Here is a 72089-nt window from a genome sequence, read left to right as displayed (position 1 = left end):
TTGTTAAGTTTATTTGTATATGGCTTACTAAGCTTTTGAAAGCTTATTTTGTGTGTCTTTCAACTGTTTTATAGATATCGAAGCTACCGGAAGCTCGGGGATTATCCACCACACTATCAAGCTCTATTTTGGTACATTTTGAAAATGTAAATATTGGAGTATGGCGTGTATAGGCTAGAAGTATGAGGATATGTTTTGTAATGTGTATATCATGCCATGTGATATGGCTAGATTATGGTTAAACTTATGGTTTGAATTTGGTATATGATATCTAATACAATGTTGCTAATATGAGGTGTTTTAGGCTGGACAAAAAAAATGTTCAATTTTCTAATTTTTTTGTATATGTTTGATTGTGGATTTGGTAAGAATTTGGCATGAGAATGAATGAGGTAAATTGATGTTACGAATCATATGTTTTTGTATGTCTTTGGCTTATGAATGTTATGTTTTGGTTTGTGAATTATGAATAAAATAGGTTGATGAATATATGATATAAAAGATGTATGATTTGGGTTTGAAATTGGTTGAAAATATGATGTTTTAAATGCCTTTTTTATGCTTGTAGGGAGGACCCTTAATGGGTGGCAATTTGGCCTTGCAAATGGCCTAATTTTGACCACACGAGCAGAGACACGGGCGTGTGTCTCAACCGTGTTGCTCGAGGGCCATTTTGAAATGAGCCTGGGTAGACCATGCGGTCACACACACGGGCATATGCTAGTCCGTATGGCCAAGTCAATTTCGTCCCCGGGCTAGACACACGAGTGTATGGTTGGCCGTGTGACCAAGTTAGTAGCATCCCTAATTTTCACATGGCCTGGCACACGGGCATGTCTTGTGGCCGTGTGGACAAGTCTGTATGTATGTCCTGTTTGGACACAGCCTAAACACACAGGCGTGTCTAAAGCCGTGTGAGGCACACGGCCTGTTCACACGGGCGTGTGACCTGTACAACTTTGAAAAATGTTTAAGTTTTGAAAAATTTTGTATAAGCTCGGTTTAATCCTGACCCCTTTCTAATACATGCTTAAGGTATCGATGACTTATATAAGGGACTCTATGGTTATGTTTGACTATGATTGTGGATGATGTATATGAATTGATCGTAAAATGTTTCGATTTGTCTAGTAACGCCTTTAACCTTAGTCTGGCGATGGATACGGGTTAAGATCTTGTTCCTTTTGCTTTCAATGTGGCTAAAGATATAGATGCAAACCAAGAGCCATCTAATTATTCTGAGGTGGTTGGCTGTGAAGACTCAAGAAAGTGGATGTTTGCTATGCTAGAGGAGATGGAATCATTCCACAAAAACAGAACATGGAATCTTGTGAAACTTCCTAAAGGTAAAAAGGTTGTTTGTTGTAAATGGGTGTTTAAAAATAATGAAAGAACTCCAGGAGTTGAAGAACCCAGATATAAATTAAGGCTTGCTGCAAAGGGTTCAGTCAAATTCTAGGAGTGGACTTCACAGATGTGTTCTCCCCAGTTGTAAAGCATAGTTTGATTCAAGCTTTGCTTGGTATTGTGGTCATGCATGATTTGGAACTTGACCAGTTAGATGTAAAAACTGTATTTTTGCATGGAGAACTTGAGGAGGATATTTACATGCAACAACCAGAGGGTTTCACAGTCTCAAAAAAAAAGGACTATGTTTGCTTGCTGAAAAAGTCCTTTTACGGTTTGAAACAGTCACCAAGACAGTGGTACAAGAGGTTTGATTCTTTTATGACTTCTCATGATGTCAAAAGAAATAGTTTTGACAGTTATGTTTATTTTAAAAAAATAGTGATGGTTCTTTTGTGTGTCTACTCCTTTATGTTGATGACATGTTGATAACAGCGAAAGATAAAGGAGAGATAAGAAAAGTCAAAGCCCAACTAAGTGAAGAATTTGAGATGAAAAATTTGGGACCAGCAAAGAAGATACTTGGTATGGAGAATCTCATAGATAGAAAAACAAGTAAATTGTACCTAAGTCAGAAGGGGTACATTGAGAAAGTTCTTTGCAAATTCAATATCCAAAGTGCTAAGCCTGTTAGTACTCCTTTAGCAGTCAATCTCAGACTTTCATTAGCTTTGTCTCCACAATCAGATGATGAAATTGAGTACATGTCACATGTTTCATACTCTAGTGCTGTGGGATCTCTCATGTATACTATGGTGTGTTCATGTCCAGATTTATCATATACAGTCAGTGCAGTTAGCAGATACATGAAAAATCCCGGTAAAGAACATTGGAAAGCAGTTTAGTTGATTTTAAGATACTTACGAGGTACTATTGATGTTTGCTTACAGTTTGGAAGAACTAGAGATGGAGTCATTGGGTATGTTGATGCTGATTTTGCTGGAGACCTTGATAGAAGAAGATCTCTCACTACTTATGTCTTTACACTTAGAGGTTGTGCAATCAATTAGAAAGCCACTTTGCAAACTACAGTTGCTTTGTCTACCACTGAAGCTGAATACATAGCGGTTACTAAGGCTTGTAAAGAAGCCATTTGGTTGAAGGGACTCTTTAGTGAACTCAATGAAGACCTTCAAATTAGTACAGTATTTTGTGACAGTCAGAGTGCCATCTTGCTTACAAAAGATCAAATGTTTCATGAGAGAACAAAACTCATTGATGTTCGGTATCATTTTGTTCGTGATATTATTGCTCGTGGTTATATTGTTGTGAGCAAAATTATTACTCATGAAAATCCTGTAGATATGATGACTAAGTCACTTCTTATAACCAAGTTTGAGCATTGCTTGGACTTGGTTGGTGTTCATTGTTGAAGTTAAACCTTTAAGGGGTTTTATGGAAGAGGTGAAGAACTTGTTCGTTGAGAATTCGTGTCAAGGTAGATATTGTTAGAGTTGTGTGACCCAAATTCTAAGAAATTGCTTGCAAGTCAAGTTAAACAAAATATATTTTCTTTCTAGAAGATTTAGTATTTATGAGTATAATATATTTAGCATTTATTAGCATAATATATTTGACTTTGATTAGAATTAGGTTTTTTCAACCTATAAATAGATGTAGTCGAAACTCCTCTTGTAATCATTCGAATTTGACATAGTTAATTTTCTTCTCCTCTACCCATGGTTTTTTCCCGAAAGAGTTTCCACGTAAAAATATGTGTGTTCTTTATTTTTATTTCTCTTTTCTTTGCGATATATTATCATTACCGACATTCTATTTTTACAATACTAAATGCACAAATATTTTTTTATTTAATAATGGTAAATTTATAAGTTATCATTACATTCTCAATGAAAGATTTTGTGAATCAAATGTGATAATGTAACTTTTCTAGAATTTTAATCAATACTTTTTATTAAATGTTGCAAAATAATTTTTGCAAAATAATTTTCTTAACAATCACATTTTTTTGGAATTATAATATGGGAAAGCACCAAATGTTGTTTTGTCGAGTTCTTTTTAAAAGATTAAAAATATTATATTATTTAAATAATTTTTTGAATTTTTATAAGATTTTAATTTTTTAATTTTTTTAAATTTTATAATTTTATATTATTTATTGATGTAAAATTAAAGGAAAAAATATTTCCACATCAAGAATAAAATACATTTGTATAGTTATGTGTGCCGCTACGTGAGCATCCATGAACATCAGGTGCGATTTCTAACATAGTTATTAAGTTAAAGCAAAATTTATCTAATTTGACTTAAAACAAATATTAAGGATAAATTTTTAAAATAAAAATATAAGTTAAATAGTTAAATTTAACTTAATGTGAACCCAACATTATATTGATCCAATTAATTTATTGTCAAGAACCCAAAAGCTTATATCTCAGGGGAAAACAAATCCCAAAAGCTTGTATTGTTTCATTTTTTATGATAATGATAATGTTAATTTTTTTAAGAATTTATTAATAAGAGAATGATGTTGGTAAATGCTAACCTCTTTTATAAATAAAGAGATTATAAGATTCTCAGAATAATCGTTCAAAATGAAGCACTTCCAATTTCAGACATCCAACTTCCACGCGAACTTATAAATAATTGAAAGACAGAACTCAATCATCACCCCTCAAAACAGCAAATATATAAGCATGAGAGTGAAACAGGATAGAAAAACACTCATCACCAAGCGAAAATCATTTCACCACCAAGCTTTAAATAATGCAAGTCTCCTCACCCCCTACATTAGCAATAGCATTATCCTTTCCATTACCTTACCTGTGAACAAATGTTGTAACAGTCTATTTTTAGTGGTGTCAGAAATATTAGTTTTTGGATCACAAATTCAACGAGTGGGTCCATAAATATTGTAATTTAATATTTACGAGTCAAATATAGTAATATATTGAATTGTGATTTTATATTTTTTGCTAATTGAACGAATATTTAAGTACAAGTGGTTTGTCCCTAAAGTAAAATGGTTTTGGAAAATGAAGTATCAGGACCTTATTTCTGTAAACCAAGCCCGTAAATATTTAATTTAAATATTTACGAAGTTACTAGATAGGTGTATTGAAGTTTGGTTAGGAAATTTTAGTGATTTGTTAGTTAATTAAGGAAAAAGAATTAAATCGTAAAAGATATAAAAATTAATCGCTATTGATGTTTATTAGCTAAATTGCATAATTAATGTTGGTTTAGGGATCTAAATGAGAATTAGACCCTAGGGTAAAGTAGTGAACGGGTAATGCTTTGTTTTAAGTGAATTTTCTTTATGTTAAAATAATTTTAATTAGTTATAATATTTAAAATTAAGTAAAAAAAACCAATTTTTATTTTTATTCATCGTTTTCCACAAAATTAAAAAAACATAGCATGAGAAGCCATTGTTAAAAACTTCCAAGGTTCGGCCAATGGTAAGTCATTTTTCACTCGTTTCTTATAATTTTTATATTTTTGAGATCGTTACAATTAGGTCTAGTTAATTTGTATCACCGATTTCCAAACTGTTAAAGAGTTTACAACTTGCCATTGATAAATCTTAGACGTTTTTTTATAGAAATTGGTAGATTTGGAAGCTATGAAATGTTTTAGGACTATTTTATTAAGTGAATTTTGTTAGTTTTGCATTTAAAGACTAATTAACTTAGCATGAAAATATTGAAATTTTTAAGTGATTGAAGGTTGATTATGGATGAAATTAGAATCGGTTATGTGTATTAGGGCTTAAATTTAATTTTTTAATAGTTTTGATTTTAGGGACTAAATTGAACAGAGTGTAAATGTTTAAGGAAAATTTGTAAAATGGAAATTATGTGTCATATACATAAAAATGAATATGATAATGTATTTTAATTTAATAAATTGTATTTAATTATTATATAGATCAAGAATTGAACTGTACGGAGGAAAATCGGAGAAAAGGGGAAATTGCAAAAATAGTCCCTACGAACAAAATTGTTGGATGGTTGTATTAGATAAGTTCATACGGTATGTTTTTGTTAAATTGTTATGTATTTAAAATTATAGTTGTAAATATTTTTAATTGAAATTCGGGTTGTATACAATTCGGTACAAAAAGGTGAGATAGAAGATTAAATTGAACAGAATTAAAGATAGTATAATTCGATAAATTAAGGAATTGACTTTGAATTGGACTGAAATATGATATGTTATGTGATAAAGTGATGATTTGATAAAAATAAGCTGAATTGATTTTATTTAAATTGGTTGTATGTGAAAATAACTTAATTGAATAGCTTCAAAAATATCAAATATTATTTGAAATGTGGAATTATACTAATGTGGTGATGAGCTATGATATATGAATGGAATTCTTCATTTGGTTGATTCAGATGTTGATTGATAATAAATTGAGTAATGAATACCCTATTAATTGTTCGGGTAAAGTCAGATATAGTTGGCATGTCACAGGATAGGAAGAGTTCAATGTTACTTCAACTACGAGTCGATGAGGCACTAGGTGCCAACATGCTTTAGTTATACCAATAAGACATTGGGTGTCAAACTATTTGATAAGCGCTAGGCGCAACTATTTGCTTCGAATTTATCCGATAAAGCACTAGGTATCAAATTGATGTGTTGGTTGGATCCGTGTATCCATCCCAGTCTGAGTCGTGTTAATAGGAAGATAAAATATAAAAAAAATAATGATAATGAATAAGCACTTGAAATCCATGTTGTAGAATTGAATGTGAGATGTGGTATTCAATATTGAGATGGCAAATGGATCAAAAAATGGAAGAAAAATGTGAAATGAAATGTCTATTTCTGAAATGAGATGATATGATGATCGGATGATATATTTACATATTGAGAATTGATTATACAAGCCCATGGGGACAATATGAAAACATGATAAATTGATGAATGTGATGAATTAGTATTATTGTAACAGCCCAAAATTGGGTCTAGTTGGAACAGAGGTTTCGGGACCACAAAATCTGAGATATAAATAATTATTTTATGATTATTTTGAGGTCTATGATATGATTGCATGATTGTGTGAAAATTTCGTGAAGAAATTCTATGCATAAAGTGCTTAATTCGAAGTTAGGGACTAAATTGAATAAGTTGCAAAACTTGCATTCTAGAAGTTTCTAGTATGAAATTGATTTGAAATATTAATTAGGAGGTATTAAATAGCAATTTGACCAATTTCTAAATTATGGACAAAAATTGGACATGGAGGGAATTTTTGGAAAGTTTAGTAGTAAGGGTATTTTGGTCATTTAGGGGTAAAATGAATTAAAATACAAAATTAAAAGCCAATTTTGCTCAACTTCTTCACCATGGACGTGTATACCAAGGGATACTCCACGGATAGGGTTTTCAAGCTTCCCAAACTCAATCGTAAGTCCGTTCTAACCCCGTTTTTCAAGTTCTTTACGTTTTTAGAGTCCCGGTAACTTGATTTAGCTTATGCTAGCAATAATTCAACCTAGGGTTCATATTTAGAAAAATAACCATAGGTAAAATTTGTGTATTCTGGTGTTTTATGATACAATATGAGGTTTTAAGTTATGTTAGACAACTTGTGCTACTCGGTTTTAAGTGAAAACGAGCAAAATGGCTTAATCGGTAAAAATACCTAATAGTCATAAGTATATGTTAGAGTGAGAATTTGATGTTGCCATAGAAGGGAAAAGTGATCATCATGTCATAAAACATAAGAATAAGGGATGAAGTTTAATTCCCGAGCCTAGGGGCAAAAGTGTAAATATGCAAAAGTTTTGGGGCAAAATTGTAATTTTCCAAAGTTTGAGTTAAGGACTGTTTTGAATATTAAATTAATTAAATAAGTAAAATATGATGTTTTAGATCCCGAAAAACGAGATTTGAACCTAGAATGAGAGAAAAATCGAAAATTGGAAAAGTTGGTAAAATGGCCGTTTTAATATCAAGGTAAGTTCATATGTATAATAAGCATTAATTTATGCATGTTTCAATGTAAAATTGATATATTTACTATGATCTTCGAATTGTTGAAAGTATATAAGTTGGTATGATAATAATACAACAATAATGCTGTAATTTATATTTGAAAGTTAAATTTAGTGAATTAATTGAATTATGTTAAATTAAATGATTATGGTGCCAAGTTTATGAATTGATTTAAAAATATGTCTATGGTACATGAAGTGCATTGAATTATCATACATAAATGTGATTTCTATGATTATGGATATTATGGGAAATTGTAAGTTCATATGATTTTTAATAAGACAATGTGTAATTTAATGTTATTGCGTTGATATTAAATGAGATGTAAGTTTATATGTAAGTAATACATCACTATTACTTGTATTATGATATTTTATAAAAATATTGGAAATATGTTTGTGGATAATTACTTGATTGGTGAAATTGTTGGAAAAGAGAAAGAAATCTCGGTTGAACCTTCGGAAAGATTGGATGATACAGATGGTATGTAGCTAGGTCACATGTATAGTGCTGAGTGCACATCATGTGTACAAGAGAGCTACAAGACATTATGATGTAGCTAGGTCGCATGGGTGATACTATGTGTACACCATGTAGACAAGAGAGCTACGGGATATATGTAGCTAGGTCGCATGCGTGGTTCCAAGTGAAGGACACCATGTAGACAAGAGAGCTACGAGATAAACTGGCTAGGTCACATGGGTGGTACTAAGTGTTCACCATGTGTACAAGAGAGCCGAACTATATGATGGGTGGAGCTATGTGTTGAAACCACCAAGTATCGAGGATTGATCCGAAGTGTTCAACGGGAGACTCTCTATGTATTGCGTTGTGAGTTTTGTGATGAATAAGTGCAGGAACTTGGTTATGTGAATGATGTGTTCATTAAGTGACCAGGATGTGGTAAGGTTATAAACAAGTAAGTTATACATGAGGATGATTTTATGGTGACCTTGTGATCATGGGCCTATACTTGTGATGTATGAAATGTGGTGAAAATGATTTGTGATATGTATGTTAAAATGAGGTTAATACAAAGAAAGTGTGAAAGAGTGAATTAGCAATAAAACTGTTTTAGATAGTAGCAGTGACGTGATTTTGAAAAATCACCAAAAATAGTATAAATTGAATCAAAGACTGAATAAGATATCAAATTAAAGCTTAATGAATAAGATATCAAATTAAAGCTTAATGAGTCTACTTTCATATAAAAGAAACATAGAAAGCAAACAAGTTCTATATTTTGAGATATTTATGTTTTCGTGACACTGATTCAGAATGATTACGTGATCCCCTGTTCTGACTTTAGGAAATCACAAACATTTGGATAAAAATAATTAGACGCTCAAAATTATATTTTTAAAATCCATAATGAGTCTATTTTCAAGATAAATCAACAAGAACATTATCCGAGTTCTGTACTGTGAGATAATTATTTTTTAGTGAAGAGAGGTCAGAACTGTCAGAAAGTGAAACAGGAGAAATTTTAATGAATAAACTTTACTAATTGGCTAAACCAAATATTATGAAAATTTTATGGTGGAAATATATGTGAGTCTAGTTTCAGGGGAAATTTACGGATCTTAATTTGGAGCTCTGTAGCTCGAATTATAAATAATTAAGTGACTATGACTCGTGTGGATAGTTTGATGTGAACATTTATTAGTAAATTGTGAAATCGTACTTACAAGAATGCTATATACATTAAGGATGTGGAATGGAGAGGAGGAGGAGGAAAATAAATATATGTGGAATACATGGAAACTATGGTATATGAAATATTGATATAATGAAATAAATGGTATGTGTTTATAAGAAAACAAAAAGAGAATGTTATGTATCATGACATGTATATATATATGACTAGTCTCAATGTAATGCTTGTTGGGTATGGAATTGAATTGAAATGTTTCAGGCAAACATGTTATTCTGCGCATCTGAATCATAGTATTTTATAAAGATATGATCTAGCTTTAAATATGAATGCTTGATGATTAAGCTGAAGATATTTGGTAAGATGATAATCTTGGTATAAATGTATAAGTGGTACTATAATAAACAAGGTAAAATGAGTATGAGAGACACATGTATGATGACATACAAATGCTATGTTTGTGGTTTAATTGAGGATGTTTAATCATTAAATGAATACCATGTTATATGCTTTTGATTTTGTATAAGTGTGTAAGAGATCAAGGTGGACCAAAGCTTGGAAAATAGCCTAGGTATATTCCACACAGGCAGAGACACGACCATGTGTCTCAGCCATGTATGGAACACGACTTTGGGACACGGGCGTGTGGAGCCTTAAAGCATGAAATTTCCAAGATTTTTGTAAGGGTTTAGTCCCAAACCCTTTCTAAAGTATGTTTTGGGCTCCGTAGACTCAAATAAGGGACTATGTATAAGAGAATGAACGCTTTGAAATATGAATAAAATTTTATGGCTCGTATTTTAGTTTAATGTTTGTATGTTTGTCTGGTAACGCCTCGTACCTTAGCCCGGCCTCGGATACGGGTAAGGGGTGTTACATTTAGTGGTATCAGAGCAGGTTTATTCGATTCTCAGACTAACATAGCAAGTGTAAGAGTTTAGTTATACATGCCACAAATATGTGATAGTGTGATGTCTCCCGACACTAATAAGGACTATTTTGTTTAAAATGAAATATTCTCCAACCGAGCTACATCTGACCATTTGATAGCGATATTGAAGTATTTGAATAAAGTGTAGCTATGATGTGTTAAACTCGGAAAGGTATGAATAAGAATTCGTGATATATGTATATGTGATAATATGTGAGATGAAAGTTTATATAGTGATATATTTATTCATATTTGTTTGGCCTTCATATGCTGTTGCATGCTTGACTAAATTAATTAGTAAATGTGATGATTAAAGTTATTCAAAATTCATAGAATGTATGAGTGAGTGCACTTGTTTGAAATGAGATAATTGGAAATTTTATGTAAGACAGGTATGAATAATAAATTGTTTGAAGTGGATAGTATGATTATAATGACATATGTGGATAATGAAAAAAATGTGTCATATAGATATATGTCAAAATCGAGTTAGAGACTGTACAACCTCACCCCCTTACCGATGAGGTGTATATAACGGAAATTCATAAGAATCATGTTGACTATGTTCCTAAGTGTGGAATCAAAGAGTTCAGTGATAAAATAATTATAGATATGACCAGAGTCTGGGAATGGTTGACAAGTGAAGGACAGAGTTAGAGAAATATCAGAGTTTACTGAGTTATCTTGGGATTCAAATTGATGACAGAGTGTTTCTGAAAGTATCGTCTTGAAAACAATTAGTTAGTAATGTTGGAAATAATGATAAAGATACTAAACCTCACTCCGGTAAGATTTTCGAGGACGAAAATCTCTGAATGGGGGAAAGAGTTGTAACAGCCCAAAATTGGGTCTAGTTGGAACAGAGGTTTCGGGACCACAAAACCTGAGATATAAATAATTATTTTATGATTATTTTGAGGTCTATGATATGATTGCATGATTGTGTGAAAATTTCGTGAAGAAATTCTATGCATAAAGTGCTTAATTCGAAGTTAGGGACTAAATTGAATAAGTTGCAAAACTTGCATTCTAAAAGTTTCTAGTATGAAATTGATTTGAAATATTAATTAGGAGGTCTTAAATAGAAATTTTACCAATTTCTAAGTTATGGACAAAAATTGGACATGGATGGAATTTTTGGAAAGTTTAGTAGTAAGGGTATTTTGGTCATTTAGGGGTAAAATGAATTAAAATACAAAATTAAAAGCCAATTTTGCTCAACTTCTTCACCATGGACGTGTATACCAAGGGATACTCCACGGATAGGGTTTTCAAGCTTCCCAAGCTCAATTGTAAGTCCGTTCTAACCCCGTTTTTCAAGTTCTTTACGCTTTTGGAGTCCCGGTAACTTGATTTAGCTTATGCTAGCAATAATTCAACCTAGGGTTCATATTTAGAAAAATACCCATAGGTAAAATTTGTGTATTCTGGTGTTTTATGATACAATATGAGGTTTTAAGTTATGTTAGACAACTTGTGCTACTCGGTTTTAAGTGAAAACGAGCAAAAGGGCTTAATCGGTAAAAATACCTAATAGTCATAAGTATATGTTAGAGTGAGAATTTGATGTTGCCATAGAAGGGAAAAGTGATCATCATGTCATAAAACATAAGAATAAGGGATGAAGTTTAATTCCCAAGCCTAGGGGAAAAAGTGTAAATATGCAAAAGTTTTGGGGAAAAATTGTAATTTTTCCAAAGTTTGAGTTAAGGACTGTTTTGAATATTACATTAATTAAATAAGTAAAATATGATGTTTTAGATCCCGGAAAACGAGATTTGAACCTAGAATGAGAGAAAAATCGAAAATTGGGAAAGTTGGTAAAATGGCCGTTTTAATATCAAGGTAAGTTCATATGTATAATAAGCATTAATTTATGCATGTTTCAATGTAAAATTGATATATTTACTATGATCTCCAAAGTGTTGAAAGTATGTAAGTTGGTATGATAATAATACAACAATAATGCTGTAATTTATATTTGAAAGTTAAATTTAGTGAATTAATTGAATTATGTTAAATTAAATGATTATGGTGCCAAGTTTATGAATTGATTTAAAAATATGTCTATGGTACATGAAGTGCATTGAATTATCATACATAAATGTGATTTCTATGATTATGGATATTTTGGGAAATTGTAAGTTCATATGATTTTTAATAAGACAATGTGTAATTTAATGTTATTGCGTTGATATTAAATGAGATGTAAGTTTATATGTAAGTAATACATCACTATTACTTGTATTATGATATTTTATAAAAATATTGGAAATATGTTTGTGGATAATTACTTGATTGGTGAAATTGTTGGAAAAGAGAGAGAAATCTCGGTTGAACCTTCGGAAAGATTGGATGATACAGATGGTATGTAGCTAGGTCACATGTATAGTGCTGAGTGCACATCATGTGTACAAGAGAGCTACAAGACATTATGATGTAGCTAGGTCGCATGGGTGATACTATGTGTACACCATGTAGACAAGAGAGCTACGGGATATATGTAGCTAGGTCGCATGCGTGGTTCCAAGTGAAGGACACCATGTAGACAAGAGAGCTACGAGATAAACTGGCTAGGTCACATGGGTGGTACTAAGTGTTCACCATGTGTACAAGAGAGCCGAACTATATGATGGGTGGAGCTATGTGTTGAAACCACCAAGTATCGAGGATTGATCCGAAGTGTTCAACGGGAGACTCTTTATGTATTGCGTTGTGAGTTTTGTGATGAATAAGTGCAGGAACTTGGTTATGTGAATGATGTGTTCATTAAGTGACCAGGATGTGGTAAGGTTATAAACAAGTAAGTTATACATGAGGATGATTTTATGGTGACCTTGTGATCATGGGCCTATACTTGTGATGTATGAAATGTGGTGAAAATGATTTGTGATATGTATGTTAAAATGAGGTTAATACAAAGAAAGTGTGAAAGAATGAATTAGCAATAAAACTGTTTTAGATAGTAGTAGTGACGTGATTTTGAAAAATCACCAAAAATAGTATAAATTGAATCAAAGACTGAATAAGATATCAAATTAAAGCTTAATGAGTCTACTTTCATATAAAATAAATATAGAAAGACAACCAGTTCTATATTTTGAGATATTTATGTTTTCGTGAGACTGATTCAGAATGATTATGTGATCCCCTGTTCTGACTTTGGAAAAACACAAAAATTTGGAGAAAAATAATTAAAGGCTCAAAATTATATTTTTAAAATCCATAATGAGTCTATTTTCAAGATAAATCAACAAGAATATTATCCGAGTTCTGTACTGTGAGATAATTATTTTTTAGTGAAGAGAGGTCAGAACTGTCAGAAAGTGAAACAGGGAAAATTTTAATGAATAAACTGTACTAATTGGCTAAACAAAATATTATGAAAATTTTATGGTGGAAATATATGTGAGTCTAGTTTCAGGATAAAGTTACGGATCTTAATTTGGAGCTCTGTAGCTTGAATTATAAATAATTAAGTGACTATGACTCGTGTGGACAGTTTGATGTGAACATTTATTAGTAAATTGTGAAATCGTACTTACAAGAATGCTATATACATTAAGGATGTGGAATGGAGAGGAGGAGGAGAAAAATAAATATATGTGGAATACATGGAAACTATGGTATATGAAATATTGATATAATGAAATAAATGGTATGTGTTTATAAGAAAACAAAATGAGAATGTTATGTATCATGACATGTATATATATATATGACTAGTCTCAATGTAATGCTTGTTGGGTATGGAATTGAATTGAAATGTTTCAGGCAAACATGTTATTCTGCGCATCTGAATCATAGTATTTTATAAAGATATGATCTAGCTTTAAATATGAATGCTTGATGATTAAGCTGAAGATATTTGGTAAGATGATAATCTTGGTATAAATGTATAAGTGGTACTATAATAAACAAGGTAAAATGAGTATGAGAGACACATGTATGATGACATACAAATGCTATGTTTGTGGTTTAATTGAGGATGTTTAATCATTAAATGAATACCATGTTATATGCTTTTGATTTTGTATAAGTGTGTAAGAGATCAAGGTGGACCAAAGCTTGGAAATAGCCTAGGTATATTCCACACAAGCAGAGACACGACCATGTGTCTCAGCCGTGTATGGAATACGACTTTGGGACACGGGCGTGTGGAGCCTTAAAGCATGAAATTTCCAAGATTTTCGTAAGTTCTCGGTTTAGTCCCAAACCCTTTCTAAAGTATGTTTTGGGCTCCGTAGACTCAAATAAGGGACTATGTGTAAGAGAATGAATGCTTTGAAATATGAATAAAATTTTATGGCTTGTATTTTAGTTTAATGTTTGTATGTTTGTCTGGTAACGCCTCGTACCTTAGCCCGGCCTCGGATACGGGTAAGGGGTGTTACAATTATGGAATAAAGTAGTGATGGATATGTAATTGACATTCAATATCTTTCTAGTATAAAGATGAATTATTATGATTTGGATTGAGAAATGAAATTATGAAATGAAAATTAATGTTTGGCATTAATTTGAAATGGGATGCATTTTAGAAAAATATTGTAACAACCCATTTTTTAGTGAAATTGGAACAGTAGTTTCGGGACTACAAATCCGATCCTAAATTAAGGTTTTTTTCTATTTTTATTAGATGGTCCGCATTATAATAGGCATGTCGTGTGAAAATGTTGATATGAAAATCTTATCGATTAAGTATTTAATTACGAGATGGACTAAATCGCATAAAATGCGAAAGTTAAATTCTAGTAGCTATAAGGATCAGATAGCTATGAAATTCAAAACTTAAGGTCCTTATATGGTAATTAGAGCATTAAGGAAAGTATGTAGATTTATCTTGGTGACTCATCCATGTAAATATAGAAAAAGGGCAAGGACTAAATTAAAAATAGCAAAATACTTAATTAATTAAAAGATGAAAAGAAAATATATCATCTTATTTTCATCATCTTCAACCTAAAAACAAATGGAAACCCTAGGTGAGAGAAAAGAAATTTTCAAGGCCTAATTGGGTAAGTTTTCTTGTCCCGTTTTTAGTAATTTTGGTATTTTTGAAACTAGGATAGCTTAATCTCTCTATTTGAGGGATTAATTTGAAAATTTTTCAAGGTATGAAAAATGGTTCATAGATGTATTTGCTGGAAATTAGAAATTTATTGTCGAAAATGAAAGATTATTGATAGATAAACAACTTTTACAAAGTGATTTTTGATGAAAACATGATTTAGGGACTAAAATGAAAAGATGTAAAATTTTATGAAAAATTCTAAAATTTTATGAATACATGTGCTGTAAAAGTTGTAATTGGGCTTTGGTTAGGCTTGGAATAGGGATTAATTTGCATAAGTTTCATTTTTCAGCCAGGGACAAAATCAAAATTTATGGAAAAGTTAGAGGCAAAATGATAATTTTGCCTAGGACGTAAATTGAGTCTATTTAAATATGAAATGTGTGAAATTGATGGTTAAATTCATTTATATAGATCTGGACAACACTAATTCGAGGTTAGATCGAGGAAAAGAACAAGTTTTGGATTAGTAGACTTTATACGTGACCAAGTGTCGAGGTAAGTTCGTGTAACTTAATTGAGCGTGTAATTATGTTAATTGAATGTTGTGTTTGTCTGTAATGTGATTTTATATTGATGTGTCATACTTGTATACTATGATGGAAAATTTGATACATGCTTAAAATGTTGATAAAAGAGGTTCAGTCCTGATTGAATGTTGAATTCCGATGATTATATGCGCTTTCCCTAAACTAATAAGGTCTTACATTTGTTGCAGACGGGATTTCGTTCAGACGGGTAATCCCATTGACCTTGTTATAGAAAGGATTTAGCCCGGATGGGTAATCCTGATATAATACCTCTCGAGCATACGTTATGATTAGGGTTTAGCCTGGACTGGTAATCTTAATTGAGCTGCTCTGAGCATACGTTATATAAAGGATTTAGCCTGGATTGTTAATCATGTTATATGATATGTGGCTCAAGAGAGTGTTTCTTGGTTAAGTGTTGTAATGGGTACCCTTGAATAAGAAATTGATGAATTATTGAATCGTACACTTTGAATGTACTACTTAAGTATCCATCGGAATTCAATGATTCAACAGACATAAAACTCTTGACATGGCATGAAAATCTTGAGATGAAATGATAATGACTTGAAAGAATATTGCTTGATGAGTTCATCTATGTTACTTGATTGATATGAAGATTTTGGTGACTAACATGTTTGATTGAATGTATGTGATTAGGCAATTTAGCCAAATGGATGGAAACATAACATTGTATGCTTAGATTTAATAAACAAGATTGGTAAGTTTAGTTTCCGTTATACGAACTTAATAAGCATGTAATGCTTGCTCTGTTTTATTTTCCCCTGTTTTATAGTGCTCGAAAGCTCGTGAAGGTTGGAGATCACTAGAGCATCGTCACACTATCAACTAGTCATTTCGGGTATACTTCGTAAAATCATTTTGGTATAATGACATGTGTATCACCCCTTACCTGTACCCGAGGTCGGGATAGGATGCGAGGTATTACTGAACACATACACGATCATTCATGCAAAAATTCAGGCTATAATTTTTTTCTTTAAAACAACTTCATTCATACATACACAAATTGTCCCTAATATGAGCCTACGAACCCCAAAACAGCCATCGAAAAAGGACCAGGACTAAATCGGGAACTTTTTAGAAAATTTTGGGAAATTCCCCTATTACAGAGCCACACGCCTGTGTGAGACAGGGGACACACCAGTGTGCTCTCTACACGCCCGTGTCCTCCGGCCGTGTAACTCTCTGACTATGACGTCAGCATCAACTTAGTGTCACACGACCGTGTGATCAATTAAAATTAAGTGAATTTTTTTTATAAAAAGGTGCAGACTTCACACGGCCAGAGTACATGCCCATATGGGTAGGTCGTGCCCCTCACACGGCTAAGACACTTGCCCATGTCTTAGCCCATATGTTTACTACTAAACATATTGACTTGCAAAATTAGGGTGCAGGGGACACACGGCCATTCAACACACCCCTAGGGCAGACCATGTGTCACACACGGTCTAAACACATACTCGTGTGTCTGCCCGTGTGAACCATTTAAAAGCTATTTTCCAAGCCATTGGAAACCCTTTTTTGTATACACACTCATGTATTTCATGGACACTAAATATGGTATATAATTACACTTAAACATCCTTGACATGATTCATACATGTAAATAGTATTACTCCTGTTCAAGTTGCACTTCTTGTATTGGGGTTATCATTAGCACCTTCCACATTTTATACTTAGGCCATGATATAACCACATACCATTTTATGCCATAACCATTCTCAAGTTATTAGGCCTCATTTTACACATCCATTCATGCTAGGCTATACAATTACATAACAAGAAATATTTAAACCTAAACATGTATATTTAGTAGGGTTACTACTCATATCAATATGAACCACATCTCATGGCCACATACAAAATGAATTAGCATATCTTCATAAGCCTTTTTTTTTTGGCTGACCAAATGACACATATAACAAAATGATCAAAAAAAATCCTATACATGCCATTATACCAAAACGAATGTTTTGTTATACCAAAACGAGACTTGTTGATAGTGTGATCAAGGCTCCCACCGTCTTCCAAGCTCCACGAGCTCTATAAAATAGGGAAAAATAAAATGGGGTAAGCATTGACATGCTTAGTAAGTACATATAACAGGAAAGTAAACTTATCGGTTATTATAACATACAACCACATTAAATAGGCAATCCATCAAGTATAGAATATTTTCCCTAATACATGTACTCAATCATCAAGTTAGACATATAGTAATATATGATAATAAACAATTAAGAGATGAGCTCATCATGACAAAAATCTCAATTCCACTTCTCATACTAATCCCGTTGAATTTCTCGAAATCTTGATGGATATTCTTTAGTACACTTATGGCGTACTAAATCATTTATCATCAATTCATATTAGTAACCTTTTCAACAAGCGCACTCCCGCGAACCTCATTCTTTTACGGTAGGATTCTCAGTCCAGGCTAAACCCCCGTAGTATAAACTCATAGAGTAATGTCGGGATTACCAATCCAGGCTAAATTCCCTGCAACGACAAATACTCTAATGAGCTTGGATCCAAATTATTAGTCCAGGCTAAATTCAGATCCTAATTCAGATTACCTGTCCGAGCTAAATCCATTTAAAGCATATATTCTTCGGGAGGCCAGATCCATAAGGAACACCCGTCCGGGCTAGATCCTTTTTACCTTCAATTTATTTTCAAGAATTCCATCGAATACCCTTTTCATTCAACCGAGATATTTAAATCCTTTTTAAATCAATACAATCATGTTTCATGAATTATTATAAATTGAGTATCAAAATTTATATCACATTTAAGAATATACATTTAAGTATGTTAAAAGTATTACTTCGAGTTACATGAACTTACTTGGAAGATGTTTCAGATTTGGTTTCAGTTATTCTGAAACCTTTTGTTTTCCACGGTCAACCTCCAGAATTGGTCTCTCGGGGTCTATATAAACAAAATATATTTTTATTCTATCTTATTATTCAAATTTAGCCCAAAGTTTCACTCTTGGGCAAAATGACCACTTTACCCCTAACCTTTCACATTTTTATAATTTGGTCCTAATGCTCATAAAACAAAATGCATGTATTCTCTTGGTTACCTAAGCCTAGCCGAATCTATCCTAAGCTTATATTAGCCCACATTTTTTTCTATGTCACATTTCTACCTCCAATTTTATACCTTTTACAAATAGGTCACTTTTTAGTGTTTTCATGAAAAATTATCTAGTAAAAGATGTTTATCTAACATCTAACTTTCATTATCCTCCATAAATTATCAAAGAAAAATCATCTCATGCATGGGTCAAATTTCTAGCATGAACCCTAGCTTGAAGTATGGGTAGAAATGGATAGAGCATGTTATTAGGATCTCAAAAATGTAAAGAACGTTAAAAACGGGGCTAGAAGTCACTTACTATCAAGCTTGAAAATCTCAAAACCCTAGCTTATGAAACCCTTGCAAATTTTGGCAGCCACAAGGAAGAAGATGAGTGAATTTTGCTTTGATTTTCCCTTTTTATTTCATTTATTACTAGATGAACAAAATGCCCTTCCTTACTAAACTTTCAAATTTTTCCATCCATGCCCATTTTTGTCCAAAAACTTAGAATTTTGGCAAATTTCTATTTAAAACCTCCTAATTAATAATCCAAAACAATTTCATACAAATTTCCTCTAAAACACAAGTTTTGCAATTTATTCGATTTGGTACCTAATTTTAAATTGGACACCTTACACCTAGATTTTCTTTATGAAACTTTCACACATGCATGCTTTCATGTCCTAGACCTGAAAAAAATCTTAAAAAAGATATTTTTATGATGGGTTTGTGGTCCCAAAACCACTATTCTGACAAGGCCCTAATTTGGGATGTTACAATTCTCCCCCCTTAAGGACTTTTATTGTCGAAAGTCTTACTGGAAAATAAGTTTGGATATTGGTTTCTCATGGCCTCTTCGGGCTCCCATGTAGCCTCTTCAACTCCATGCCTATGCCACAACACTTTTACCAAGGCAATATCCTTGTTCCTCAACTGTTTAACTTCTTTAGCCAAAATCCTAATCGGTTCTTCACCATAAGTTATGTCCGGTCTAATATCAACTTCCACCAGTGAAATCACGTGGGATGGGTCTGACCTGTATCTTCACAGCATGGATACATGGAATACATCATGAATCATTTCCAGTTTGGATGGTAAGGCTAATCATAGGCTAATGGTCCAACTCTCTCGGTAATCTCATATGGTCCAATAAATCGCGAACTCAATTTGCCTTTCTGGCCAAATCTCAAAACCTTTTTCCATGGAGACACTTTCAAAAATACTTTATCTCCAACTTGAAATTCAATCTCTTTTCTTCTCAAATCAGCATACGACTTTCGCCTATCCGATGCCACTTTCAAGCAATCACGTATCACCTTAACCTTTTTTTCAGTTTCCTTGATTAAGTCAACTCTGTGAATCTGGTGTTCTTTGAGTTCTGTCCAATACAATGGAGTTCGGCAATTTCGGCCATACAATGCCTCATAAGGTTCCATTTTCAAACTCGTTTGGAAACTATTGTTGTAGGCGAACTCCACTAATGGTAAGTATTTTTCTTAACTACCCTAAAATTCAAGAACACAACACCATTACATGTCCTCAAGAATCTGAATCATCCGCTCAGACTAACCATCAGTCTGCAGGTGGAAAGCTATGCTAAAACTCAACCTTGCACCCAAAGCTTCTTATAGTTTCTTCCAAAATCTCGAAGTAAATCTCGGGTCCCTAACTGAGATGATCGACAGTGGTACCTCGTGTAATCTCACAATCTCAAAAATATACAACTCAGTCAGTTTATCAAGTGAGTAGTCGGTTTGTACTGGAATAAAGTGAGCCGACTTTGTCAGCCTATCAACCACAACCCAAACAGCATCTTTCTTTTTCGGTGTCAAAGGCAACCCTGTCACAAAATCCATAGTAATCCTGTCCCACTTCCATTCGAGGACCATCATAGGTTGTAAGTAGCCCAAAGGTACTTGATGTTTAGCCTTGACCTGTTGATAATATCAAGCATTTCGATACAAATTCAGAGCTATCTCTTTTCATGCCATTCCACCAGTACGTTGTCTTCAAGTCATTGTACATCTTGGTACTTTCCGGATGAATAGACAAATGACTATCATGCGCCTCTTGTAAAATTTTCTAAATAAGTTCATTATCTTTAGGTATACAGACCCTATCTCGAAACACCAATCATGTGCTCATAGTCCTCAAAGTAAACAAGGACTTCCTACTCAAGGCATTGGCGACCACATTCACCTTTCCCGAGTGATAATCAATTATCAGCTCATAATCTTTAATCAATTCTAACCATCTCCATTGTCTCAGATTCAATTCCTTTTGAGTTATCAAGTACTTCAAACTTTTGTGATCGGTGAATACACGGCAAGTTTTACCATACAAATGGTGTCTCCAAATTTTCAAGGCAAAAACAATGGCAACTACCTCCAAGTCATGAGTTGGATAATTTTTCTCGTGCGACTTTAATTTTCTCAAAGTATAGGCTATCACTTTGCCCTCTTGCATAAGCACGCAACCTAGTCCACTCAAGGACGCATTGCTATAGACCACAAATTCTTTTCCCGGCTTGGGTTGCAGTAAAACTGGAGCTTCTGTCAACAATGTCTTTAATTTCGCAAAACTCAGCTAACATTTTTTTGACCATTCAAACTTAACATCTTTTTGCAGCAACCTCGTTAAGGGAGTTGCAATAATAGAAAATCCCTTTACAAAGCATCAGTAGTAACCAACTAAGCCTAAGAAGCTTCTAACCTCAGTTACATTCTTTGGCTGCTTCCACTAGACAATAGTAGAAATCTTATTTGGATCAACTCGGATACCATCACCCGACACAATGTGACCCGAGTATCTGACCTCTCGAAGCCAAAATTCACTTTTTTCTAAACTTAGCATATAATTGCTTATCTCGTAAAGTCTGCAAAATAGTCCTCAAATGTTTAGCATGTTCAAACTCGTTACGGGAATAAATCAAAATATTGTCGATGAATACCACAATGAACTTGTCCAAGTATAGTCAGAAAATACGATTCATTAAATCCATAAATGCAGCTGGGGCATTTTTTAGACCAAAAGGCCTGACAAGGAACTCATAGTGACCATACCTCATCTTGAAGGCAGTTTTAGGCACGTCCGACTCTTTAACTCGTAACTGGTAGTAGCCAGGTCTCAGATCTATCATTGAAAACACGGTGGCTCCCCTCAATTGATCGAACAAGTCATGTATTTTGACCCATGTGTGACATGCGTGTATTTTGATGATCAATGGAGGAATATGAATGTTTGAGCCATGGTAAACATCTTTTACTAGGTGATTTTTAGTGAAAACACCAAAACAAGGGAGTTGTTTGTAAAAGTGTAAAAGAGAATAGTAATAATGTGAAATAAAAGAAACTATAGGTTGATATGAGCATATTAAAGGTTTGGTTAGGCTTGGGTAACCAAGAAAATGCATGCATTTCATTTTACGAGCTTAAGGACTAAATTGTAAATATGTGAAAGTTTAGGGGTCAAAATGTAAATTTCTAAAAGTATGAATTATGGACCCATTTGAATAATGTGAATAATAAATAAGTTAAATTTGGCATTATAGATCAAGAAAAACATGAACCGGGACTTGATCGAGGAATGAATAAAGTACACGACGATTAAGCTCGATTATCATCATTTTGTACCGAGGTAAGTACATATGCAAATAATGTGGTGTTGTAGCATGTTTTTAATGCTTTAATATATTGTGATAAATGTTTCATTGTGATTATGAGTTATATGCTTCTAGATTGCTATGAAAGCATGAATGTTATTATAGTCGTGATTTACGACGTTACGAGCAAGTACGATGGAGATACTATATGCAAGTGAGGAAAAATCCCATTTGAAATTTATGAATAGTTTAGGATACAAGTGACATGGCACTAGGAACTATGACGTTCGAACTCGTTGAGTGGTCCGGGTTCGTGAGATATGTGGCATCCAAGCTCGTTGAGAGGTCCGATTTCATTATGGATGCGAGCATCCAAGCTTGTTGAGAGGTCTGAGTTCATAATGGATACAATTCATGTAACATTCGAGCTCATTGAGAGGTGCGAGTTCATTATGGATGTGTTACATGTTATGTGGTAGCTTCGGCTACGTTGTATCTGTGGCACTTATGTGCAAGATTTTCGCGTATCCAATAGTATTCCGATAAGTCAACGGGTAATGTAATAAATGTAATAAGAGTCCCAAGGAGAACATATGAAAGAGGTATCGTTATGGATACTTTACAATGAGCACGGGTATGTATGCTAAACTTATGAATAATGCCTTAATAAAGATTGATTTACGATGAGCACATATATATATGTATATATATGTCCGTATCATGAGTAAGTAAGAAGGCTTGAATAATGAATAATCTTTATGCATATGTTGCTATGTTTCTGCATGTTGATTCCTTACTACCATTTTATATTATTTGTAAGTGGACTTACTAAGCTTTAATGCTTACTCCCCTCTCTTTCAATCCTTTGTAGTTTCGCCAAGCTGACTTGGGGATCGGAAGCTGTCAGAGTATTCAATCACACTATCAAAAGACTATTGGGTATAGTGAAATTATTATTTTGAGTATGGCATGTATATGAAACTTGGTCATTTTGTCGTCTGTGTCATGCTATTTGGCCCAATTGTGAAGGCCTATGATAATGATGATTCATTTTGTAATGGCCATGTGATATGGCTCATATTTGATCATTTAGGTTGTAATCTAATTACCCATGCATGCATGTGCTAGTGTTTTGATGGTAAGATAAGTTATTGCTTAGTGACTGCAGGATAATGATGTGATATGTTGTTGATCGATAAATGTATGCTAAAGTATGAATTGGGTGCTAAAGGATAAGGAATAACCTAATGGCTTAAAATGACTATAATTATGAATGCACAATTTTAAGTCATGATAATAAGTTTAACAATGGATGAAATTGATGTGGAATGCCTTTAAATAGTGTAACAAATGAATGTGCAATAGGATGACTTTATGAAGATTTGAGAGTGCCATGATGTGGAATATTTGAGTGCTTGAATATGTCATGTTGCATGTTATAAAGTATGTTTGAATGTATGTGTGATTATGGGTGACTATTGGCTTGGAAAATAGCCTTTAAATGGTCCACACAGTAGACACACGAGTGTGTGTCTAGACCTTGTGTGGCAGACGGTCTATTCCATGAGTGTGTTGATTGGCCGTGTGTCCCCTGCACCTAAAATTTCTAAGTCAGTATGCATGGAAGTAAACACACGGGCAGAAACACGGCAGTATGTCTCAACTGTGTGGAGGACACGGCCTAGCGCACAGGCTTGTGCCTTGGCCATGTGCCCCTAAATTAGTGAAGACGTTATAAACAGAATGTCCAATTTTTGGACACGGGCGATGACACAGGCGTGTCTAGGCTGTGTGAGGGACACAAGCCAGTGACACGGGCATGTGCTAGGCTGTGTGAAAACCCTTGTAGGTTCGAAATAAAAAATAAATTTTAGTAATTCCACACAGGTATGGGACACAAGCGTGTCCCAAAGCACACGGGCGTGTGCATTGACTCCACACGGGCGTGTGAGGCTTAAACCTAGAAACTTTCTTAGAATTTTATTAAGTTCTTAGTTTAGTTTCAGGTTTCTTTTAATGTATGTTTTGGACCTCGTAGGTCCATAATAAGGATAATATGATCTTGATTGATCGATTTTAATTTGGAATGAAATTTTTTGACCCGTATTTTCTGAAAATGCCCTATTTATGTACTATAATGCCTCGTACCTTGTCCTAGTCTCGGGTATGGGTAAGGGGTGTTACATTTAGTGGTATTAGAGCTATAGTTTAGTCGATTCTTGGACTAACCTAGTGTATTTGAGTCTAGCTAGACATGCCATACATATATATAAGTAATGATAGTGTGACGACTCCTGATAGTATTAAAATGTGTTTTCATATAACAAATAGATCCTGACAGAGCAGTGGCGGATGACGTAGAAAGTAACGCCCCTGCTCTAGTTGAAAGAGCGATGCCACCTGAAATTAGACCCAAAACTGTCAGTAGAGGAGAAGGAGGCAGAGAGGCCTTTCTCCACATGATGAATGCATGGTATACAGAGTTCGTTCGAACGAACCCGAATGCTCAACCTCCCCCACCTCCCTCAAATCCTTAACCCGCACCTGTGATGCCTCAACATATGGATTTCATGAGGTTTTCTAAAACACCTATTAATTGAATTCGAAAACAAGGTGCTAAAGAATTTAAGGCAAATTCCAATGATGACCTTGAAAGAGATGAGTTCTGGTTAGAGAACTCGAAATGGGTATTCAAAGAATTATCATGTACACCCGAGGAGTGCTTGAAATGTGACAGATCCCTGTTGAGAGATGCGGCGTATCATTAGTAGAGAACACTGATATCTGTAGTACCACCAAAGAGGGTTACTTGGGAATTCTTTCAAGAGGAATTTTGAAAGAAATACATTAGTGAAAGATTCATCAAATAGAAGCATAAAGAATTCCTGGAATTGAAATAAGGTTGTATGACAGTCTGTGAGTATGAGAGAGAATTTGTCACACTCAACAAATATGCTCAGGAGTGCGTACCCTCTGAGGCTAAGATGTGCAGAAGATGGACTCAATGAGGATATTAAGACATTAGTGGGTATTCTTGAGTTGAAAGAATTTGTGGTACTTGTTGAACGGGCTTGCAAAGCCGAAGACTTGGTTAAAGAGGGGAAGAAGCCCGAGTCTGATGCAAGAAGTACAAGAAAGAGGTACATGAGTAAGTCATTGCCCTCTCAGTCTAAGAAATCTAGAGAGATGTATTCTCATTCACATGTGTCAGCTAGACATTCATACAGGAATCGTAGAAAGTAGAATTCGAGTTTTAGATCTCAGGATACATTTGTGGCAAGCGTGGGTAATGCTAAACCCTCCAAGGCTGAATTTCCACAATGTGGTAGACATCATTCTGGAAACTATAGAGTGAGTGAAGGATCTTGTTTTAAATGTGGTTCTCTAGACCACTTTATTAAGGACTATCCCGAGATGAAGGAAAAAGAAAGATTTCAGAGATCAAGACCGAGTGGCGTAGCTTCTAGGGGAAAACCCTTGAAAAATGTCGGGAATGGGTCCGGTAGTAAGAATGTGACATGAGACACAGTAGTGAGGTCCAAAGTTAGGGCTCCGGCTAGAGCCTATGCCATATGTGCACGCGAAGATGCAACTTCTCCTGATGTGATCACTAGTAAATTTTCTCTCTATGATACTAATTTTATTACTTTGATAGACCTTGGTTCCACTCATTCGTATGTATCTATGAAATTGGCATCTAGTCTTAATATTCCTGTCGAGTCTACAGAATTTGTAATTAAGGTGTCTAACCCGTTAGGAAAGCATGTGATAGTTGATAAAGTACGTAAGAAATGTTCGTTAATGGTTAAAGGTCATTGTTTTTCGGTCGACTTGATGTTATTGCCATTTGATGAATTTGATGTCATACTGGGTATGGATTGGTTGACACTACATGAGGCTATAGTGAATTATAGATAGAAAGTTATGGAACTGAAATGTTAAAATGGTGGAATTCTTCAGGTTGAATCAGATGATGCAGAGAAGTCACCAATGATGATATCTTCAATGGATGCTTAAAGATATATAAGAAAAGGGTATGAAGCTTATTTGGCATATATATTGAATACAAAGGAATCCGACTTGAAAATCGAATCAGTGTCGGTTGTGTACGAGTATACAGACATATTTTCGGAGGAATTGCTGGGTTTACCTCTAGTTCGAGAAGTTGAATTCAGTATTGAGCTAATGCCAGGGATGGCACCCATCTCTATTGCCCCATATAGGATGGCCCCGACTGAACTGAAAGAATTGAAACCATAGTTGTAAGAGCTGACTGACAAGGGTTTTGCAAGACCAAACTTTTCGCCGTGGGGTGCTCCCGTGCTATTCGTGAAAAAGGACGGCTCTATGAGATTATGCATTGACTACTGGCATCTCAATAAGGTGACAATCAAAAATAAATATCCTCTTCAAACAATTGATGACTTGTTTGATCAACTGAAGGGAGCGACGTGGTTCTCTAAGATAGACTTGAGGTCTGGATACTACCAGTTACGAGTGAAAGAGTCTGAAGTGCCTAAGACTGCCTTTAGAACCAGGTATGACCACTATGAGTTTCTTGTTATGCTGTTTGGACTGACAAATGCTCCTGTCGTGTTTATGGATTTAATGAACTGAATTTTCGGCCATACTTATCTAAGTTTGTTATGGTGTTTATCGATGATATTCTAATTTATTCTAAAGATGAGGCAGAGCATTTGAGAACTATTTTATAGACTCTGAGGGATAAACAGTTATATGTAAAGTTTAGTAAAAGCAGGTTTTGGCTTCGAGAGGTTGGATTTTTAGGCCACATTGTTTCAGGAGATGGAATACGAGTTGATCCCAATAAGATTTCTACTATTGTCGAATGGAAGCCACCGAGGAATGTAACTGAAGTTAGGAGCTTTTTGGGTTTAGCCGGTTATTACATACGATTTGTGAAAGGATTTTCAATGATAGACACCCCAATGATGAGGTTGTTGCAAAAAGATGTGAAGTTCGAACGGACGGAGAAGTGTCAACGAGTTTTAAGAAACTGAAAGCTTTGTTAACCGATGCACCAATGTTAGTACAACTAGAATTAGGGAAAGAATTCTTGATTTATAGTGATGCATCCTTGAATGGACTAGGTTGTATCCTTATGCAAGAAGGTAAGGTAGTAGCTTATGCTTCGAGACAACTGAAGCCCCATGAGAAGAACTATCCTGCGCATGATTTAGAATTAGCCGCTATTGTATTTGCTTTGTAGATTTGGCGATATTACCTATTCGGGGAGAAATGTCATGTCTATTCAGACCACAAAAGTCTTAAATATCTTATGACTCAAAAGGACTTGAACTTGATGCAACGAAGGTGGCTTGAATTGTTAAAAGATTATGAGCTTGTGATAGATTATCACCTTGGTAAGGCAAATGTAGTTGCCAATGCCTTAAGCAGAAAGTCTTTATTTGCTTTGAGAGCTATGAATGCACGGCTAGCCCTATTTCATGATGGCGCTATTCTAACAGAGTTAAAAAATAGACCAATTTTTCTTTAACAGATTTGTGATGCTCAGGAAGCTGATAAGGAGTTACAAGCTAAGAAAGCTCAGTGTGAGTCGAACAGTGAATCAGATTTCCAAATAGGTTCTGATGGTTGTCTGAGGTTCCATGGAACGATTTGTGTCTCGAAGAATGCTGAGTTGGTTTGGGATATTGTTCATGAGGCTCATAACGGAGGAATGTCAGTTCACCCGGGTAGCACAAAGATGTACAATGATTTAAAGAAAACGTATTAGTGGAATGGCATGAAAAGAGATATATCCGAATTTGTATCAAGATGCTTGATTTGCCAACAAGTAAAAGTCAAATACCAGGTACCTTCAGGTTTACTTCAGCCTATATTAGTTCCCGAGTAGAAATGGGACAGAATTACTATGGACTTTGTGACAAGGTTATCGTTGACACCAAGAAAGAAAGATGTTGTATGGGTAGTGGTTGACAGATTAACTAAGTTAGCTCATTTTATACCGGTACACGTTGATTATTCACTTCATAAGTTAGCTGATCTGTACATTTCTAAGATTGTAAGACTTCATGGAGTACCTTTATTGATTATTTTAGAAAGGGATCCGAGGTTCACTTCACGATTTTGGAAGAAGTTACAAGAAGCTTTGGGTACAAAGCTAAATTTTAGTACCGCTTTTCATCCACAAACTGATGGACAATCCGAGAGAGTAATTCAGACACTTGAGGATATGCTTAGATGTTGTGTTCTTGAATTTCAAGTTAATTGGAAAAAGTACCTACCTTTGGTTGAATTTGCCTATAACAATAGCTATCAGACGAGTTTGAATATGGCACCTTATGAAGCATTGTATGGACGTAAATGTCCTACACCGTTGTATTGGACTGAGCTTAAGGAGAATAAGATTTATGGGATAGATTTAATTAAGGAAACCAAGGAAAAAGTGAAAGTAATTAGTGATTGTTTAAAAGCGGCATCGGATAGACAAAAGTCGTATGCAGATTTGAAAAAGAAAGAAGTTGAGTATCAAGTTGGTGATAAGGAATTCTTGAAAGTATCCCCATGGAAGAAGGTTTTGAGATTCGGTAGAAAAGGCAAGTTGAGTCCTCACTTTATAGGACCATATGAGGTTACCAAGAGGATAGGGCCTGTTGCTTATCGATTGGCTTTGCTGACTGAATTAGAAAAGATTCACGATGTGTTTCATGTGTCCATGTTGTGTCGATATAGATCCGACCCTTCACATGTGATTGTACCGACAGAGGTTGAAATCAGACCAGATATGACTTATGGTAAGGAACCTGTTAAGATCTTGGCTCAGGAAGTCAAGCAATTGAGAAAAAAAATGTTGCTCTTGTGAAAGTTTTATGGCAAAGACATGGGGTTGAAGAGGTTACTTGCGAGCCCAAGGAGGCCATGAGGAAACAATATTCAAACCTTTTCACCAGTAAATTTTCGAGGATGAAAATCCCTAAAAGAGGGAGAGTTGTGACATCTCAAATTAGGGCCTAATCAGAATAGTGGTTTCGAGACCACAAATTCGAAGATAGAAATAATTATTTTATGATTCTCATGAGGTTTATGTTATGAATGCATGCTTGTGTAGAAGTTTCATGATGATGAAGAAATTCTATGCATAAAATGTCTAATTGCATTTTAAAGACCAAATTGAATAAAGTCCAAAACTTGCATTCTAGAAGCTTTAAGCATGAACTTGCTTTAGATTATGAATTAGAGGGTCCTAATTAGCAATTTGACCAATTTCTATAATTTTGGACAAAAATGGACATGCATAGGAAAAATGTAAAAAAGAAACCCTAGTGGTATTTTGGTCATTTGGTAATTAAAAGAATAAAAAGGGAAAAATAAGCCAAAATTGGTGTCCATCTTCTTCCTTCATTGCCGAAAATTGCAAGACACCATAGCTAGGGTTTGTTCAACATTTTCAAGCTTGATTGTAAGTGCATCCTATCCTCGTTTTTAATGTTCTTTGCATTTTTGAAGTCCTTGAAGCATGATCTACCCATTTCTAGCTATATTTTAAGCTAAGGTTCATGTATAAAATTTGACCCATGTGTGACATGCATGTATTTTGATGACTAATAGAGGAATATAAATGTTTGAGCCATGATAAACATCTTTTACTAAGTGATTTTTAGTGAAAACACCTAAACAAGGGACTTGTTTGTAAAAGTGTAAAAGAGAACAGTAATAATGTGAAATAAAAGAAAATATAGGTTGATATGAGCATAGTAAAGGTTCGGCTAAGCTTGGGTAACCAAGAAAATGCATGCATTTCATTTTACGAGCCTAAAGACTAAATCGTAAATATGTAAAAGTTTAAGGGTCAAAATGTAAATTTGAAAAAGTATGAATTATGGACCCATTTGAACAATGTGAATAATAAATAAGTTAAATTTGGCATTATAGATCAAGAAAAATGTGAACCGGGACTTGATCAAATTAAGAATAAAGTACACGGCGATTAAGCTCGATTATCATCATTTTGTACCGAGGTAAGTACATATGCAAATAATGTGGTGTTGTAGCATGTTTTTAATGCTTTAATATATTGTGATAAATGTTTCATTGTGATTATGAGTTATATGCTTCTAGATTGCTATGAAAGCATGAATGTTATTATAGTCGTGATTTACGATGTTACGAGCAAGTACGATGGAGATACTATATGCAAGTGATGAAAAATCCCGTTTGAACCTTAGGAATAGTTTAGGATACAAGTGACATGGCACTAGGAACTATGACGTCCGAACTCATTGAGTGGTCCGGGTTCATGAGATATGTGGCATCCAAGCTCGTTAAGAGGTCCGAGTCCATTATGGATACGAGCATCCGATCTCGTTGAGAGGTCCGAGTTCATAATGGATGCGATTCATGTAACATCCATGCTCGTTGAGAGGTCTGAATTCATTATGGATGTGTTACATGTTATGTGGTAGCTTCGGCTACGTTGTATATATGGCACTTATGTGCAAGGTTTCCGCGTATCCAATAGTATTCCGAGAGTTCAACGGGTAATGTTATAAATGTAATGAGAGTCCCGAGGAGGACATATGAAAGAGGTATGGTTATGGATACTTTACGATGAGCACAGGTCTGTATGCTAAACTTATGAGTAATGCCTTAATAAAGATCGATTTACGATGAGCACATATATATATGTATAAATATGTCTGTATGATGAGTAAGTAAGAAGGTTTGAATAATGAATAATCTTTATGCATATGTTGCTATGTTTCTGCATATTGATTCCTTACTACCATTTCATATTATTTGTATGTGGACTTACTAAGCTTTAATGCTTACTCCCCTCTCTTTCAATCCTTTGTAGTTCTGTCAAGCTAGCTTAGGGATCGAAAGCTGTCGGAGTATTCAATCACACTATCAAAAGACTATTGGGTATAGTGAAATTATTATTTTGAGTATGGCATGTATAGGAAACTTGGTCATTTTTTGGTATGTGTCATGCTATTTGGCCAAATTGTGAAGGTCTATGACAATGATGATTCATTTTGTAATGGCCATGTGCTATGGCTCATATTTGATCATTTGGGTTGTAATCTAATTACCCATGCATGCATGTGCTAGTGTTTTGATGGTAGGATAAGTTATTGCTTAGTGAGTGCAGGATAATGATGTGATATGTTGTTGATCGATAAATGTATGGTAAAGTATGAATTGGATGCTAAAGGATATGGGATGACCTAATGGCTTAAAATGACTATAAGTATGAATACACAATTTTAAGTCATGATAATAAGTTTAATAATGCATGAATTTGGTGTGGAATGCCTCTAAATAGTGTAACAAATGAATGTGCAATAAGATGACTTTATGAAGATGTGAGAGTGCCATGGTGTGGAATATTTGAGTGCTTGAATATGTCATGTTACATGTTATAAAGTATGTTTGAATGTATGGGTGATTATGGGTGACTATTGGCTTGGAAAATAGCCTTTAAATGGTCTACACGGGTAGACACACGGGTGTGTGTCTAGACCGTGTGTGACACACGGTCTGCACCAAGGGCGTGTTGAATGGCCGTGTGTTCCCTGCACCTAAAATTTCTAAGTTAGAATGCATGGTAGTAAACAAACGAGGAGTGACACGGCTGTGTGTCTCAATTGTGTGGAGGACATGGCCTAGCACACGGGCGTGTGCCTTGGCCGTGTGCCCGTAAATTAGTGATGATGTCATAAACAGAATGTCCAAGTTTTTTTGACACAGACGTATGCTTGACCGTTTGTGTGACAGCTCTAAAGTGACCCTAGTCGGAAAGCGGTTTCGGGACCGCTAAACTGAGTCACCAAATTATTTGAATATTATATTTAGTCTAAAATATGTGAATATGAATGTGTGAAAGTTTTAAGCTTCGATTTAGTAAATTGCATGTGAATTTAGTCAATAGGACTTATGTGTGACACTTTTGAAATGTGATAGGTTAATCTATAAGGATCAATTAGTGCATGAAATCAAAAGGGTGGACTTGCATGTCAATTTCCCCCCCCCAATTAGTAGTGGTCGGCCATGAGCATGAGGGTGGACAAAATGTTTGGGTAAAACATGTCATAAACATGTTGAGTTAATGCTTTATGTTAGGAATAATAAAATAAAGAACATGGCCAATAAAATATTAGTGTTAGTAGTAGGAGAAACAAAAAAAAATGTGTGTGGTTGTTCCCCCATTGTGCCGTACCTAGAAGAAAAAAAAGAGAAAAAAAAGGCTTCATCCTCCTTGTTCTTCTTGACCGAAAAATCAAAGGAAGAAGAAAGGAGTCTTCTTGCTTCATGTTCGGTTGGTTGGTGTTTTAGGAGGAGGTATGTTTAATGTTGTTCCTTGAGATTCATGCATGTTTTTAGTTGTTAGCTTGAGTTCTACCTAGCCCATGGTTTAAATCTTTGCTATGTGATGAAGATGAGCTAAGTTTCGGCTAAGGTGGATTTGTGTTGATGTCATTTGCATGCTAAATGTGAAGCTTTGTAATGATACATGTGATAGTGGATTGATGACTCTTGGATTTTCTTTTTAGCATTTTTTTTGAGTTAGACATTAAGTTCTTTGTTTAAACCATGACCAAAATTGAAATGGTATGGTGTCTTGATGCATTCGGCCATGGTAGGAAGTAGAAGAGAAAAATGGTTGTTGCTCATGTTATTTGGATGAGAAATGGTAGTAAGGTGAAGTGCAAATGTTAGTATTTGATTACTAATGCATATATGTGTATGAGCCGAGTTTTGAATTTGAAACAAAATGGTATGTAGTCAATACAAGTAACCATATTTGTAGGAAGTATTAAGCATATATTGGCCTCAACATAGACATGCATATTCGGCCACATGAGATAGATTGGTGTTGCATGTATTCGGTTAGGGGCAAGCATATTGATGCTTTTATCTTGACTTAGATAATCGGCTCAAGGAGAATTTGTTAAGTGCTTAGTTAATTGATATTAGGTCAATGATGTGTGTATTCGGTCATAAAAGTGCACATGAGGAAATGTTAGATTAATTGTATTAAATTGCTCAATGTGATTTAAAAATGCGTATGACCATTTTGTATTTGAGCTAAAGGTGGCCATATGACCTATCAAACTCCTTGTCATATTTGGCCATAAGCTAGCATAATGAGACTTTAATAAGTTAAATTTGTTTGAATTAGCTCAAGAGCTTAGAGGATCACAGTTGGATAAGGGAAAAGAAAAAGTGATCGAATAGCCGCCGAAATCGTTCGACCACATCCGAGGTAAGTCTTTGAGTAATGGAGCTTAGATTATGATTCGATTAGATAATGTTTTAAGTAAATCAAAATCATGCTCTTGTATGTAGCTATTGAGCCGAAATGACAATGCTTGATGAGTGACTTGTGTTTGAATTCTAGTTATGAAATTGAAATAGAGATGTGTCATGATTCATTGATATGTGCATGGATAATTCGGATGATAACCGGGCTAAGTCCCGGAGGCATTTGTGCTAGTGACTAATTCTGGGCTAAGCCCGAAGGCAATTGTGCGAGTTATTATATCCGGGCTAAGTCCCGAAGGCATTTGTGCGAGTTATTATAACCGGGCTAAGTCCCGAAGGCATTTGTGCGAGTTACTATAACCGGGCTAAGTCCCGAAGGCATTTGAGCGAGTAGCTATATCTGGCTAAACCCCGAAGGTACTTGGTTTGGGAATGAGCGATCTTGCTGTAATAATTTCAATTAATACGCTCGTAAAATCCCAACGATGAGGTACGTTTCGTATATGCATTGGAGTAGTGATTCCGTTTAAATAATATTCGCTCAGTCGATTAAAGAGCTTCCGGCCTTTGGTTAAGTTGATCCCTTATGTATGAACATAAGGGTTGGAAATGTGAAGTAGGACTGATTTTTGATAATATGTGTATATGAAATTATCCGTTTAGTTATATGAATGCTATACTTCAGTCGTGCCTAATTTCATTGCTCAAAACTTACTAAGCATAAAATGCTTATTCCGTTTCTTTGATTCTCTGTTTTATAGATTTTGGTTCATCAGCTATCAGACTCGGGATTGTCAAAGTCGAAGTCGTCCACACTATCAAAGCCCTCTTGGTACACTTTTGGTTGAACTCTGAAAATGGCATGTATAGGACTACCCTTTTTGTTGTTGGTCATGTACCCTTGGTTTTGTGTAAATTTGGATAGCCATGCGAAAATGGCTTAAATATACTTTGATCATAGCATTATAATCGTTTGTATGTTGTTCGTTGAGAGGTATGGAAATGTTGGTAACGATTAGCCGTTGGAATGGTTATTCATGATCATTTTGCTGCTATGTATGACAAACTCTAGTTGATCCATGGAGGATCATGAAATAGGTAAAGTTTACCTTAAAAATAGATGCTGACAGCAGCAGTGATGTGGATGTGAAAATTCACTAAAAATAGTAGGAATGGAATTAAATAGTGAATGAATTATGTAATCGAACCTTGATGAATCTATTTTCATAGGAAAGTAACTAAATGATCATATGAATAGTATATTATGAGATGTTAAAGTTTTCGTGATACAGGGCCAGAACGGTTTCTGAATTCCCTGTTCCGAATTTGGAAATTCATTATAAATTAACCAGAGATAATTAGAAGTCATTCCATATATGTATAGATTCCTTTTCGAGTCTAGTTTCTATAGAAACTAACAGCATAAGTATTGAAGCCCTGTACAAGGAGATATCCAAGTCGTAATGCATGAATGTCGGAGTAGTCGAACCCTGAAACAGGGGAGACTTTAACTAATAAACTGTACTAATCGGCCTGACCAAAAATTATAGAAAAAAATTTGTAGATGGACATATGAGTCTAGTTTCAGGAAAAATTTACGGAATTTGTTTTCGAGATTTGGAACTCGAGATATGATTTTTAAGGTGACAGTGACGCAGTTAGCCAGCTCGTCTAGAAATTTAAAAATGGACTGTGCAAATAAGTGAATTAAGTCTGTTAACCCCTCGTGTCCGACTCCGGCAACGGTCTCGGGTACGGGGTGTTACAGTTTGAAAACCCCTATAGGTTCAAAATGAAAAATAAATTTTAGTAATTTCACACGGGTATAGGACACGGGTGTGTCCCAAAGCACACGGGCGTGTGCATTACCTCCACATGGGCGTGTCAGGCTTAAACCTAGAAACTTACTTAGAATTTTCTTAAGTTCTTAGTTTAGTTCTGAATTTCTTTTAATGTATCTTTTGGACCTCGTAGGTCCATAATAAGGATAATATGATCTTGTTTGATTGGTTGTAATTTGGAATGAAATTTTATGACCTGTATTTTTCGAAAATGCCCTGTTTATGTACGGTAATGCCTTTTACCTTGTCCTGGTCTCGGGTATAGGTAAGGGGTGTTACAACGCCCATGTGCTTGGGACACGCCCATGTCCTTTACTCGTGTGGAATTAATTGAATTTATTTTCCATTTCGAACCTAAAGGGGTTTTCAGACGACCAAGCACACTCCCATGTCCTTAGCCCATGTCCCTGGCCCGTGTCCTTCATATAGCCTAGACACACCCGTGTCGTCGCCCGTGTCCAAAAACCTGGGCATTCTGTTTATGATGTCATCATGCATTTAGGGGCACACGGCCAAGACACACGCCCATGTGCTAGGCCGTGTCCTCCACACGATTAAGACACACGGCTATGTCTCTGCCATGTGTTTACTACCATGCATACTGACCTAAAAATTTTAGGTGCAAGGGACACACGACGATACCACACGTCCATGGAACTGACCGTGTGTCACACACGGCCTAAACACACGCCCGTGTGTCTACCCATGTGGACCTTTTTTGGAGGCAACAATCTGAGCCAATGGTCACCCTCAACATCCACACACATCTGTGAACTTCTATGGTATTTAACAAGGCCTAAATATGCCCAATGACTACCTTCAATATTCTATTGCATGTTAACCTCATCTCATTGGTTTTATACATGCTAGATTATCCTCTTTGTATTAAGGATTACCATATCATCAAAAATATTTGGACTTGGCTCATTTTATAACTCATTTCCAATTATGACCTAGCCATCACTAAGTGATTTGACCACATTCCACATGTCCATTCATGATATACCACATTTAACCATCTCATGAACATTTAAACACCAACATGCACAATCAGTAAGTTACAACCTACATCTAAATGAGCCATGTTTTATGGCCATATACAAAATGAATAGGTATATCCTTCAAGCACTTACATTGGCTAACCAATGACACATGTAACAAAATAACCAAAAACATGCCATTGAAACAAAGTAAAGGTATCTATATACCAAAGCAAGATAAGATGATAGTGTTGACAATACTCCAATCGTCTTCCAATCTTCACGAATCCATGAGCTTAGTAAAACAGGGAAAGGAAAGGGTGTAAGCATTAACATGCTTAGTAAGTTCGGATAATAGGAAGGTAAACCTACTGGTTAATTAGAATACAACCATAAAAGATATTCATGCCAAACATACATAGTATAAATCCTCTATCACATACACTCAATCATCAAGTTAGTTTCCTCTCAAGCAATATAGCATTAATCTTAGGTGAGCTCATCAATTCAAACATTTCCATTCTCGTTTCTCATTATAGTTCCATTGAGTTTCTTGGAAATCTCGATGGGTATCCCATTGACCGTCAAGTCATGCTAGTGACCATTTTAAATATACATTCCCGTGAACCTCACTCTTACGGCAGGATTACCAATCCATGTTAAATCCCTCATAACATAAATTCAAGGAGTACTGTCGGGATTACCATTCTAGGCTAAATCCCTTACAACAAAAATTACTCCAATACGCTCAGATTTGAAATGCCAGTCTAGACTAATTTTAGTCCTTAATCTAATTACCCATCTGGGCTAAATCCACAATGCACATATAGTCATCGGGAGGTTCGATCTCTTAAGGAACACCCGTCCAGCTGGATCCTTACTATACTGAGACCATTGGATTACCCATCTGGGCTAAATCCCTTTCTATAACACATGCAAGATCTCATGTCATGTAAACAAGAATTTACCCATCGAATCTCCCTTTTTCATTCAACTGGGACAATTGTTATCTTTTTCATTTCACACTACCACATTTCATGGATTGTCATGCAATCAATATCTAAATTAACATACATTTAAGAATATGCATTTTCAAGTATATTTAAAGTTTACTTCGAGTTACACGAACTTACCTGGTAATTACTTCGGTTTCATATTTCGGTTATTCTGAAACCTTTCGTTTTCCATGGTCGACCTCTGGAATTGGTTCCTTGGGGTCTATAACAGTAAAAATAAATTATTAATACCTCACACTATTCATTTCGGACCTAAATTTTACCCCCAGGCAAAATAACCATTTTGCCCCCAACATTTCACATTTTTACAAATTAGTCCCTAGACTCGTATAATGGAATGCATGAAATTCCTTGTTTACTCATGCCTAGCCGAATGTATCCTAAGCTCATATCAGCCCATATTTTCCTCTATTTCACATTTCTACCACATATTTTATACTTTTTACAAAATGGTCCTTTAAGCTATTTCCATGAAAACCTACCTAGTAAAAGTTGTTTACCATCCTTTAAACTCTCATATTCCTCCATAAATCATCAAAACACAAGCATCTCATGCATGAGCAAAATTTCTAAACATGAACCCTAGCTTGAGATATAGGTAGAAATGGATAGAGCATGTTACGAGGATATCAAAATTACAAAAAAAATTAAAAACGGGGCTAAAGAGCACTTACTATTGAGCTTGAAATGTTGAAATCCCTAGCTTATGGAGCTCTAGAAATTTCGGTAGCTATGGGGAAGAAAATGGCTGATTTTGGCTTTCTTTTTCCCTTTTTATTAAGTTTATTACCAAATGACCAAAATGCCCCTCCTTACAAAACTTCTAAATTTTTCTATGCATGCCCATTTTTGTCCAAAAACTTAGAAATTGGGAAAATTGACATTTAAGACCTTCTAATTTATAATTCAAATCAATTTCATGCAAATTACTTCTAGAACCCAAGTTTTTCAATTTATTCAATTTGGTCCCTAATTTCCAATTGGACACCTTATACTTAGAATTTCTTCATGAAACTTTAACACATGCTTATTTTCATATCCTAGAACTCATAATAATCATAAAAAATATTTTAACGTCGGATTTGTGGCCCCAAAACCACTATTCTGACTAGGCCCTATTTTAGGATGTTACAGATTTTAACTCCTTTAACTCAGTCGGGGTAATCCTGTACGGGGCAATAGAAATAGGCATTGTTTCTGGCACTAGCTCAATACCAAACTTCACTTCTCTAACAGGAGGTAACCTAGATAACTCTTCTGGGAATACATCTAGATATTCACAAACTATCGGTACTGACTCAATCTTCTACCCGGATTCTTTAGTATTCATCACAAAAGCAAGGTAAGCTTCGTACCCTTTTCTCATATACCTTTGAGCCAACATCGAGGTAATCACAACCTGCAGTGCATTCAACTCATTTGAATCAACCGAGAGAATCTCACCATCTAAGCATTTCAATTTAACATTCTTGCTACCACAATTTACAATCACCTCATGAACAGTCAACCAATCCATGCCAAGTATTGCATCGAACTCGTCGAATGGCAAAAGCATAAGGTTAGTCAAAAAAAATGACCTTGAATCATTAAAGGACAATTCTTACAAACTTTATCGACTAACACTGACTTGTCTAGAGGGTTCGACACCTTAATCATAAATTCTGTAGGCTCCAAAAACAAATTCATGCTAGACACCAATTTCATGAAAATATATGAATGGGTTGACCCCGGGTCAATCAAGGCAATAACATGAACATTATGAGGAGAAAATGTACCCGTAATGACATCAGGAGCTGAGGCTTCCTCTCTAGTGCGTATAGTATAAGTTCTCACTAGGGTTATAGAGTATTACAACACATATTGAAACATTTAACATCATTAAACTATTCATATATTAATTTAAATATCAATAATCAAAACTAAATATTATTCATAGCACAGATACATTTACGGGCCTAAAATCGAGTTTACGGGGCCCTAAAAATTAATTTGGAAACAACCAGAGACTAATTTGAATCAAAACTAAAAAATATGAAAAGTTTGAAGAATTTTAGAAATAGGGGTCACACGGCAATGTGAAAGAAACCAACCTGTGTGGCCTCAAACATGGCCGTGTGGCTACCTCACACGCTTGTGTACTTAGACCATATAACTAATTGTGACCGTGTGAAAAATCATGCACCTAAAATTAATAAGGCACATAGCTGTGTGGCCAGGCCGTGCGCCACACACGGCCGTGTGACAGCTCGTGTCTTAGGTCGTATGCACTGTAAAAAGCTTCCAAAACAAGGCAAACTTTCATCCAACTCTTAGGTACCAAGCCAAATCAAAATTAACCATTTTCATACTTTAAAAACACATTCAAATAAGCCTAAAACATGCCAAAACATTCAACCTAAGTGCCTAACCAATGTGTCATCATTGATACCACAATTCAATTATCAACCTCAATTCACATATCACACCAAACTAATTTGCATTCAAGTTCATAAGTTCATATATAAAACTCATGCCAAACTTACCATTTCTTCTTATTTTATTCACATTCATTCATACCTTGATTGAAACACTTGCTTAAGGTTTATATCAAATGACCAAAACAACTTATATGAACATATTTACACCAAGATTAAAGGTACATACACAAGCAAACTAATACCAAGCTTAAGCATCTTTGTATCAATCTCATATATAATACATGAAATAAGTATTCAAAACATATACAAAACACACCTATTACATGCCATATAACCCAAAATAAACGTATCAAAATCTACCAAAATGTATCTGGATAGTGAGATATTCAAGTTGATCCAACCACCCGACTCTAGAAAAAGTTTTCTACAAAGAACATAAAAAATGACACGAGTGAGATTCAATAGAGCTTAGTAAGTTCAACAGTTGAAACAATAAAGCTTACCGTATAAACATATTTATTTCATTAACAAGATTAATGTCACATCCTAAAAACCGGGTTAGTAGAATTGGACATTAGATTATGGGTTTGAGAGAAAAATCAGATTTTATGTCATAGAAATTAAAATAGGATAAAATAAATAATTAGTTAATATTAGTAAAAATAATAATAATTAAATTAAAAAATTATGGTATTAAGAATCGAGGAATTAGTAAAGATTAATATACACTAATTTGGAATAGTGATTAAAGTAGAGGTTAAATGTGTAAATTAAAAACTAGTGGTTAAAAGAGAAGCTATTAGAACAAGGGAGAATAGGGGAGGACTTAAAGGGCAAATAGCCCAATTTTAAAAAATAGTTAGTTGTCTACAAAAAGCCACACCCATCGTTTGTGTATATTTTTATTTTGTTTTTCTCTATTTCTTTTTCATTTTTAAATTTTGTTAGATCTAGATTGGAGAATTTTCTCTCAAAAATTTATACATCTCTTATATTTTCTTAGCATCCAAACACTATTTATTCCTTCAATTTTTCAAGAAAATCACTCCTTCTTCTCCAAGGTCTCACATAAACTTACCTTTATATTTTCCATTTTCATAATTATTGCGCACTACTACATTCACTTTAGGGAATGGTGCAGAACCAGTGGGACGAATTCCATGATTTTTTATTAACAACTCATTATTTTGTTCAGCCACCAAAAGGCATGAAATCAATTCAGAATACCTTTTAAAACCTTTTTCACGGTATTGTTGTTGCAGAAGCACATTGGTAACATGAAAGGTTGAAAATGTTTTCTCTAACAAGTCCTCATTAGTTATGTTTTCTCCACATAGTTTTAGTTGAAAACTAATTTTGAAAAGTTCCGAATTGTATTCACTTATAATATTAAAATCTTACAGCCATAAGTGCATTCAATCATAACGAGCTTTAGGGAGTATAACCGTTTTCTAATGGTTAAATCATTCTTTCAAACTATTCCACAACACAAGAGGGTCTTTCATAGTGAGATATTTCACTTTTAATCATTCATGTAGATGATGACGGATGAAAATCATTATTTTTGCCTTACCTTGATTAGATTCTTCTTCATCTACTAACATAGTATTTCCTAGACCTTTAGCATCTAGGTGAATTTCAACATTTAGCACCCATGACAAATAATTCTTGCTTGAGGTGTCTAAAGCCACAAATTCAAGTTTGGAAATATTTGACATTATAATCACTTGAATCAAAATAAAAAATTAGTAAAATAATAAGCATTCTCAAATGTAAAATAATCCAAATTATATATACCAAATTTGTGAAATAATAATATGTATGTCAAATATCGGCATAAAGAGGAATAGTCATAATAATAACTTAAAACAAATTGCATTAATTGAAATTTCTTTTAGGAAAAAAATTATATATAATTATCATTATAACATTTAAGTTGTAAAAATAAATGCGCAAATGTTACCCAAAGTAAATATTTCATCTAGAAAATAAAATAAAAGAATGATAAAAATATGTATATCGTATATAGTTTAACGGGAGTTATACGGGTGGTACGTGATATTCGTGACAGGTTTTAAATATTTATAATGAATCATTCTTGAAACTAACTATTATCACGATGAAGGAAAATGTACCTATCGAACAGTAGTATAACTTTAGCAAGACCGGATTATCAAATCCAAAGGAACTAAAAGTACTAGTATCAACTTTCTTTTTATTATCTAGCCTAAAAAAAAGGGGGTTTTGTTTATCTAACTAATTAATTAAACTAAGAAATCACAGAAAAGAAATTTGGGGAAAATACTTTTTGGAAAACTCGATTGATTGAGACAATACCTAAGGAAAAATCCACCTAGACTTCACTTGTTATTTGACTCTGAATCGGACGATTTATTCATTCAACTTATTCCGTAGAGATCCCTAAGTTATATTATTATCTCTTTCGAGACTAACAACTTCTAAACCTAGATTGAATAATTGAAATCTCTTTCTAATTAACGCCCTAGGGTTGCATTAACTCGATCTATGGATCCCCTTATTAGGTTTCACCCTAATCCGGCAAAATCTTGTCACCCTATCTCTAGGCGCGCAACCAACACCACTTAATTATGACAAATTTACTCTTAGACAGGGTCTATTCCTCCTTTAAATAAGAGCTTTAACTTGAATCAATATCCTGGAATATCAAAACAAGAATTAAGAACACGTAATTAAGAACAAGTCAAATATTTATCATACAATTCAGATAATAATAACAAGATCCATCTTAGGTTTCATTTCCCTTAGGTATTTAGAGGTTTTAGTTCATACTAATGAAAGAACACATCTCAAAAGAATAAAAATAACAAAATATAAGAAAACCCAAAACTCCTGAGGGAATTTGAAGGGAGATCTTCAGTCTTAATGGTGAATCCGGCTTCTGAGATGGATCGATCAGCTTTCTTTGAGCAATTCCTTGCTCCCTTCTGTGCATCCGCCCTCTTCTACTCTTCTATGGTGTATTTATAGGCTTTGGAATACCTAAGAACCCTCAAAATTGGCCTTTTCCAAATTGGACCAAACTTGGGTTCGGCAGGGACATGCCTGTGTGACACGCCCGTGTAAGTCGTGCTTCGATCCTATCAAATTGACACAGCCATGTGACACGCCCGTGTGAGGAAGTCCAGCCCATGTTGTTTTCCTATGTGGGTCCATTTTCTCCGTTTTCGGCCCGTTTCTCGCTCCTTTTACTCTCCTATGCTCTCCTAAGTATAAAACATGAAATTAAAGGATTAGGAGCATCGAATTCACCAAATCTAAGGAGAAACCATCCATAAATGCATTAGGCATGAGGTAAAAATATGTATAAATTACGGTTTATCAACGGGCAAATTATATAAAGTTGAAATGGTGTGAACTTCACTATGAACTTGTAGAAGCTCGTGCTGATAACTTGTTATAGAAAAATTAATAAAACAATAATAATAAGTAAAAAGTGGATGAAAAATATGGGAGAATTTTCATTATTTAATTTTTACTTACAAGGTAATATTTATAAGCTCCTATACATTCAATTAATAAATGTGAATTAAGTTTTCTTAATTACTACATTTAATCATCTCTTGGTTATAAATGAAATAAAGAGTTTTATCTCATTACTTTAATAAATATTTAAAGAAATTATAAACATCCATTTAATGTATTTATATCAATAAATATATTAACAATTATTTAATTGAATAAGGATAGTAATGTAATTTTATACTTATTACTTGCATTTTCCTAAACATCATTTTACCTTACTAAACAATGTAACATTATTACTCGTTTATTCAATTCAAATTTCTATTGATTCTCTATTTTATTCCTATTGCATGCTATACTATTATTTTATTCTATTTCAATCAACTAAATATGTCGTAAGGTTTGTGATGTTGGATGAATTGTAGCGTGGAATGACTATATATGTCAACAATCAACTGTTTTTATACCGCTTTTTTGTCTTCATCAGGGAACACTTAAGCTGCCCCCCATTTGACCTGAAAATGAAATCCATGCTTTGTTTCATTTCTCATAATTCTCACATTCCACGCCCATCAACTCTTAGCCTTTGTTTAATTACTCATAATTACTAACTTTCAAATTTTTTTAATTTATTTCTAATAAAAAAAGTAAGGGATAAATTAAATAAATATTTGAAGATTGAGGGCTAAATTTGTTATTATACTTTATATATGACTACCAAATTTTAACATTGAAGTTTTGTTCACTCATTTAATGCACAGGGGCTAATTTATCATTTTTCAATAAAAAGACTAAAATGTATTAAAGTACAGTGCAAAGGTTTTGTAGTAGTTTTACCTAATTTTATAACAATTTTACATAAACTAAAGATGATAGAATATGATAAATTATTTAAAAATTATGATTATAATTGCTATATTTTACAATGATTTGTGTAAAATGGAAATAAAAAAAATGTAGAATGGTGAAAATATAGTTTACTTCTATAATTGTAATAAGCAGTAACAACAATTGAAGATGGCAAATTAAATGACAAGGTTTGTGGAGTGATGAATTGGGTTGGGAGTTTGAAAAACAAAGGGGAGAATCCATATTTCTGGCCTTTTTAACCATTTATTGGGCTTAACCTATACTAGTACTTAAACTTCATTTCAACAACAATCAAATCATTTTTAGCATATAATACTAACCAACAATCCCATGATTTGCTGCTAGTGTTGGCCCACTTTTAGTTTAGTTTATATTTTGACCAAATCTATGTGTAATCAGTATTAACTCAATTAGTATTAATATGAGAAGATGTATTTTTATTTTCTTATTTTATATTAAAATATACTTTAATTTAAATATTTATTCTATAATTTAACTTAAAAAATAATTAATAATTAACTAAATACAAAATGTGATAGAATCTATACTAATTATGTTAAATTAATGTTAAGTGTTGAAAAAATTATCATAAAATAATTTAAAAAATCTTTCAACCTCTGGAGTCGTCATTGCTTACCTGGAATCCTAAGAAAAAAACTGAAGCCCTCGAATTGATGGCTTATGTTAAAATTGAGTCAGATTTCGAAAACTCTTACAGCATGTTTGGTTGGATGAAATTGCTATTTCATTCCGTCACTATTCCGCGTGCTACAGTAAAGTAATAGTTTGCTTCACCGTTTAAGTGATTCAACAAAATGGCTATTGCACCCTTATTCCCTCAGCTGCTGTAATAGCCATTCAAGGGTTAGGGGTCTGAATTGCTATTCAACGCCAGAACCGTAATAACATTTTCACATTTTTGGACCAAAATAGCCCGCCTCTCTTCTTCCCAAAATTCTCTCTAGATTTCTTCCTTAACATTTATCCCCAAATCAAGTCAAGCATCCATTCACCCTTCATCTTCATCTCCTTAAATACAGTAAAGGGTACGTTTTCTTTTTTTATCTGATTCACTTTTGTTTTCCTTGTTCTTTTCTACATTCAGCGAAGGGGTGCTCTGAGGTTAGATCATTTTCCTTTCTATGGGTTTTTTTGTCCATTCAATTTCTAGGGTTTTGAAGGCTTGGATCTCTCTTTCATTTACCTTTTCTTTTTTGGTACATAGCAAGCAAAGAGGTTTTTTGACTTTTGGTCTACATTTCTTCCAATACTAGCTTTTATTCAAGGTCTACTCTCGATTTCTTGTTTTTCTTGCCTAGATTTTGCTTGCTTGTTCAATTTTTTTCCCAATTTTTCCTGCTTAAGTTAAGCTTGATCTTGATAACTATCAATTTATTTTCTCTTATGTTGATTGACGAGAGCTAAAAGGAAAAAAAAGGTAAATCATTTAAATACATATATGTATGTCTTGAACTAGATTCTGTGCTGAAGAAAGAAGTTGGATTTTCTTTTTCTAATTTTGAAAATTATAGATTATTGGATTTTCATTGTTCTCTCATTATGTTTATTCTACAGTTGCTTCTCTTTGGCTCTTTGGACTTATGCAAAAGGCTTTCCCTATAGGTTGGAGATAAAGTGCAAAAGGGTCAGGTGTTTTGCATCATTGAAGCAATGAAGTTGATGAATGAAATAGAAGTAAGTTTTTATTCTTTCTGCTTGGAAAAATATATAAAGGTTTTTTCATACAAATGTTAACATTTCTTGACTTTTTTTTCTTGTTATTATATTAGAACTTCTATATTCTAAATATAGAATAAACTAGACTTATTTAAATCTGAACACTGAATCATGGATCTAAAGTTTGAGATAAAGCCCGAAGCTCTTGGAGACTTGAAGTGTCTTTTAATTTATGTCTTGAGTGCTCCAAATAAAATATGCATAGGAGTTAGACTACAAATACTTTATTGGGCATATAAGTTGTTAGGACAGCTAATGTAAGATGCTAGACAAATGTGCAGTTCCCTTCCACAAAAGAATCAATGCCTCTGCTGCTTAGAGCATTGTAAGAGTGAGAAGGAATAAGATCTTATGTGTGCAATATTTTTTCAAAAACAAATTGGTTAAATACTTCCTTTAGATTAATAGTAACAGTGCCTTTTATGTTTAGGTGGAGAAAATATGCACACGTAGCTTGTGATCCAAATGGAAACATTGAAACGGATATAAGCAAAGATACCAAAAAAAGAAGATAGAATTAGAATGACTTTAAAAAAAAAATTAAAGTTGATGCAATCATATATAAATTGGGAGAAAGGATGCTTTAATGAATTTGGTCATAAGCATGGTTTAGATGCTTTCTGTTGAAAAACGATTTTTAGTATCTGGAAAAAAAAAGAAATGAAATTTAAGTGTGGGACAAGTGTATGTTTTAACAGAGGCTGAATGGAAGGAAACGCTTCGTGTAGTTGGCTCAAGAGTTTTGCTTTTAAGATCTTTAGGACTCTTGAATGTGTAAGGCCCTAAGGTCAATGCTGAACAGAAACCTAGGCAAGCTTGACTGGTACTTTTTGGTTATCAGGATACTCTGTTGCAGGTTTCAATTAGATGGCCAGTTAGTTTTCCATTTTTTGATTGAACAGTCATGCTTCCTTGATTAAACTTTAACCTTAAAGAGACTTAATATTAAATAGATTCCATATTAGTTCTTCCTCTTGAAGCATTCTCAACAACCAACCTGATAGTTGCATTTTAGCTTGTTTGGCCAATAAGAGATTACCGCCCATAATTACTGCACTTGGCAGTTACAGTATCACTGTAATCTGTTGTACAGCCTTTAATCAATTGTTTTGTTGCATTCATAGTTTATTGAAATTTTCATACTGTCTCTTATGTGCCTAACTGTAGATGAAAAATCATTGTTTCAATAAGCTGATCAATCAGGAACCATAGTCGAGATCCTTGTAGAAGATGGCAAAGCAGTCATCGTTGGTACGGTGAGTATTCTTTGCTACCTTGATTCCAAATAATGTATATGGATGGATCGATGGGTATTGAATTGTGGATTTGAAGTAAATTTGATTGTTTTTGTCATTTTTATTTTGGTTTTTTCTTGCTCGGACGTTCTTTTTTGTCATCTTTACAGCCTCTGTTTGTGATTGAACCTTGAAATAAGACTGTCGAGTAGCAAAGTAAAAGGTGGGAAGGATAGGCAGGCAAGCAAGTTGAGTTGGTGGGATTTTTCTTCCTGGTAATGTAGTTTGGATTCATTAAATGGGCAGCTTCTTTTGTGGTCTAGTAGCTTATTATATACTTCTAGTCTTATAGCCATAGTAAATAAAAATGTTATTCAAACAAATGTTAATATATACTTCTAGTACGAGATACTTCATGCTTTTTACTTTCCCTTGTTCAAATAAAAATGTTATTCAAACAAAGGAACAAACTGAGTTCAAACATAAAAATGATTGAAAATGAATATGATTAGATAGGGGCTATCGAATATGATTAGCATATTTTTGAATATAAAATTAAAATATAGAATTAAACTAAAATCAAATTCAAATAAAAGAAATAACAAGAAGGCCAGTAAAAAAAATGAAATTTTAATTAGCTTTTATGAGAAAGTAATTAATAAAAATCTATCGTTTTCTTTTTCTTTTCCTAAAAATAAATTAAAAACATGGCTTTTTTTTTTTAGCTTTACAAGTATCTTCAAACACGGCTTGGGCTAGTATCAATGAAGAAATTTTTAAAGAAAACCAAAATGACTAGTAATTAAAAGAGCTTTTCAACCTAGTAGAATAATTAAATTATTTATTTTACTAATGATATTTTAGCATATTAAATATGTATCGTAGTTATATATTATTTTTATAGTATTATATATTATGATTTTTTGATTCATATAATAATAATTATATTAAGAATTTTATTAAATTTTATATTATTTTATTAAATTATATTTAATAATAATTATGTTAAAATATGCTTAAATTATTTATTATTTTTATTAAATTATTTTTAATAATAATCTTATTAAAATTTAATAACAATAATAATAATCATCTACTAAAAAAATCTATTAAGGGTATTCTGGTCATTTTAGTTTTTTTTCCTTATGCTATTACAACATTATTCCATTCAACCAAATACAAGAATACTATTACAATTCTATTCCATTTCATTCAACCAAACAGTTGAATTACTAATTACAGCTTTATTCCATTACATTCCATTCAATTACAACCTTATTCCATTAAAGTGAACTAAACGTATTGTTAATGTTGCAACACACACTTCTCATCAGTTTTCATATAAAATAAAAAGTAAATACATTTTTGGGTAAATTATAGCGGCTAATTTACTAAAAAAATGCTCATTTCTAAAATTATTTACGAAAATGGGTCAATTTTTTGATTATTTATCGAAAATGTCCAAATTCTTCGAAAGCACATCCACGTCAGCACAAAGCCAAGGGCTGTGTCAGCAAAACCGTCCCTATAGGAGTGTTTTTGCCATGTCAGCACAAATCGCACCCTCATAGATGTGCTTTGTTGATGTGGCAAAAACGCTCCCCCAAGGACACATTTTAACCCGTGTTTAAATTTTCAAAAAAAGTCATTTTTTAAATATTATAAAAATAGATCAATTTTTTTGAAATTTTACAAGAATAAACCTTAAAAAAAGGCTCAAAGTGATAATACCATTTTTTTAAGGTGTCATCAATTAATATGAAAACAAAACTTACAAAGCAAATTTGTATATAGACTTAAAGTCTCATTTCCCTTGTTTTCTTAAGCAATGTGGGATATGATATATGTGTATATATAGACTCATGAATAGGTTTGCAGCTTGTTCCTAAACAATATAGGATTCCTTCCTCTTTTAACTAGTAACATGAGATTAAAAGCTACATTATATTTTATATTTTTTTTACTTAGAGTTTAAATTTTTTTTAAAAAAGTTAACATTTGTTACATTATAAATAAAAATTTTAAACTCTATAAATAAAAAAATTATAAAATAAAAAATGAGTATGGTAAAATATTAAAAAATAGATATTTAAAAAATTACTAATAGTTGAGTGATCATTTTGTAAGTTTTTATAATTCGACAGCTAAAAAATCATAGTTAAGTGACTACTAATGTAATTTAATCTAGATATAAAAATATGAAAAATAATTATTATATTTTATGTATATTATATATTTCTATAAAAAAACTTATTTAACATAATTATATACTATGTTTAAATAGATTATCTATCTAGTCAAAATACATCTGAAATAAATTTATCATCATTTATTAGGTGATGAAAATTAAATTAAAATTAGAATTAAAAAAATAATTAGGATAGTAAAATATTAAAAATAAGTAAATATTTAAAAAATATATATCAATTTTTTAAAATTACAAAAAAAATACTATTTGAGTGCCAAATACTCACCATTTATTTATTAATCAAACATTCATAATATAAAATAAAATTAAAAAATTAAAAGTATAACTTCTAAATTTAAATAATAGAAAATTATATTAAAAACTAGAATTACATTGATATTAACTTCAAACATTTAAAGTTGAATAAAAGATTATTGCATGTACAAGTTTCATATGTGCAATTTGTTTTCTTTTTTTTAATAGTTCTTTTGTATATATTAACAATTCTAAAATGCAACAAGATTAAATATCTCAAAAGATAATTTTATAATATAAGAAAATGTTAACAAAATATTAAAAAAATATAAATTGTTTTGTAAAAAAATTATAAAATATAGTGTAGCATTTAGTCTCATATTGTTAGTTAAAAGAGGAAGGAATCTCACATTATTTAGGAACAAGCTGCAAACTTATACATGAGTCTATATATACACATATCTCATATCCTACATTACTTAAGAAAATAAGGGAAATGAGACTTTGGGTTTATATAAAGATTTTCTTTGTAAGTTTTATTTCCATATTAATTGGTGACACCTTAAGAAAAATGGTGTTGTCACTTTGAGCCTTTTTTAAGGTTTATTCTTGTAAAATTTTTAAAAAATTGATTTATTTTTATAATATTTAAAAAAATGATCTTTTATGAAAATTTAAACACGGGTTAAAACGTGTCCCTAGGGAGTTTTTTTGCCACATCAGCAAAGCGCATCCACGAGGGCGCGATTTGTGCTGACATGGCAAATTCGCTTCCTCAGGGATGCGTTTTGTTGACACAGCCCATGACTTCGCGCTGACGTGGATGCGCTTTCGAAGAATTTGGACCTTTCTGGTAAATAATAAAAAAATTAGCCCATTTCTATAAATAATTTTAGAAATGAGCGTTTTTTAATAAATTAGCCAATTATAGCAAAGGCTTAACGCCATACAAAAATTTCTGACGAGATAACCAAATTTTTAATATGATACTAAACTTTCTAAAAATATCTCATTAAATATTTTAATATTTTGGCTTCTTTTTTATACCCTTCCAAAATTTCATTACTTTTTAAAATATATTGGATATAACACGTTAGCGAACAAAATTATATAAATATAAGGCTCCGCTTGTTTCACTAAAAATGATTTTTAGAAAATAATTTATTTTTCTAGAAAAGTTAATATTTTCTGATATTTAGATAAATCTGTGTAAAATATTTTTTATTGTTTGGTAGATTTCTTAAAAATATTTCATAAAAGTTATTTTTAATTAAACAAACATACATTTGATATTTTCTTATTTTTTTTATTGTTTAATTGAATTTATTTCTATCTATAATTTTAAATTTTACATTGTTTTTGCATATATTAAAAATATTGTGTTAAATTCAGGTTCATTACAATGTCATTTTTTAATTACATGACTACTAAGTGAGTATTTTTTATTTAAAAATATAACATCAACAAAATTGACAAAAAATTTAATGATGTCAACAATTGAACTTGATTTTCAAATTTGAAAAGTAAAGACGCTAAATTTTTTAAAATAAAAGTACAAAGACTAAATTACAAATCTGTGAAGTATACATAGACTTATGACATATTTTAACATTTATACTATAAAACATTTATTATTAATATATTTATAATTGTAATAAATATTTATTATTAAAATATTAATATTGAATATTTTCAATAATATGTGAATAATATTATTTAAAATTATTATTTTTAAAATTTATTATTAAAATAAAATTGAAATATTAAATAATTTATTAAAATAATAAATTATATTTATTATATTAATAATTTATTATATGACTAAATATAAATAATTAAATATCTATGTTGAATAATATTGAAAAATATAATATTTTAACAATTTTAAATATTCTTAAAAATAAAAATAAAATTTATTATCAATATAATAATATTAAACTTGATTTAAGTTTATTTTTATATAAAAATAAAATTATCTATAGAGGAGTTCTTTTCCGAAAAATAATTTACGCTTTTTAAAAGGGTAAAAATGACTTACTTTACGTTGACCTGTAAGATATTTTCCGTTGATCAAGCCGCTTTCTGTGAAACAAAAAATTTTCATAAAACATTTACATGTAAACAAACATACCCTAAATAAATAAATATTTATATATTAAATAAAATAAATTGAATAACTTATATTTAAATTATCGAATATGAAAAACCAATACATAACATAACAAAACCATAAATCAAAAAGAAGAAACGAGTTTTACTAGATGTTAAGGCCTGTTTTACACAGTTCCCTTAAGATAGTTTCAACTACTCCTACAGTACTTGGAGAAACGTTGGTCGAATGTTTCCCAGGATACAACAACACGATGATTGAAGCAGTAACATCTCTACAGTGATCAACGAGCAAACAATGCAAATTTCTATCACCGAAACATTGGAAAATATGGAGAGGAAAAGAGAAGAATTTTGGAGAGAAAATAATCTCGGTGTGAGAGAGTGAGATTGAGCAAAAAATTCTGAAGAAGTCTTAGGCTTCGTTTGGATGGGCGATTGACTGCGGTGCGTTTAACTTACTTTTTGTCTCACGCTACAGTATCGCTACAGTATCTAATCTCACCGCCACCGTTGTTTTTACACTAACCGCAGCTAAACACACCGCCCATCCAAACTCACCCTTAGCCTTTTATAGGCATTCAAAGTGGAGGAATTTTGGAAATATTCATTATAAGGAGATAAAATTTGCATTAAAGGGGCAATTAAATCAAATAAAATCAATATGTATGTCCTTTTAAATCAGATTTTGTATATATTTGTTAAGGAAAAATAAATTTTGTGTTGGGCTAAAATATTCAAAAGCCCATCATTTCGCATCGATCACGTCATATTAGTACACCCCTAACCTCAATAAGTTTGGACCTACCCTTACGCACGAGGCAATATTTCAAGCTCAATCATTCCTTTTTTCTTAAAGTGGGTTCTCATATATATACACATCTCATATTTGATACTTAACCAATGTGGGATCTAAGCTTTTCTTTTAGTCAACAAATATTCTCAAGTAGCTTAGTTTGAACATCAATTTCTCATTCATCACTCAATCATTTTGGGAATATGATATACCATTATAAAGGTCTCATGGAGAAGAATATAAAACTATAATTTTTTATTCAACTCTTAACTTTTACCAATTGCGAATATGCCTCAAAGTTCCCATAAATTATAATTTTTCTAACAAAATATTTAGGCATACCTTAAAAAATTTTGTACAGCATATTGGAACAAAAATTTGATCCATCTTAATAAATATAATTATACCAAATTCCGTTCTTTATTTGATTTAGCAATAATTATGATAATATATAATAAACAAAATATTGTATATTTAATTCATATTTAAATATACCAAAAACATATAAGGCGATACTAAAATATATTTTGATATACAAAACTTCTAAACATAGTATATTTAAATAATATATAATAAAATATATTTAACTTTGTATACTAAAATTTTGGTATACAAAATTTGTAATAAAATACCAAAATATATAAAATAATATTAATGTTGGATGAATTTGCATCATTTTTGTTGGTGTGTGTTTCCTCCAAAATTTTATCTTCAAAATTTCTTTTTCTTCCTTCTGTAATTCAATAGCCTGAACCCTTAATTGCTATATTCATACTAAAATTGAAGATACAAATATCTTTGACCGAAATTTGATACCCATTAAAGTAATGGTATCACCATAAAAATTTTGATATTGAGTTAAAAATATTGGTATTCGTTAAAATTTTTAGTATTAATTAAAAATCTGTATTGTCTTATAAAAAGACGTAACTAAATATTAAATAATCATTTGCATAACTAATTTATTTATCAAAAATCAAAAAAAGGAAGTATCGATCTTATCGTGAAAGGATGGAATATGGATTCTAGTGGAGTACAATGGAAATGAAGGCAGATATTCAGGTTTTAATTTTTTTATTTATAATTTTTATTTTCTACAAAATTTATATACTTCTTTTTTCAAATTTTTTTAAAAAATGTATTGAAATATTTATAAATTTTAGGGTAAATTATTAAAATAGTCACTTTTATTTACCTCATATTATATTTTAGTCACTAAATCGTTAATTGTCATTAACGGTGTAGCGGCAAGCTTATATGGCACATCAAATTATCATTTCAAACAAAAATTTTAGGTTAAATCATATAATTACTCTCCATATTTTTTCGTTTTAAGCAATTTAATTTTTTTCCTTTTTTGTTCTTTTAACTTTATCTTTTTTTTCTGTTTTTTTTTATTCTCTTTTGCTTCTCCCTCCATTTCCCTCCTTTCTCAATCTCTTTTAAAGTAGTTTTTTTTTTATATTTTCCATTTGTTAAAACTTTTTTATGTTTATGAAAAATGGAAAAGCGAAAGCTAAAATCAAAATAGAACTTGCTTCGCACATTCTCACCCTACAATTACAAACCCTTATCGTCCATCATCGCTTTAACGAATCAAATTGGATCTCTCAATGACCTAGTCCACAAGCTCGTCTCACTCAAGGACCTCGCCAGTCGTGACCTATGGCAGTCCACCCTCAACAAAATTTTTCGAGCCTATTCCCTTAACCTCCTAACCAACCCCCACAACTACCTTATATATATTACCTACAATATACTTGCCCTCTCAAAACTACGTTGTTTCACAGATTCTTCAAATGAGCTCTACACTCTCAATTGTTGGACAAAACACATTAGCGAATAAAATATATAAATATAAATCAACTAACATTTATATATAAAATAAAATATAAATAGAATAAAATATATTTAAATTGTCAATTACGTAAACCAATAAAAATCATAAGAAAAAGTTGAAATCGAAAAGAAGAATAGAGATTTACTAACGTTAAGGCCTGTTTAACACAGTTTTCTTAAGATAAATTCGGTCACTCCTACAATACTTGGAGAAATGTTGGTTGAATGTCTCCCAGGATACAACAACATAATGATCAAAGTAATAGCACCTTTGCAACAATCAACGAACAAACGTTGTCTTTTTTTATCATCGAAATGTTGGAAAATATGGAGAGGAAAAGAAGAATTTTGAGAGCAAAATAAATTCGGTGTGAGAGAGTATCATTGTAGGAAAAAATTCTACAGAATTCATAGCCTTTTATAAGCATTTCGTATGGTGGAATTTTGGAAATTTCCACAAAATCTGCCATTAAAAGAGCAAATAAATTAATTTATTTAAAATTAAATAAAATTGATTGGAATCAAATAAAATAAGATAAATATCCTTTTATAACAAATTCTATGTCTCCTGAATAATTTTGTGTTGGGCTAAAATATTCGCAAGCTCATTTTGGGCCCGACCGGTTCAGACATTTCACGTTGCCCACATCATGCGGGTGCACCCAACCCTAACAGGTTTAGACCTGCACCCCTTGCGCGCAAGGCAAGATTTCAAGTTTAGTCATTCAATCACCTTTCAAGAGGGCTCCCATATATATACACATCTCACACTTGGTATTTGACCAATGTGAGATCTAAGCTTTTACTTTTCCTTAACAAATATTTTCAAGTAGCTTACTTTGAGCATCAATTTATCATTCATCACTTAACTATTTTGAGCATATGATATATCGTTGTAAAGATCTCATGGAGTAGAATATGAAACCATAATTTTATGATTCAACTCTCCACCTTTACCTATTAAGAATATGGCTCAAAGTTCCCATAAAATACAATTTTTCCAACATCAATGACTAAAACAACCACCATATGAAACTTACTCTCAACTTTACCCAAACCAGTTTGGTTTCATGCTCTCTTTCTCTCTTGGTTCATCCATGCTCGACTTTCAATCAAGCTTGCTTGGGAATATCCAAGAAGGTTTAGATCAATTTTATCGTTTGCTTGATTTTATTCATCAGAAAATAAAAGGAAAAGAAATAAATAATCTACACGATTCTGTAAAAGTCTGGAAACAGAAAAAATTTGTTTTGAATATAAAGAATTCAATTTATGTTTAGATTTGATTAATATATGGTTTTTTATATTGATTAGTTAGATTCAATTTTAGTTTCAAAATTAGGTTATATTCAAATCGAGATATGATTAAGAATGATTGATATTCGATTTTGAGTGATATTCAATTTAGGAATCATGTGAAATAAACAAGGACTTGATTTATCTGCTGGGTAAAGATTACATTTTTGCAGTAAAGAATATAAGAAGAGAGAAAAATAAAAGGGGAAGAAGAAAAAGAAAATAACGAAATAAAAAGAAAAGAAATTAAATTGTTCAAAAAAAGTATAAGGACTAGTTTTAACAAATAAAAAACATATAAAAACTAATTAAAAGAAATGGAGAAGGGAGGAAAACAGAGGGAGAAGGAGAAGAGAATAGAAAATAAGAAAAAAAAAGGAAAGTTAAAAATACATAAAAGAAAAAAAATTAAATTGCTCAAAATGAAAAAAATATAGGGACCAATAGTATAATTTAACCTAAAATTTTCGTTTGAAATGATAATTTAACGTGTCACATCAGCTTACCATTACACCGTTAACAACAATTAATGCTCAGTGACTAAAATGTTACAACATAATAATGTAAATGACTAAAATGTAACATTTCTAACATAAATGACTAAAATGTAAACTGAGACATACAAAAGTGACTATTTTGATAGTTTACCCTAAATTTTATATTTTAAAATTTTATTTAATTTACTTACAAGTCTTCATAATTTTTCAATTTTTATTGTTTTTAAATGATTTGCTGATGTGGCATAAATCAAAAGAATGCTACATCAACAATTAAATACACATAGTGAATCACATCAACAAAAGTCATTATTCGTTAGTCAACCAACGTCCATTGTAGCATCTCCATCCACAAATGATCAATTTGAATAAAAATGTAACAATAAAAGTGCAATTGAACAAAATTAGAATTAGGACAAAATTGAAAAAAAGAACATGAAAACATTAAGGGCAAAATTTGCAATTAAGTTTATATATTTTGGTATGGGCTAGAAATTTAGTATCCATTAGAAAATTTTGGCACCGCCTTAGAAATATGGGTGTCGCGTTAGAAATTTTGGTTTTAGATTAGAAATTTAGTATTGCATTTGAAATATTGGTATCTTGTTAGAAATGTTGTTTTCACTTAAGAAATTTTGATATGTATCCGCTAGAAATTTAGAAAGATTGTTATTCGATTAAAAATAATGGTATCTCGTTAGAAATCTTGATATTATATTAGAAATTTTGTTATTAATTTATAATTGATTAATCTATATTATATATAAAGATTTTGATTGAGTTTGTATCACCAATGACAGAATCTCAACTCAATATTAAATTATTAAAATATCCTTATCTAAAAAAGCAATAAAACAATAATTTAAGGGTTAATTGTCTTTTTATACAAAATCTAGAAGAAAAAAAAATCATGTTTACGAAAGATTTGAACTTAAAACAATAAAATACATTCTCTTTGTCACTTCAACTAAAGTAACATTTAATTTTTCTGTGACTTTCTTAATAAAATATTATATAATTATTTTCATCCACGTCATGATTCGTAATAATCTTATCAATAATGTTGTCTATTAAATTAATGTTATAAATCAATTTGATACGAATTCAAGAAAAATGACAATTCTATAATAAATTAATTTGAGTACATTTAATATTCCTAATGTGATGTATTTAAATTTTCTTTTACTTACAATTTAAAAAAATTTTATTTCAATTTTTTATATATTACATATATTTTAATATTATTAATTTTAAATCTTACCTTTCATGTTAATTTTAATGTGATTTCTTAAACTTTTTTAAAAGTTTATTTTAACTGCTGGTCTGATTTTTTTGGTCCCAATTAAAGCTGATGTGGGAATTTAAATATTTTTATTTATTTTGAAATAAAATAATTTTATTAAATTTAACAAGACTACCTTTCAAAGTGGAAACATAAAGTTATGGGCTAGGGAATTTGAGGAAGAGGTAGTTATGGAGTTTTTTTATTTCAAAGAGATTAACATTGTAGGAACACATTTGGATTATATTTTAATTTCTCTATTAAAAGGATAAATAAATTAGTTTATATATGTTAAATATATAAGTAAAATAATTCCCCTTAAAGGTTTATTTTGGTATTTATATGTAAGATATAATAAAATATTTAATTCTAAATTTTTACAAATTTATTCAATTTAACTCCCACTCTTTTGTTTGAAATAAATAAGTTAAAATTTTTGAGAAACATGGAGCAATGAAGTTTTTTAGTTTTTTCTTTGACAAAAAAAACCTATTTTACTTCTAATAAAATAGTAGAGGTCAAGCTGAATAAATTTATAAAGTTGACAGCTATTACTATATTTTATATATAAGTATCAAAACAAGTATTTTTAGGTTCATATTTTAATAATATAACTATTTTACTCACTAATTTATTTATTTTTCAGTAAAAAGACAAATATAATGTAATATATGGTATGAGACTTTTGTGATATTTTTTTACCCTAAAAATCTTATGGTGATTTTACTTAAATGACCCTAAAAATAATTATAAAAATAACTTAAGTTAAAAAATAATTATATAAATAACTTAAAATGAATAATAAAATTAAATTAAGTAGCTTAAGTGATCTGTATCACATTAATTTTTGACCCAGCCATTGTCTAATAATTGTCTCATATGTTAAAAAAATGTTTTTTGAGTATTGGAAAGTTAACGGTCGGCACTTTTGTATTTCTTTTCAAACTGTAGCATATTGATATATATTTATACTAATATTTAGTTGATTGCTAGACAATAAAAGGTCTGCACCACTTTTTTCATTTAAAAAATATTTTTTTAGGTACTGATCCACTTATGGCCGATATCTATTTTATCGGAAATTTTTTTCCTTCCCCTTTTTTTAACTGGCCTGAATTCGGCCCCTCACTGACCAAGGCCTGACATGCTAGGCCTGACGCTAGCCATCAACTTTAGGGGTCCGCTTCTCTAGGCCTGACAATATCCCATCTTCTTTTCCTTTTTTTTTTTAACTTAAATCCTATTCATTTCTATTTTTTATTAACTTTATTATTTTTTTTACTTTCCAATTTATTACTTGAATTTCATTTACTCCATTAAATTAATTTGTCCTTTAATTATATAATTTTTAATTAAAATCATATTTTTTTAAAAATGAATTATCCTTATTTTAATTAAATTCAAATTTTTTATAATTTATATTTATACCACTAAAAATTATATTTAATTTAAATTACATTGTTTAAATTAAGATTCATCAAAAAATAAATAATAAGGGCATGGGTAAATAAAATACAAAAAATCCTTTAATTACAAGTTTCTACAATAATCATGGAATAATGAAAATTCACTTGTTATATTCGTCGTCTTCGAATTCGGCATTATGAGAATAATAAAAGATTTTTTGTCGACTTTAAAAGATACAACATTTTTCAGCTGTATTTATTATTTCTCTATCGAGATGAACATAAACAAACAGAATTTAGAAACTTATCTTCAACAATATTTGTTTCCCCCTAAACAAACAAAAACATTGATATCGGTTTTCAACTGATAAAACAAACAAAAAGCTCAAATGGAAAACAAAACAACTCTATTTATTGAAGGGGTGTCGGCCATCAATGTTCCAGCACACCAATTTTTTTTAAAAATCAGGTATAAGGGTGCTAGCCATCAGTGTCCCAACACCCATTTTTTTTAAATCGGGTACAAATGTGCCGGCCATCAGTTTCTCAACACCCAAAAAACAAAATTTTTTGTTCCCAAAGAAGAGAGTGTCAGCCATCTACTTCCTCTGATCCAATTTTTTATTTGATTAATTGGGTGCCGGCTAGGGGTGAGTATTCGATTAAGTCGAGTCAAATCGAGTAAAAAATTTTCGAGTTAGTCGAGTTGACAAATCCTATTTTAGCAACCGAACTCAATTTGAAATTTTTTCGAATCGAATCGAATCGAATCGAATCGAGTCAAAAAATTTCGAGTCAAATCGAGTCGAGTTAAAGAATCCTATTGTTTATACTTAATGTTGCGTTTAGATGGACTGATTATTTGATTAGTAGACGAAGTACATGATTATTTAACTACATGAACAATATAATGATTTAGTCTTTGAACTTAATGAGTAAACATTTATCAAAACGACGTAGTTTTACCTTTTAACTTAATTATTTTGAATTTTAACTTTTAATAAAGTAAACATTTATCAAAACTACGTAGTTATGTCTTTTCTTATTCGAATTTTCGGATAACTCGAATTGTGTAATTCATATTCGAGTTAAACCGAAAAACTTAATTTTTTATTTGAGTTGATCCGAATAACTTAATTAACTCAAATAACTCGAACTATTTAATTTAAAATTTAAATTTTTTATCGAGTTTTTCGAATGAAATCTTGCTCACCCCTAGTGCCGGCCATTAGTTTGCCGACACCCAACAAAAATAATTTTTAAATAAGAAAAAGTGGTGCCGACTATTTATTGTTTAGCGCCTAAATTTTTTAAATACTAGTACAAATGTATACCAATATACTATGGTTTGGAAAAAAATAAAAGGGTGCCAACCATTAATTCTCCGGCACTCAATTTTTTTAACACCTAACACAATCATCAAGCAATAATTGAGTTAAAAATTAATAATTGGGTCAAAAATCAATGTGGGGCCGACCACTTAAGTTCCTTAACTTAATTTTATTGTTTATTTTAGATTATTTAAATGATTATTTTTTGAACTTAGGTTTTTTTTATAATTATTATTTTTTTGAGTTATTTGGGTAAAATAGTCTCTATTATTGAGGTTATATGTTTTCTGTATTTTTCATTTCTTAAATAAAATATTTTATTTTAAAATAATATTCAAGTTGTCACATCTACTTTTAATGTACGATATATTATCAAACACATGGACAATTTTTTTTGAGTCTTTAGCCACTAAATCGCGCGGGAAACTTTAATGAAATTCATCGATTTTAGCATTTAAGCTTAAAATACAAAATCGTGGATATAAATAAAAAAAGATGTTGTATAAAATTATGATTTTATGTTATTTTCATCTCTTTTTAATAAATAAATGAGAAATTAAATTTTTTCTCCTAATCTTTAGTATTTTTAATTGAATTTAAATCTTTTTTAAGAGAAAAAAAATTAAAAATTAAGAGGAAAAATCTAATTTATCATTCTTTTATTGAAAAGAGTTAAAGATGACTTGAAATTACAGTTCCATACAATTCATTCTCATAAATTAAAATGCTTTAAAAAATTAATGAATGTAAATGTATTTGTAATTATACATATATTATTTAAATTTAAAATATTATTTTTACATAATAATAGTACTTTAATTAAGGAAATATTTTTTGAAAAAAATATATTTATATGTTATATTATTAATATAATTTAAAATTAAATAGATAATTTGATATATTATTTAGCTAAATTACATAGTATTTATTATAAATTATTTATATTAATTTTAACTAAATTATATAATATTTATTATTAATTATTTGTACTTTGACCAATAATAAAGTAATTAGATAAAACCACATAAATTTACGGTATGCATATTGATATATGATTTCACCACTCTCCATATTGAGAATTTTCTACAGTTAAAATTCCTAACCAATCAAACGGAATCCTCCTATTAATAGAACTCCACACCCCATCTTTATCTGACAAATTGCAAATCCTCTCTACTTCTTCTTGTTCCCTTGATTTTACCTCACTTTCTAGCCAACCAAATACCACAAGAATGGGTGTGGAATTCGAAAACAGTAATTGTACGAACCTCGTGTTCACATATGGCACCTTGAAACGGGGCTTTGCCAATCACGTGCTCCTTCAAGATTTGATGCGAACGGGAGACGCCGAATTCAAAGGCACTTACCGTACCATGGAGAGATACCCGCTCGTTTGCGGGCCATACCGTGTCCCTTTCCTCCTCAACATGGCTGGTTTGGGACTCCGAGTCACGGGAGAGCTGTACGCCGTGTCAGCTCGGGGGCTGGACCGGCTGGACGAATTGGAAGGCACGAGTCGCGGGCATTACGAGCGGAGGCCCATCCATCTGACGCCAGCTGGGGAGGAAGAGCTATTAGCGTGCGCAGCTCAAGCGTATTATGCGCACAAGAGTTACGAGGAGGAGATGTGGAAGAAGAACAGGAGAAAAGGGTTTGGGGTATATTCCGAGAAAGAAGCCAAAGGTTATGTGAAACGTAAGGATAGGCCTCAAAATCTCAGTTTCTTGGATCATATTATGATCTTCATTTCGTCTCCTTCTGATTAAATCAATAAACATAAACAGTTCGAGAAAAATTTTGAATGTTGTAATGCTTGTAAAATTTTTCTCGAGATTTCAATGAGAAACAAGATTGAATTTTCTCAAATTTGTTGCCATTTTTTGCATGGGCATGGTGGAAATTTAAATGTCGCATTTTGAGTTTATAAAATTACTTAATGGTGTTTAGGTGCAAAATTTTGGGCTTCCATTGAAATTTATTTTCTTCTTCATTCAATTCTCTTTTGGCCTCTAATAGATACATTGCGGGAAAGGGTTTAAAAAGTTTAGGTAGTTGGTAAAAACATTAAGTTACATATCGGATGAAATTAAGCTAATATAATGAATGGCTATATATGGGTGAAAATAATTGATGGAAGTATTAAGGTTATTTTACTAAATTAACTCAAAAAATTTTGACATTTACAAAAATAACCCAGGTTCAAAAACAATCACAAAAATAACTTGAAATGAACAGTAAACAACTCGTATTTTGCACCCATGATTGTCAAATGATTGTGTCAGGCTTTAAAAAATTAATTTTTTTAGTTTTGGCCTGTCAATGGCAGGCACCAGGGTATTTTTTTTAAAAATCGTATCATATTGGTATACAAAATACGAGTTTTAAAAAAAAAATTTGGGTGTTGGCCTGTCAATGGCCGGCACCAAGTACAAAAAAAAATTCAAATTTTTTTAAAAAAAAATTTTGCTCTCCGAAAATACCAATTTTAAAAAAAAAAATTTGGGTGCTAGCCTGTTAATGGCCGGCACCCAGTACAAAAAAAATTCAAAAAATTTTTTTTTACTCTCCGAAAATACGAGTTTTAAAAAAAAATTTTGGGTGCTGGCCTGTCAATGGTAGGCACCCAGTACAAAAAAAAATTCAAAATTTTTCTCAAAAAAAAATTTTTACTCTCCGAAAATACGAGTTTTAAAAAAAAAATTTTTGGGTACTAGCCTGTCAATGGCCGACACCCAGTACAAAAAAAATTCAAAATTTTTTTTAAAAAGAAATTTTTTACTCCCCGAAAATACGAGTTTTAAAAAAAAAATTTCGGGTACTGGCCTGTCAATGGCCGGCATCCAGTACAAAAAAAAATTCAAAATTTGTTTCAAAAAAATTTTTTTTTACTCTCTGAAAATACGAGTTTTTAAAAAAAAAATTTTGGTTGCTGGCCTGTCAATTGCCGGCACCCAGTACAAAAAAAATTAATTTTTTTTTAAAAAACATTTTTTGCTCTCCGAAAATACGAGTTTTTTTTAAAAAAATTTTGTACAGGGTGTTGGCCATTAACAAGCCAGCACCCAAAATTTTTTTTTAAAACTCGTATTTTCGGAGAGCAAAATTTTTTTTAAAAGAAAAATTAAATTTTTCTTTCTGTAATGGGTGTCGGCCATTGACAAGTCAACACCCAAATTTTTTTTTTTTTAAAACTCGTATTTTAGAGAGCAAAAAAATTTCTTTTTGTACTTGGTGCAGGCCATTGACAGGCCAGCACCCAAAGTTTTTTTTTAAACTCGTATTTTGTATACCAATATGATACGATTTAAAAAAAAAATACCCTGGTGCCGGCCATTGACAGGCCAAAACTAAAAAAATTAATTTTTTAAAGCCTGAAACAATCATTTGGCAATCATGGGTGCAAAATGCGAGTTAGTGCCGGCCATTGACAGGCCAAAACCCTATTTTACTGTTCATTTCAGGTTATTTTTGTGATTATTTTTGAACCTGGGTCATTTTTATAAATATCAAAATTTTTTAGGTTAATTTAGTAAAACAACCAAGTATTAAGGATAAATTATACAATTAGTCATCTGATTTTTTTTTGTCATCAAACTATAAAAATTTTCGTTTTGTCACTAACATTATCATTTATTTTGGTTATATTCCTAACCATCACAAAATTTGCCTGGTTTTGTTCAATAAGCTTTACCATCAAAGGACGTAGACTATTAATAATTGTCTTCATGATTTTTTTATTCAGAACCGTACATAGGCTGATTGGTCTAAATTGTGTAATCCTTTCCGGCCCTTGAATCTTCAGTAGTAAAACAAGTAAGGTTCTGTTGATTCTAGGATCTAACGGGCACTCCTCCATCACCCACCGCACCAATGTATAAACCGAAGGCCCAACAATATCCCATTGTGCTTGATAAAACTTGGCATGAAACCCGTCTATCCCCGGTGCTTTAAGCGGAGCCATTCTAAAAATTGCACTTATAAAATATTATCTTTTAAATATTATTTATATGAAATATAATATATATTATTCATTTCTTTATTTTTTTATTTTAAAACAATAAGCGTGTAACCTTTTAACCCTACTTGTGGAGTTAAAAAAACTCTACCTGATGTGTATTAAATAATTATCCAATTATTATTATAAAAAATATATTTTAGTATCTAAATTAAAAATTTATAATAATTAAATAATGCAATTAAAATAGTGATCATTATTGTTTATGGGGAAAGTCTTTGAAAGGAAATTCCTACACTTTTTCTTTATGTACATTATAGTCATGGCCCTTTCCATTAAACATCGATACTCAAGAAGCTTTTCTTTTAAATCGTCTCAAAACATGTCTCAAGGGACACACTCTCTGAAGCAGGTTTATCGGCTATGTTAGTCACTATTATCTTAAACTGTGTCTCATCATCTTCACTTCAAGTATTCTAGAATGGTGCGGTAATTGATGCCTTTAGACCATCCCGAGGTATTCGACAGGGAGATCCTCTATCACCATATTTGTTTGTGTTGTGTATGGAGAGACTGGGTCACCTAATAGAGTAAGCAGTGAGTCAAGGGAGGTGGAAACCGCTGTTGCTTTCTAGGAGAGTCCCAATATTGTCACATTTAATTTTTGTGGATGATCTAATGTTATTTTGTGAGGCTATGCCGAAACAAGTTGAGAGTAAAACTGAGATTCTGGACACGTTTTTTTATTATTTGGGACAGAAGGTGAATAGAAATAAATCTCAAATTTTCCTCTCACCTAATGTACCGAATAGAACAGCTTCAGATATCTGTAGAAAGGTGGGGTCATTGAAAAACTAGCTTGCAATTTTATTTGGGGATCCACATGTAAAGTAAGGAAACCAGCATTGTTAAGTTGGGCCGAATGTTGCCAATCGATTGATGTTGGCGGTTTTGGTGTGCGAAGTCTAGCTACTTTGAATAAGATTTTTTTTTTGATAAAGTTAGGCTTTCAATTACTCACTAGGAATGATGTTCTATGGGTAAAAATTGTGAGAAATAAGTATAATGTTTGTGATAATGCTTTTTTGATGGAGACGATTACAGAAAGTGGTGCAGTTGATAGTTAGATGATGAAATTATGTGGTATTCATCGAATGATGTGTCGAGGGTGGAAGATTTGTTTATGTCCCAGTAACTCACAATGCAGTCGCTGATCATATAGCTAAAGTTATGGCAACAAAATTCATAGAGGTCCAAGTATTTGAAGTTCCACCTCCTTCTGTGTGGGAGTTAGTTCAACAAGACTTTATTAGCTTTATAAGGGATAATGTGCCATCTCAATAGTATCGCTTAATGTTGTTTTATTTTACCAAAAAAAGATAATATTTTATAAATCAAATAAAGAAAAGAGAAGAAAATAAAAGGACAGAAGAGTGAATTTGATCTTTGGTGGTTTTCCTTGTGGGTGATGAAAATTGAGGGAGAAGAAGAATGAACGATTACATTCAAGATAGGGACAACAATTATAACACATACTAGGTGGCGACAGAGGGTAGCAGAAGAGGTACTCGTAATAGTAGCACCATTGAAAAAGGATAACAACAATGATAACAAGAATAAGAATAAGAAACAACGAGCGCAAGGGGTTAATGAGAAGTTAGCTATTGTGACAATGGGGGAAGTGACAATTAGAGAGGAGAAGAATAAGACTAAATTGATAAAATTGTAAATGTAGAGGGTTAAATTTATTTAATCATTTAGAATTAAGACTAAATTGATTGAATGTGTAAGTGTTGAGGATTAAATGTGCAATTATGCCAATTAAAAAAGCCATGTCATCATTTCCGTTAATGATTTAACATGGGATTAGTAAAACAAAAATACACTAATAAATGAGTCAGTAATTGTATAGTTTACTCAACTATAAATAAAGTCACTTTCTTCTGTACTAATATTAAAAGATAAAGTTAATTAGAGTTGATTTAGTAGTCACACTTTTTTTTCTTTTGAATTTGGTTAAGGGATTTTGAAAGTTATTAATATTTACAAGATTAGTTCATTTCATAAAAAAAAAAGGAATTTTCTCCTATTTATAGTTAAGTAGTAACAAATTATGGTTAGGTAGTATAACATATTGTGTTACAATAATGATAAAAAAAATAAGGATTGAATCTTTCTATTTTATTTTGATATGATTTGATCTCTTATTATTAATATTATGTTTGATTAAAATTATTAATACTATTAAAAAATTGTTAGTAGACTAATATAATTTTTTATATAATAATAGTTGAAATCATGAGATTGAGTTGAGTTTTTTTAATTAAAAACGTAGTGACGAATAACTTTTTTTATCTACCATTTGAGTTTTACGGTATATGTTTGAGATTCATGATTACTCTTTTTAACAATGTCATTTTTAAGGTTTTAATTTGTGTTCTCTCATTGACTCGACAGTAAAATTAGACAAAAAAACCAATTTTTTAAAATAGGGTTTTAGGCCACTTTTTAATTATTAGGAAGATAAGTCAATTTTGCACAATTGGCTATCACGCAAGTGAAATCGCGCTTTATTGAACTCGAACATAAACCACCCAAAAGAAACTACACTCCTTTATGAAAAGGACTATATATCGGGATACAAAAATTAAAATTAGATGATTCAAAAGTCGTTTCGAAGATAACTCGAAGATCTACAATTTTGGCATAAGAATTTCCCAAAAGGTGGTTAGAAGTCACAAAAAGTCGAAGTTACCCTTGTCAAATCGAGTAGTTAATCTCCAATTTCTTGCAAGAAATTGCACTGCTTTACAAAAAAAATGACCATATCTTTAGCTACAAACCTTGAAATTAGGTGATTCAAAAATTATTTTGAAAAGAGATCGAATTTCTACATCTAGGAATAATAATTGCCCAAAAAGATTATCAGAGCATCTTAAAAAGTCTAGTCTAAGTTGACTTTATAGAACATTACGAGACTGGTTCCAGATTCTCACATAAGTTCAATCTTTGCTTTCAAATGATCAAACCTTCTCCACTTTTCTCTAATTCATGGATTACATGATGTGTGGGCATCGTTCCAAACACAAACATACATAATAAATCAAAATTCTTTAAAAAAAATTATTCCTAAATAAGCTCTCTTGTTAGATGAATGAGTGAATTGACAACTAATGATTTTTAGTTCTCATCAATTCATTGATTTTCATCAATCAATAGTCTTTTCGCTTCAGCCATTATGAGATATTTGTAGAGGGCTTATTAGAGTTCTAATTATTTAGAACTTCTAATAAAATAAAGATTCCTATGCTGAGTATAACAACAATGGGCAACATACTTAATCCCACAAGGACTACTGGTGGCGCGTACAAGCTTGCTTGGATGGTAAGCATATTCTCCCATATGTGTCAGCCTACTTCGACCCTGTTGGGTCACTTTAAGGCTCACATATAAATTTTGGACTCTTCATTAATTTTAGTTAATAAACCAAAATTAATTTCCCAATTAAATAATTTATACAAGCCCTATTTTAATCTCTTTAAATTCACAACCACTTTACCATATTAAAATGCATGTGTAATTTTATTTTATTCTAATTAATTAGAACACATGATCTCTTAATTTAGATCCACTTTAGATTCATCATTTAATCAAATTAAATAGATATTTGAAATGACTAAATTAATCCCAGATCAAGCTAATCATTGAATAGAGAAAACACTTATTACTCCAATGAGTAAATCCAATGAACCATTTCTCCTTGTTCAACTGGTTATGGTTCCTACAAGCATTCATGTTAAACGCAACCCGTTAAATAATTGTGTTGAGCTAGTGGAGGGACCGGTTTTGCACATATATGAGCTTAAATAGTTTGTAATTAAGTTTGAGCTTTTCATATATTAATCACAAATTATTTAGTTATAAAGTCATTTTACTAAATTACCATGACTGAACTCCCTATCATTTACCAATATGAAAGCTACAGATTTCAAACTTTAGTCCAATGACCTTATCATATGTGCGTTACCCTCATAAGATATCCATAACCGTTTTAGGTTAAATCTATTCATCTAATTCGTTCTAATTTATCTCATGGTCATCATTGTACCTTCTGCAATAAAAATGATCATTAATCAAATTAGTAATGGTAAAATTATTTGTCTCAAACAAATGACCCTTAGCCAAGCTCCATTTTCCATTTTCATAATCCATACAATGCTAATGAGAAGATATAATTTACCCTTTTATTGAGATATGATTCTACTATTTTGAGTGAAGCCATATCATGCATAAGTCATGTACCTTACATACCAACTTTCAGCCTACTATCATGAGAGCGCAAGTTTTCAATATATTAAAGCGCATGAGTTACACACACATGGTCATTCACTTAGGATTTATGTAAGCCACACTATGAATGTCACAAGTGAATAAATACACAAACAGATCCATGGTTAATTTAACTTGGGTCCTGTCCAATGTAATTGCAATTCAGACAATCATATTCATGTCTCTATTTATAGGAGTCAATCTTTGCTTCGATAGTCAAGACAAGCTATCTCCCTAATTGGACTTATAGATGACGTAAAAGTGCCCTATTATTTAAATTATTTGCTCATATGATTTTGTAGATTAATAAAAATTTAGATTACCTACTAATATAAGTTATCTTCTCACATTATAATTTGTCCATATAATGCAACATAATATTAGTTAAACTTTGGGTAATCAATGAGTCAATATTTGCTTATACATTTTGTTTTACTTTTAAAAATCATTCAAGACAATCCCAAATAGAGGTGTGCATGGGCCGGGCTACCCGGCCAGGCCCAAATGCCTGTCTGAAAAATGGGAGGGTTCGGGTAAAAATATAGGCCCGAAATATGGGTTTGGACAAAAAAAGGAGGCCCGTTTAGAAATGAGTCGAGCCTCGAGTAAACTTTTTTTGGCCCGGGCCCGGGCTCGGCCCAGCCCAAATTATATACTAAATATATATATTTTTATTTTTAATCATATTTACATGTTATTTTCAATTTTAATATAACCACTTTTTATTATATTTTCAATTTGTGTATTGTTTTAAGAATTGTTTGTCTAATTTTTTATTTGTTTCTTGTTTTAATATTTTTTTATTTTTTTAAATATATTTAATTTATTATATTTTAAAATTTTTTATTTAATGAAATAAGCTAAAAAATTAATATGGGCCAGGCCTGGCCGGGCTCAGGCTTAACAATTTTATTTCGGACTGAGCTTGGACAAATTTTTAGGCCCATATTTCGGGCCGAGCCGGGCCTGGGCCTAGAAAACGGGCCTAAAATTTTTCCTGGGCCCGGCCCATGCACACCTCTAATCCAAAATAAAGATAATGAATAACATTTGTTGACTGTTTGATCATTTTAGTTTGATCATTTTAGTAATTTATCAATTATGAGGAAACGATTACGCTACGGGTACAAAAATCTTAACATAATGTGCTTATACACAAATTAGTTGTAAAATTATTTTAAGACATATTTGAGCATATTAGAATTTAAAGAAAAGTTAATTCATATTTAATAGTATAAAATGAATTTACGTTAAACAATAGATATGAAAGAGTTCATAATATAAAGTTAATGTCAGAGTTTTATTAATGCCCTTGTAAGTTAGCTAGGAAATTATTAAATAGATATGACATGCCATAGGATCACAATAGTAATATTAGAGATGTATGGGTTAGTGCTTTGCAATCCTAGAGAGTTTGAGCGAGATTTCTATTGTACTACATATGCTTCATAGTACAATTCACAACTATATATTGGCATTTTCTGCCCTCTAGAGAGTTTGGATGGTTTACGACATTTACTGCCTATTTGGATAGTTGGTTGGATTAGACCCCCTTTCTAATACAATTTTTCCTTTAGTATTACCTGGATGTAAAATCGTTAAAGTGTAAAGAAAAAACTTTAAAAGTGAGCTAGATAAAAAGTGATAAAGATACAAAAATCTAAAGATAGTTTCAAAATTCTTAAAGACAACCCAAGGGATTCATAACAAAATTTCATTGTAAAAGCATATGGTTACAACAATTAAAAGTACAATAAAAAATTTAAAAGAGTTTCTCGTTGATAAATAACCAAAGAAAGATACTAAAGTGTTACACTGGATAACAAAAATAAAATCATAATTTTAAAGAGTTTCCATAGTAAGGATAGTTTGAAGAGTTTTTAATGTGTAATAAAGTCATTAGCATCCATGTTAAAAGAGATTAAACAAATGATAGCGTAATAAAATATTCAAAAGTCTAAGATGATAAATGAGAATTAGTGGTAAAAATTAGAAACACATGTTTTAATGCTTACTGAATGTATTAAATTGAGGTCTATGATTAACGCTTATAACTGGTATATTGTATATTTAGAGCCTGTTGTTAACATTAATGGGAGACAACATTAATGGCAAACAATACAAAGTGGTGCAAGTTTAGCACCCTAAAGTTGACTTTGAAAAAGTGGCATGGGATAATTTTTTTTTTGGTCCTTGAGATAATGGGCTATTTATTGTTTGGTCCTTAAACCTCAACTATAAATAGGCCTTCTCATTTCTCATTTCAATTAATCCCAACCAATCTTTCTCTCTTAGTTTTCTTTCTTCTCCCATTTGAGAATTCTTAAGGAATTCTATTTGTTTGTAATACTTTGGAGATAGTAAAGTTATCATTTGGTGTTAGTGCCCGAGGACGTAGGTATAATTTACCGAACCTCGTTAAATCTCTTGTGTTCTTTCTTGTCCTATTTTTCTTTCAATATTTGAGGGTATAATAGTAGTATTTAATTGTGCTATTAAATTACTATAGAAGGGATATTCTGTCTAAGGAAAGACTTGGTATTTAAGAGATCCATGTGATCCACCTCTCTTCCCTGGGAATTGAACTTTGTGTGATTTTTTAGTACAATAATTTACACGCTTCCGACCCTATTGGAACAACAAGTGGTATCAAGAGCCAAAGGTTAATCGTAGTATGCTCTGTGGTTGCAGTTTAAACTGATCTTCCACATCAGAAAAGATTTCCTTAGGTATATTGAAAGATTATGGAGAAAACGGTCGGTGTAGGAGCTTCAACATCGTCCATGTGGACAAGACCGACAATTGCAAATGCAAGATTGGCCGTGGAGATCTTTGATGGCACGGGCCATTTTGGTATGTGGCAAAGTGAGGTTCTAGATGCCCTTTTTCAGCAGGGTCTAGACATTGCCATTGATGAAGAGAAACCAGATGATGTACAGGAGAAAGATTGGAAGGCGATCAATCGGTTGGCATGTGGCACAATTTGATCATGCCTTTCTCGAGAGCAGAGGTATGCTTTTTCAAAGGAGACTTCTGCAAATAAGTTGTGGGTGGCACTTGAAGAAAAATTTTTGAAGAAAAACAGTCAAAATAAGCTCCACTTGAAGAAAAGACTATTTCGCTTCACATACGTCCCAAGTACCACAATGAATGATCACATCACCAAATTTAATCAGTTAGTCACTGATTTGCTGAATATGGATGAGACATTCAAAGATGAAGATTTGGCTTTGATGCTGTTGGGGTCACTTCCTGAGGAGTTTGAGTTCCTAGAAACTACTCTACTTCATGGCAGGAGTGATATATCTCTGAGCGAAGTCTGTGCGGCCTTATACAGTTATGAACAGAGAAAGAAGGACAAACAGAAAAACTCAATTAGAGATACAGAAGCTTTAGTAGTCCGAGGTCGTTCATACACTCGGAAGAAAACTCAAAAGGGGAGATCAAAGTCAAAGTCCAGACTCGGGAAAGATGAATGTGCTTTTTGTCATGAGAAAGGCCACTGGAAGAAAAATTGTCCAAAGCTGAAGAATAAGGGAAAAGCTGCTGTAGATGCTTGTGTTGTAAAGCATGATACCAGTGACTCTGAACTATCACTGGTTGCATCATCATCGTCGTTCCATTCAGATGAGTGGATATTGGATTCGGGTTGTACCTATCATATGTCCCCTAACC

The 72089-nt window shown here is 32.1% G+C and overlaps 1 protein-coding gene and 1 long non-coding RNA gene across 7 annotated transcripts; both read left to right on the top strand.

Annotated features, from left to right (window-relative positions):
• Positions 1–44850: 44850 nt before the first annotated feature.
• LOC107951759 (uncharacterized) lies at positions 44851–47556 on the top strand. Of its 6 annotated transcripts, none has more exons than XR_005908506.1 (5): positions 44851–45205; positions 45385–45597; positions 45735–45854; positions 47064–47152; positions 47302–47556. It is a non-coding gene; the product is annotated as an uncharacterized lncRNA (long non-coding RNA). The 6 variants fall into 6 exon arrangements; XR_005908495.1 differs by having other exon boundaries at positions 44851–45281; XR_001698587.2 differs by having other exon boundaries at positions 44862–45281; positions 45385–45445.
• Positions 47557–61188: 13632 nt separating this feature from the next.
• On the top strand, positions 61189–62085 carry LOC121213091 (putative gamma-glutamylcyclotransferase At3g02910). Its single transcript, XM_041086221.1, has one exon. It carries the CDS (start codon positions 61363–61365, stop codon positions 61894–61896), a length of 534 nt encoding a protein of 177 aa, XP_040942155.1. The 5' UTR covers positions 61189–61362; the 3' UTR covers positions 61897–62085.
• Positions 62086–72089: the final 10004 nt, after the last annotated feature.

The sequence above is a fragment of the Gossypium hirsutum genome, chromosome A02, assembly GCF_007990345.1.
Source record: "Gossypium hirsutum isolate 1008001.06 chromosome A02, Gossypium_hirsutum_v2.1, whole genome shotgun sequence".
NCBI lineage: Eukaryota > Viridiplantae > Streptophyta > Magnoliopsida > Malvales > Malvaceae > Gossypium > Gossypium hirsutum.
This window is presented reverse-complemented; position numbering and strand designations above follow the sequence as displayed.

Coding starts and splice junctions, on each gene's coding strand:
- LOC121213091 (XM_041086221.1), top strand. CDS start 61,363: ATGGGTGTGGAATTCGAAAACAGTAATTGTACGAACCTCGTGTTCACA.